Genomic DNA, 72,089 nt, shown 5'->3' with positions numbered 1-72,089 from the left:
AACAACATGCTACTGAACAACCAATGGGTCAACGAGGAAATCAAACTGATATAATTACACAGAGAAAACTGGAAAATTCACAAGTTTATGGAGATTAAACAACATGCTGCTAAACAACCAATCAAAAGAGAAATAAAAAAATACCTTGAGACAAATGAAAATAGAAATATAACATATCAAATTTTATGGGGTGCAGCAAAAACAGTTCTAAGAGTTAAGCTCAGAGCAGTAACGCCTATCTCAAGAAACAAGAAAAGTCTGAAATAAACAACCTAACTTTATACCTCAAGGAATTCAAAAAAGAACAAAACCCAAAGTAGCAGAAGGAAGGAAGTAACAAAGATTAGAGCAGAAATAAATGAAATAGAGACTAAAAAGATGGTAGAAGAGTCAGTAAAACTAAGAGCTAGTTCTTTGAAAAGGTAAACAAAATTAACAAACTGTTAGCTATTCACCAAGAAGAAAAAGAGAGGAATCAAATAAATAAAATAAAAAAGGAGAGAAGAGATATTAAAACTGATACCACACAAGTACAAAGGATCACAAGAGGCTACTTAGTGAACAATTATATGTCAACAAATTGGACATCCTAGAAGAAATAGATAACTTCCTAGAAACATACAACCTACCAAGACTGAATCATGATGAAATAGAAGATCTGAACAGACCAATTACTAGTAAGGAGATTAAATCAGTAATCAAAAATCTCCGAAACTGAAGTCTAGGACCAAATGGCTTCACTGGTGAATTCTACCAAAAATTCAAAAAAGAATTAATACTGACCCTTCTCAAAGTCTTCCAAAAAATAGAAGAGGAGGAAACTCTTCCTAATTCATTTTAAGAGACCAGCATTACCCTGATACCAAAATCAGACAAGAATACCACAAGAAAAAAAAATTACAGGCTAATACCCCTGATAAACATAGATGCAAATATCCTCAACAAAATATTAGCAAAACAAGTTCAACAAAACATTAAAAGAATCATGCACCATTATCAAATGGAATTTATTCCAGGGATGCAAGGATGGTTCAACATCCACAATCAGTCAGTATGATACACCATATCAACTGAGTGAAGGATAAAAATCATTTGATCATCTCAATAGATGCAGAAAAAAATTAACAGAATTCAATATGCATTATTGATAAAAACTCTCAACAAAGTGGATATAGAGAAAATGTATCTCAACATAATAAAGGCCATATATCAGAGCCTATAGCTAATAACCCACTCAATGGTGAAAAGCTGAAAGCATTTCTTTGAGATCAGGAATAAGACAAGAAGGCTCATTCTCACCACTTTTATTCAACATTATTGGAAGTTTTAGCCAGAGCGATGAGGCAATAAAAAACATCCAAATTGGAAAGAAAAAAGTGAAACTGCAGATGACATTATCCAGAATAGGGCAAAGTAGGTTTCCAGTTGTAAATATGCAAAACACAGAGTTTATTATGGTATTATTTATTAATTATTGTATTATTTTCCATAGAAATAACTTAAATCTACTTTTGCTCCACTCTGTACATAGAAAACTCTAAAGATTCCATCAAAAAATTATTAGAAAAAATTGAATTCAATAAAGTTGAGGATACAAAATCAATATGCAAAAATCTCCTGTGTTTCTATATACTAATAGTGAACTATCAAAATTAGAAATTAATAAAACAATCCCATTTATAATTGCATCAAAAAGAATAAAATAACTAGGAATAAATTTAACCAAGGAGGTGAAAGACCTGTATATTAAAAACTACATGACATTAAAGAAAGAAATTGAAGAGGACACAAATAAATGGAAAGATATTCCATGTTTATGGATTAGAAGAATTAATATTGATAAAATGTCCATACTACCCAAAACAATGTGCAGATTTAATGCAATCCCTATCAAAATGTCAATGACATTTTTCGCAGAACTAGAACAAGCAATCCTAAAATTTATATGGTATAATGAAAGACCCTAAATAGCCAAAGCAATCTTGAGAAAGAAGAACACTGGGGGTATCATACACTCTAATTTCAAACTATATTACAAAGCTATATTATTCAAAACAGTATGGTATTGGTATAAAAATAGACACATAGATCAAAGGCACAGAATAGAGCGCCCAGAAATAAACCCATGCCTACATAATCAATTAATTTACAATGAAGGAGCTAAGAATACACAATGAAGAAAGGACAGTTTCTTTAATAAATGGTGTTGGGAAAACTGGGCAGCCACATGCAAAAGAATGAAACTAGATCACTATGCTACATCACACACAAAAGTTAACTCAAAATGGATTAAAGACTTGAACATAAGACCTGAAACCATAAAACTCCTAGAAGAACATATAGGCAGTAAGCTCCTTGACATAGGCCTTGGCAATGATTTTTTAAAATCTGACACCAAAAGCAAAAGCAACAAAAACAAAACATAAATAACTGGGACTATATCAAACTAAAAGCTTCTGCACAGTAAAGGAAACCATCAACAAAATGAAAAGGTACTGAATGGGAGAAAAATAATTGCATATCATATATCTGACAAGGGGCTAATATCCAAAATATATAAAAGAATTACAATTCAGTAGCAAAAAACGAACAATATAATTTAAAAATGGGCAGAAAATCTGAATAGATATTTTTCTAAAGAAGACATACAGATGACCAACAGATACATGAAAAGATGCTCTACATCATTCATCATCAGGGAAATGCAAATGAAAACCACATTGAGATATCACCTCACACCTGTTAGAATGGCTATTACAAAAAAGGGCAAGAAATAACAAGTGTTGGTAAGGATGTAGAGAAAAGGGAACACTTATGCACAGCTGGTGGGAATGTAAATTGGTGCAGCCACTATGGAAAACAGTATGGAGATTGCATTAAAAGTAGTACTACCATATAACCCAGCAGTTTCCATTTCTGGGTATTTATTTGAAGAAAACAAAACTAACTCAAAAAGACAGCTGCACCCCTATGTTTATTGCAGCATTATTTACAATAGTCAAGACATGGAAACAACCTAAATGACCAGGAGAGGATGAATGAATAAAGAAATTGAGTTATAGTCCAGTTGGTGTGGCTCAGTGGTTGAGTGTCGACCCATGTACTAAGAGGTCGCCGATTCGATTCCCAGTCAGGCACATGCAAAGGTTGTGAGCCAAATCCCCAGTGTGGGGCATGCAGGAGGCGGCCAAATCAATGTTCTCTCTCATCAATGTTTCCAGCTCTCTCTCCCTCTCCCTTCCTCTCTCTCTCTAAAATCAATAAAGAAAAAAAAAAAAATACGAAAAAGAATGACAGAAAATTTCCCTTACCTTGAAAGAAATAGACATACAAGTCCAGAAAGCCCAGAGAGTCCCAAGCAAGACTAACCAAAAGAGACCCACACCAAGACACATCATAATTAAAATGCCAATGGTTAAAGACAAAGAGAGAATCTTAAAAGCAGCAAGAGAAAAGCAGTTAGTTTGTTACCTACAAGGAAGCACCCATAAGACTGTCAGTTTTACAGGCCAGAAGGGAGTGGCAAGAAATATTCAAAGTCATGAAAAGACCTACAACCAAGATTACTCTACCCATCAAAGCTATAATTTAGACTTGAAGGTCAGATAAAGAGCTTCCCAGACAAGAAAAAGCTAAAAGAGTTCATTACCACCAAACCAGTATTACTATGAAATGTTAAAGCATCTTCTTTAAGAAGAAGAAGGAAAAAAAAGATAAAAAATATGAATAAAATGGCAATAAATACCTATCTATCAATAAAAATCAAAATAAACAAACAAAATAGAAACAGATTCATAGATACAGATAACATTTTGATGGTAGACAGATGGGAGGGGAGGGGAGAAAAAGGTGAAGGGATTTAGAAGTACAAATTAGTAGTTATAGTGTAGTCATGGGGATGTAAAGTACAGCACAGGGAATATAGTCAGTAATATTCTAATAACTATGTATGGTGTCAGATGGGTATGAGATTTTTCAGATGATCACTTAATAAGTTTTATAATGTCTAATCACTGGGGTGTACACCTGAAACTGATATTGTATGTCAAGTATAATTGAAAAATAAAAAATGATTTTTTAAAAAGGTAAGAAAAAAAAAGAAAGAATAAAATCTTGCCATCTGTGACAATATGGATGGACTTTGAGAGTATTATGCTAAGTGAAATAAGTTATATAGTGAAATACAAATACCTTACAATGTCTCCTATATGTGGAATCTATAAATAAATAAATAAATAAATAAATAAATAAATAAATAAATAAATCCAAGCTCATAGATACAGAGAACATATTAGTGGTTGACAGAGAACTGTTTTTTTTTTATTTTTTTTAGTTTAAATACATTGAAAAAACAAAACAAAGAAAAAAAAGATTGGTAGGATACCCTAGTGGAAAGAAGAGTTCCAAGGTCAACCATGAATGGGAAATGCATGGTGACAAGAGTAAAATAGGTTTCTTTATAGGAGGACTCCTCAGAGCCTTTGAGGCAAATGTGCACTGCAAATCTCCAGCTAGGGAACAAATTATTCAGCATTTCTCAAATTCACTTAAACCCAAAACTCATGCTTTACAAAGTTCCCTTTCCATTTATAGAAGTTACAGAAACACTGTGGATGAAAGATACAGAGGAAGCATATAATGTAAGTCATGTCTTTCCTTTAACAAGGACATACTCTTATTGGGGAAGCAACTCTTATAAAACAAATGCGCATAAAACAATGATGGACATGTTACATAGACAATAGGAGTTTAGGCAAAAGAGGCAGTCAGGGAGGGGAAGATCAATGTGGTTTGAGACACCTGGAACTGGGATGATAGGAAAGGTATAATTTAAGCTGGAGCTTGAAAAAAAAAAAAAACAGGGCAAAGGAAAGGGGTAAACAAAAAACAGGAATGAGAGAGTGTGGAAATGAGTGGGCAGCCTTGCATAACTCTGACTTGTTATTTGCTCGAATAGATCAACCAAAGAGATTTTACTGGACAACCCATATACACTTGATATTATAAAGTACTTTTTAAATGCCGTATTTTTAAGCTCCAATGATTACTAGTAATTCATTCTAGACTAGCTTTTCTTAGAAGAAAATAATATCAGTAACAGACATGTCCATTGCACGTCAAGAGGCGATCTTAATGTGTTCTGTTCTTCCACATATCTACAATTCCTTATCCAGAACTCCAAAACCCCAAAACCTCTAAAAACTCCCCCAACAGATTTTGTGGCAAAACCTTTCCTGAACTGATAAGAGGCTATGTATATTCTTTATCTAGCCTGCTTAGTGTGACTATGCATTCATTTGGAGGGCTACCCTAGACTGCATTGGAGTGTTCTTTACATTGCAGTATACATATCATATCATCTTTTTAAACTCTTAAAACTTTTAAATTCTGAAATACAAGGGTCTCTAATAAGGGACTGTGGGCTGATTATTCTTATTTGTACCTCAAATGTATGCTGTCTGTGAAAAAAGTGTTTGCTATTTACCACAGCCTATGAGTGACTCTGATTTAAAGGGGAAAAATAGATGCTCAATAAAGATTTGCTTGTTTTCTCCATTCTCCATTCAATAAATATTTATCAAGGCCCTCCAATGTATTGTTCCTTTTTTAGTCTCTAGGGATACAGGAGGGAGGAAAACAGGTAAAGCCTCTGCCTCCTGTAATTATTTTTAGTAAGAGTGACACTAAACAAAGATTAGTCCAGGAGTTGATCAATGCTAGGGAGAAAAATTCAGAGTTAAGGAGTAAAGGGTGCTGGGTCACTGTTATTTTTAAAAGAATGGTCTAGGAAAGTATCTCTGGGAAGGTGACATTTGAGCAAGGACTTGAAGAAGTAAGAGAGTGACCTCAGGGGATATCAGAAAGAAAAGTGTCCTAGGCAGAAGGAACAGCAAAGACAATGGCTCTGAGGCAGGACTGTGCATGACTGAGGGAGGGAACTTAAGTGCTATATAGAGAGCATCTCATCTAATCCCCATAACCCTTACTAAGCGCACTTCACAGATGAGAAAACTGAGCTCTGAGAGAGGAGCCTTTTGCAGTATGCCACAAGGCTGTTGAGTGGTAGAGCTGGGAAGCTGGTGCCCCAGCTAGCTTCCTTTCGAAGTCCCTAAAACAGGCCAGGCCTCTGGAAGGCACTAGAGACTGAAGCCTTCCCAACCCTGGAGGTTCTGCCCAGGTCTGACCTCCTCGAAGGCCCAGATATCTGGATTCCAGTATGACCTCAGCTCTCCTGGTTGTTGAGAACGACACAGGCCTTTGGAGCAGGACAGGTCAGGCTCCGATAAAGTGTCTTGAGGAGCCAGGACAGGGCTCCTCTGCTTATCCTTCCAGATGGCCAACCTCTGCTAACCCTCTCAAAGCCCAGGGAGCCTGCACTTTTATGATCCTCTGGACGAAAAGGGACCACATGCTAACCTGACAATCTCGGAGAAAGCCTGCGTGATAGCCTTGCAAACTCAAAGACCTAAAGTAATCACAAAGGATGGTCTGAAATGTAAACTTTTTAAGTAAAAGCAGTTTATGGCAGGTAGTCATGTCCTAGACCAGCATCTTCCCTGACAAAGGTAATTTTCACCTTAATTGAGCCTATTGCTGCTGCTTCTTCTGCTTCTTCTTCTTCTTTTTCTTCTTTGTTGTTGTTTGCATCTAAGATAACATACCTTTTGGAATGTGGGGTAACTTCCCTTTTTCCAGAACCCTCAGGGCACAACCTATACACCAGGGCGGAAACCACAAATCCCCTCACTGTTATTATTATGTTAATTGTTGACTGTTAACTACTATCCTGTACCCACCTATGTAGAAGGATGTGTCTATCATTGTACTTTTTACCCAATCTCAGCGATTTCCCCGCTTTGCTTTCTCCCACCTCCCTAATCTATCACCAATGGATTTCCTGTAACCGATTTATGTCTTCTCTTTTGATTGTAATGTATAAATTAAGGTGCAAAACTGCCATTCTCAGAGGCATTATCTCAATTCGTTGAGGTTTTGCTTCCCAGCATTTGCGGACAGTTAGGCTCAAATAAACTCACAAAATTCTTTACAGGACTGAACGTTTCTTACGTTGACAATCCCATCAGCAGGGGTGAATACGGAGGCTCACAGAGCCAGAGGACTTAACTGAGGCCACGCTGGTGGCCACCGATCTTCAGCCTAAACTCTTTAAACTTGGCCTGGGCTCTGGGCACCTCACTTAATTCACCTTAATTTGGGCCCTGTAATGGAAAGAAACAGTGAAAGTCACCCTACTCACCATCTGTTCACCCACACCCACCACTCGGGGGTCCAGGGGACCAAGAGCGGGGCTGTGCACCCCACTGTTCCACTGAGAAAAAAGAGTAGGGGTAAAGGTGGTGGTGGGTGTGTGTGTGCGTGTGGGGAGGGGGGGTTCGTCAAAGGCTTTCTTTCAGCCTTCAGGTGGCGTCCTTGAGCCACGGAGCCGCACGAGTCTGTGAAGACCGTCCGGACCTAAAGACCTGGGTCCTACCTGGGGCCGGGTGTGTTGGGCGAGAGAGGGCAGGGTCGGGGCCGGAGCAGCATCTGAGCTTGACGCAGTCGGGGCTCCCCAGCGGGGGAGACAGGCAAGCGGCGGGGAGGGGTCTTCTTCAGTACCCCCCCGCCCCGCCCCTGCGCCCCGGCAACTCGCGCTCGAAGCTTCTGTCCCCCTAGCCAGCAGATAACCCCTAAGGGGAGGAGGAGAAGGATGGAGCTTGGTGCCCCCATCCTTACTCCAGCCTGTTACCCGCCTCCCTGTCCCTCCCCACGCTAACTCTCCGGGCGCCCTCGCCGGCCGCGGGCGGAGCACGATCCGCTGCGCTCGGCGATCCCCGGCTCCCGCCCCTTCTCTTGTCCCTCCTCCCCCGAGCCCCCCGCGGCCGCCGCCGCCGCCGTGCAGCCCAGGGCGGCGCGAGCAGGTACGTGCGCCTCGGCAGCGGCTCCGCGCGGGCCGGGAACGGGGCAGGAGCTGGGGAGGGACTGACTGTGGCGGCCGGGCCCGCGCCCTCCCGGGCTGCGCCGCAGCGGAGACGCCGGCGGTCGGGCGCCGGCTGCAGGGAAGCGGGTGGGCGCCGGGGAGGACGCGCCCTCGCCCGCGTGGGGCGGCAGGGAGGGAGGCCCGGCGCAGGTAGGCACGCGGAGAGATGACTGCGGGGGCGTTGGGAGGCTGAGGCCCGAGGCGGGGAGGGGCGGCGACAGGGAGCTCGCCTGACCTCGCGGCCCGGCCAGAGGACATGCGGCGAGGGGACCCGGGCGCACGCCGCCCCTCGCGGAGCCTGGTCTTCCCGGGCCGCCTGGCAACCCTGCCATTGGCGCTGCCCGGCCCGGTTCAGCCTGGCCCGGCCCGGCCGCGTTCGTGGTCAAGGGCAGAAGCAGGGGGTGTGAGCTACGGGCGGGCGGGCGCGCGGTGCGGCGGGCTGCCGGGTGTTGGCGCTTCCTGCGCGGAACTTTGGGTATAACAGCGTGGACCGGCGTTGTGCGTATGTGCGCGCCCAAGGCTTTGTGTACAACTCGTGCGTGTATCTGTCATTTGGTTTTTGTGAAGCTTCACCCACGCCCGCTGTACGTCTGTCTTTCCGCGTGTTAGTGCACGCGGTGCGTGGGGTGCTGGGCCCGGGTGCGTCTTGGTGGCTTTGGCTGAGATCTTAGCAGCCCTGGGGGTAGTTAAGTGTGTGTGTGTGTGTGTGTGTGTGTGTGTGTAACCAGCCTTATCCCTTATGACTGTGGGTAAATGTGTGTGTGTGTGTAACCAGCCTTATCCCTTAGGAGTGTGGGTAAAAGTGTGGCCCCGGGTGAGTCTTGGTGGGTCTGGTTGAGATCTTAGCAGCCTTGGGGGTAGTTGCCTGTGTGTGTGTGTGTGTGTGTGTGTGTGTGTGTGTCCAGCTTTATACCTTCTGGGTGTGGGTACCAGTGTGGCCCACGAATCTATGGGTCACACTGTGGCTTCCCATGTCTGTAGGTGCTGCATGTGGAAATGGCCCCTGGAGGTGTGAGTTTAGAACTGGGGTGTACCTTTCAGGTCCTACAGATGAAATTAGAGTGTCACCAACATAGTTGCCTGGTGTGAGCATTGGACCCCAGCATGTTTGTCAATTTACCTGTTTCTTATGTTTTGGGCAATTGATTGGGCATGTGGGAATCTCTGAACCTGTGTGTGAGAGGGAGTCTCCTTTTTCTCTGCCCTCTTCCTAACTCTGGCATCCTAAGGAAAAAGTTTCGAGTTCCAGCTGGTGAAAGAGAGCCCTGCCACCAGAATGTGGGTGCCCTGAATTTTCTCAGGGATACTGAGGCATCAGTGTGCCACGCTGGGAAGGTGGTTCTTGTGCCATGGCAGGAGCTGAGTTCTCTGGAAAGTGTTGAAGACCTGGGGGTGGGGTGGGGTGGGGTGGGGTGGGTACATCTGGACACCCACTGGGCAGCAGCCGTCACTGCCGGTCCCTGTTTGTAGCTGGGCACTCAGGAAAATGCTTTTGGTGCCAAGAGTAGAAAAGCCAAACATACCTTTTCTCTTGGTTTACTGGGAGTGGGAGCAGTCTGGGCAGGGCCTGGCCTTGAGTAGGCCTCCCTCACCCTTGTGTGGGAGAGACTGTCTCCATGGGCAGGTTGCCAAGCCCTTCCTGGGGACTGCCTGTGTTCTAAGCCCTGTGCAGGGAGGTAGTGATGCAGATGGAATTCACACATTTCCCTGCCCTCAAGCCGCTCAGAGTGGCTGTTGAATAGTGGGATAGAGTAGAGTCTGGAGTGAGGGCTGGAAGAGCCAGGGAGGGAGAGTGGAACGCTGCCTCCTCCACTTGGTGCAGGAGTGTGTGGGGTTGCAGTTTGTAGGTGATAACAATTCTTAGGCGCCTGCATGCTTGCCATGGGATCTTGGCCACGTTTTTGTCAAATGGAGATTGTAATTCCTGCTCTCGGCGGCGGCTGGTGAAAGTTATATCAGATACTACCGAGAAAGTGCCCACTATAGGGCCCAACAGGGAGTGTAGGTGCTCAGTAAACATTGTTAAATTAGAACTCAGGAAAGAGGAATGTGGTGATAGAAATGGGTTGTAAGTGGAAACAGGCTTTGTACTCAGATGAAAGGCCCTGTGTGTCCAGTGCAAGTCCATGTTGGAAAAAAGATCAGAAAGATAGAAAAATGTGTCTTGCTGCACTGAGGCTCTTTTAGGTTTGTTCGTTCATTCATTCATTTACTCATACTCCCCCCACACACGCACAAACACTACACACACATACACATACACACACACACGGAACATCAGTGCACTGGAAAATAAACTCAGGCATGGGAGTGCAGAGAAACATCTAGAATCATGTGTATGTGTGTATGTAGACACACCAGAGTATGTGAGCCACTCTGCAACTGGGGATCTGTACAGTGTGGGGACTTGGGTCAGTGGGGAAGCTGAGGCCCAAAGAGGATAAGTGAATTGCCCTGGGCGTACGTACTCCCAGGACATCGGTGTGTATGGGGAACAGTAGTTCTGCTGTGGGACCAGGAATTTTGCATGCCAGCTGGGGAAGGGGGCTGCCCTGGGACCTGTGGGGGACAGCACCGGCTCTGCCAATGGGAGGACTCCATCATCAACTCCAGCTGAGTTTATTGTGAGAGAATGGGGGCCTAGGGTGGCGAGATTCCTACTGTTTTGTAAGAGAAGCCAGGAATCCAAAGCTTAAAATGTAAAATATTTTGCTATTTAAAAATTGGCAAATACTTCACCCAAAACAAATGAACAGATCAGAAACAAACAAAAACACCCCACAAAACTTCTGTGAGCCAAAGGCGGCCCCTGGGCTCTACGTTGGTGTCCTTTGGCTGCCTGCCTACCTGTGCAGGTGTGTGTTCAGGTATTGGGTGGGATAGCTCCCCCTCCCCTGCAGCTCCCCTTCTTTAGTCCCCATCCAGCCCCTCCCCTGCAGCTCCCCTTCTGTGGTCCCCATCCAGCCCCTCCCCTGCAGCTCCCCTTCTGTGGTCCCCATCCAGCCTCTCCCCTCCAGCTCCCCTTCTGTAGTCCTCATCCAACCCCTCCCCCATCTTCTTATAGAAAGGCATTTGGCTTTGACTTCAGACATGGCTCACAAATATGCTCCTTCCTCTCAGTTCCCATCTGTGCCTCCCCTTACCACATCAGATTCTTCCCTGGACCCCTGGCCTCCACACAGCAGCCAGAGAGAACTTTCTGAAACCTGGGCAGATGGCAGCACTCCTGGCCCCAGCACCTCACCTCCTGGCTCCTTCGCTTGGCTTGTAGAGTTCTTTGAGAGTTGGTCCAGCTGACCTCCGAGGTACCCCATCCCCCTGTCCAGAATGCCTGCATCTGCTCTTACTGCTGGGGTCCCACCCATCCTCTCAGATCTGGCTCAAATGCCACCGACTCCCAGAATCTCCCCTGACTTTCTCCTCTTTGTTCCCCCATCACCTCCATCATCTCTACCCCTCCCCCACTCCCAGCCATTCTTACTTCAACACAACAGGGTCCATTAATTGGACCAGCTGTAGTCTTATATGCATCATCTTATGAAATCCTCAAATCAAATCAACCCTATGAGGGAGGCATTTTGCTTATTCCCATTTAATGGATAAGAAAATTGAAAGTGGAGAGGTCGCATTCCTTGCCTGAGCTCAAGTGGTGAAGGTGAGATTTAAACCTGATATCCACTGTGTCTAAGTCTCTCCATCATAACGACAGCTCATCGCTGGTACTTACTAAGTACTTACTGTTATGAGAGCTTTATACGGATTATCTCAATCCCTAAATCAGCCCCGGTAAGTAGGGAGTGGTAGTAGTACTGTCACTTAATAGATGGGGAAACTGAGGCCCAAAGAGGATAAGTGAATTGCCCAGAGCCACGTGCCAGCCAGTGGTGGAGCAGGACCCTAGCATGGACCCTGCTGTCTGTCTTATGCCCTACCTGCCCCTCTATCTGGCAGGCGCCCCGAGGTGGGAACTGTGCCTGGCTCATCTACACGTCGCGTGGGGCCCAGGGTGCTATCCAACACCACCAGGATTTGGGTAGAGGTTTGCTAAATTTGACCAACTTTCTGTTTTCTCTTCCAGCTGCGAAGGGGCCAAGGGATGAGCTGGGGCCCTCCTTCCCAATGGCATCTCTCCCTGGTCTGGAACTGAAGACACTGAGCAATGGTCCCCACACCCCAAGGAGACCAGCTCCTCTAGGCCTGGTGGCCCTATCCAGGGAGGGTGTGGAAAATGCCTGCTTCTCCTCAGAGGAGCATGAGACCCATTTCCAGAACCCTGGGGATCTCAGACTGGGCAGCTCCCCCAGCCCTCCTGGGGGTGTCCCCTCGAGGCCCCGATCCCAGCGGGATGATCTGTCCTTGCATTCAGAAGAGGGGCCAGGCCTGGAGCCCGTGAGCCGCCCGGTGGACTTTGGCTTTGTTTCTGCTCTGGTTTTCCTGGTGAGCGGGATCCTCCTGGTGGTGACAGCTTACGCCATTCCCCGTGAGGCCCGCGTCAACCCGGACTCAGTGACAGCACGGGAGATGGAACGACTAGAGATGTACTATGCCCGCCTGGGCTCCCACCTGGACAAGTGCATCATCGCAGGCCTGGGGCTGCTCACAGTGGGCGGCATGCTCTTGTCGGTGCTGCTGATGATCTCCCTGTGCAAGGGTGAGCTCTACCGCCGGCCGACCTTCGTCACTGGCAGGGGCTCCAGGAAGACCTATGGCTCCATTAACCTGCGCATGAGACAGCTCAATGGGGACGGGGGCCAGGGCCTGGTGGAAAACGAAGTTGTCCAGATCTCAGAGACCAGCCACACCCTCCAGAGGTCTTAAGTAAGCAGCCTGTTCTGGCTGCTTCAGCTCCAAGGCTACAAGCCCCCCAAGGCCTTGGGTTTTAGACTGAGCTCCACACAAGGCCCTGGGGAAGGAGTCCTGGGTGCTGGAAGGGGAGCCCAGGGCCTGGCTCAGGCTCCATGGTAGAGGTTGGCCCCCTGATCTGTTTTGTAGCTTGAGGTGTTGCGTTAGGTTTTGTTTGGAGGATGGCTTCTGCTGCTAAAAATACAGAAGTTTGGAAACTGCTGCCCTTGGAGGATGAGGTTTCTTGGCATTTCTGATGATTGAGAGCAGTTTGAAAGGCTGCCCATCCTGTTCTTTGTGCCTGGGGAAATTCCAGGATCTCTGTAGTCCGTATCAGCAAAGTGTGGGTGTTGGTGACTTTGAGGGACCCCTTTCAGCTATGACCATCTATGGTGGGAGAGCTGGCTTTAAATGAGGGGAGAAGTCAGCACTGCAGTGACCCCGCCCCAGGCCCCAGGCCCCCTGACTGTAAAGTGAGGGTCGGACTGGACGATCCCTCGGGCCCCTCAGGTTCTGCCCCAGGAATAAGCGCCCAGTATCTGCCTCTGGCCACTCCTTCAGGGAAGAAGGATGTCGGGGGTGCTGACCGTTCTTTGTGCCATTTTCTGGGCAACTCCAGGAGCTCGCACAGTCCTGCCAGAGTCCCCTACACCTCCCAGTAATGCCAGGTTAAATCCAAAATTTGCTACAGCCTTGTTTTGGGATTGAATTTTCTGCAGTGACTACATCTTAGCTCACATTTCACAAAGTCAAGTGCCCAGTTTTCACCAACTCCCTGAACAAGAGAGGTCTTTTCTACCAGAGGGGTGAGGGCTTTGTTGTGTTTCCATGGACATGATGTGGGCCTGCATTACTTCCCCCTCCAGAGGATGTCTCTTGGGCCTGACTTTGATAGCAGAAAAGAAATTTTTCTTAGTGCTGAATTTGTAACCTCCCCCTTCTCCCCACTTCTTAGCAGTCAAGTGCAGTGCTAACATGTTTGGGGAGAAATCAGGCGCATTCGGGTGACCTGGAAACTCCAGCCACATTGATCACGGTGTGTTCTGTTTTTCTTGTGGTGTGTGTCCAGTCTCTGTCCAGACTTTCTAAACTCTGGGCAAGGAAAGGAAGTAGGTTTTAGAGGGCAAGGAGATACAGGTGTTTGAGGATGGGGGAGGCATCGTCCAGTCTGAGTAGCCCTGGAAGGCTTTGAGGGTACGTACCTTCAAGGCCACTGGTGGGAAGACCCTAAAGGGGTCATTTCAGTGAGCCCCCTGGCTCCATGCAGGTCCTACTGACTCCATCACAATTGGCCATGTGGGCCATGGATCCTGACTGTCTCTTGGGGGTGGGCATGGGGTCTGAAGGGGAGAGCAGCCCTGATTATAGCTGTAACCTGAACCTTCAGTCTGGTTGGGAACATCTGGGCAGTTTAACATCACAGCTTCTAGGAGAGATCAAATATCTGCTCCTGCTGGCAGGTTTTGCCAGAAGCAGGGGGCCGGGGGAGGGCTGGAGGGGACAAGGCTGTTCAGCGTGGCCTGCCAGGTGCCGTTCCTATTGTTGAAGATGGATGTGGTTTGAGAAGAACAAAGCTTCAAAATGGTGAGAGACCACAAGTCGGGGCTTCTACCGCTGTATCAGTCTCCCTGGCTCCAAGCAAGGAGTGGATGCAGAAAGTGGCATGAGCTGTTCTAGATGAACTACAGCAGAATCGAACATCCCAAATGATGAGCTAACGCCCTTCAAATTCATAATGATATAAAAATACTAGTCCAAGCCATGTGGATTGCATGATGGGTGGGGGTGCTCACTTGGAGACCAAACCTGTTGAGTGGATGCATCTGGGACCATCAATTCCTGTTTAAATTCAGTGAATTGTGTTTGGGGGCTAAATCAACTGGAAGATTAAGTCCCAGGAATCTCAGGTTTTCTCTAAGCCAGAGACGCCTGCTTACCATCCTAACACAGAAAGTGTGTGTAATGGGTCGAGGCAGTCATTACCTTGTCAGTGAATTAAGGAAACTTAAGAGATGCCAAAAACACTTCTCCCAGATTGCAGATGAAAGCTCCCAGTCAGTGGATGAGAAGCAAGGTTAGGAAGGAGAGTGGTGGAGGGTGCGAGAACTTTCTTTGCAGGTGTTTTAGGGGTGGGTGTGGAGAGATGCCATGGCCCTGTGGTCGCTGGAACGTGCCTCACCTCCAGGAACTGCCTCTCGCACCAGACATGCTGCTACGGTCCCAAATCTTGCTTTTCCTGGTGTATTAGAACAGATACCGATTGGGGAGTTGGGGAAACCTGGGTTTGAATCCAGACTCTGCTATTTACTGACTGTGACAATTAGGCAAATTACTCCACCTCCCTGAATATATAGTTTTCCTTATCTGTGAAGTGAATGAACTGAGGCTCGGGATGGGAAGAGCTAAGATAGAGCTGCATGGAATGAGGTCCAGGCACTGACCGCTCTCCTTCCCCACCTCAGTTGGAGATAACTGGCTTAGGCCTAAGACCTCAGGGCTAGCTGTCTGCCTGTCTTCTCTCCCACCTCTCCTACCCATCGGCAGATCCAGGGCTGACCACTGCCCACCCTCTGCTCCTGGTCCATCCTCCATTCTACAGCCAGATTCATCCTGTTAAAAGGTTAACAGGAGCGGGTCACTCCTCTGCTCAAAACCCGTCAATGGCTCCCTCTCCAGGCAGAAGCAGAAATTCTTGCCCTGGCCAGAGGGTTCACCATGCGGGCTCCTCACTTGCATAGGCTCCAAAGGCCCTGAGTCCAGTTTTTATTTATAATTTTGATTTTTTAAAAGGGTGGCCCTCTAAATTGCATAGGTTTTAGGTCCCCTACCCTGGGTCCGTCCCTCCCAGTGGCCTATAAAACCCTAAGCAATATGGCCCCTGGGCCTCCCTGACCTTGCTTCCTGCCTCTTGCCTCTTGACTTACTCCACAGCGGCACACTCACCTTGCCTCCCTCTTTCAGGGGCCTGGCACCACTTTATGTGGGAGAGGTAGAGAGGTATCCTTGATGGCAGAAGACCCCTCTCCCCCAGCCTTGTCAGGAGACAGCCAGGTCCTAGCTAGTCTTGAGGGACATTTGCAAGGTGCTAAGGAACCTGAGATACACCAGCCTGATTCTCCCTCAAGGAAGTGCCCAGGCGGACCTTTGGAGCCCCAGTATCCATCATCCATCTGCTCACCTCAGGCATCCTATGTGTCTCCCAGCTGAAAATACCTGCTGCCTGAGTCCACTATTATCTCTCCCTTCCTCAGTAATAAGCATCACCTTCTCTGGGATTGTCTTTAAAATGTCCCCTTCCTTGCATGTCCACACCTACAAATACACACACATGCAGGAGCACACACTGGTGCATGAATGTGCGCGCGCGTGTGCACACACACACAGCTCTCGTCTGACCTGGCTCAGAAGCCAAGGACATACTCAAACCAGCTCCAAGCCAGGGCAACCTCTGGGTTATTGATGGCATTTTCTTTTTCTCCAGAAGCCACAGGCCTTGCAGTTCCCGGGAGGCTGACCTCGCAGCAACAGTTTCCCCTCTCCATGCTAAGCTGGTGGTACCTTCTCTGTATCCTTCCTGCTCCCCCACTTTGGTGGAAGCGGAGAGTTGTCCAGGGAGCATTTTCCAGCTGGAATTCTGTGTGGTTCTGGGCTGGGAACCAGGGGAGCGAGGTCCTGTAGGTCACCTCTTCCCTGTGGGCCTCTGAGCAAATCATTTCACCTCTCTCGTCCTCCGAGATAAAATTGGAAACCTTCCACTCTGCCCTCTCTGGGGCCTGAGGGAAACAGGAAACCCAAGCAGGGGGCTTTTCAAAGTTGAGAGCATGTTACCCTGTGTCTGGAGACCTTTGGAGGGGCATGAGGAGGGGGAGGAAGGGAGGCATTATGAAGAAACCACAGGAGGCGGTTTTCTGTCTAGAGGTTCTGTTTGGGAGGAAAGTGGGGTATCAGTTGTGCTGATCAGTTGTGTCAAGGAGATGCCCTCCAGCAGAACCTACTGGTTTCTCTGGGAGAGAGTGAGCTCCCCTTGATGTCCCCGAGGAGGTACATTTTAGCTGTGGGAAGCAGCTTGCGCAGATCTTGCCTGGGTTGGAGTGACAGGAAGCTCCTTGTCAGTAGAGTTATGTTAGCATTTACTGGTCAAGTGTTGGGTATCCTAAGGGGTAGAGTGTAGTGGATTTGGGCACGATTTAGTCAAGAGGCTCCCCAAGCTTCCAATTCCCCTCCTTTGAAAAAACCCAATGCCCCAGTGGCCAGAGCCTGGCTAGAGACAGTAGCACCCCTGGAGATGCTGTGTCTTCTTGTCTTTGGCTCGAACACCCTCTCCCCCACATTCTTCTTCCTGAGTCAGGTTGTCCATCAGCAGCTAGTGGGAGGGCCCAGGGTAGCTGAATGGTGCAGAGGGTGGCAGGGTTCTCCTCCTCCTAGGAGGCCAGGCACTTCTGAGCTTTCTCCCTACTCAAGTCTCAGAGTGACTGGGGGCAGGGCCCCTTACGGGGGACCGTCCATCAGATAAGAGTACAAAGGCACTGGCTCCAGAATCTGATTGCCTGGATGCCTCTGTTTCCTCATCTATAAAATGGGGTGCTCATAACTGCCTTCCTCAGAAGATGTGGTGAGCAGTGATGAGATGATACCTGCAAAGCATTAGCACGGTGCCTGGCATTTCATAATCCCTCAGTAATGGTAGCTGTTCACATTCATTCGTCCATTCATTCACACCTAACCTGCATTCTTCCCTGGGCCAGACTCTGTGGGACAAATGGCCCCTGCTGGTGCCCAGTAGGGTGTGTGTGTGTGTGTGTGTGTGTGTGTGTGTGTGTGTGTGTGTTAGGGGGTACAGAGGAGGTACAGGATTACTGATTGAGTTGGGGGTCAGAAAAGGCTTTTGTGGAAGGGATGATGTCTAACAGAAATCTTAAAGCAGTGAGGCAGTATCCGATGTGGGGAAGTGGAGAGCAGGAAAGGTGTTCTAGGCAGAGGAACAGCATAAGCAGAGGCTCAGAGGCATAAGACAGCCTGGTGTGTACAGGGGAGAAGCAGGCTGGGAGGGAGGCCTGCAGGTTCTGTGCTGGAGTGTCCAGCTGTGGGAGTTCGCATTTCATCACCTGTAGAATGTGGTGACCAGTCCTCAACTCCCAGGGTTGTAATGAGAACTCCAGTTCTTGCTGGTACAGCACAGCACAGGGCCCGGCATGTGCTGAGGCTCACTGTCAGCCATTATGACTGCTTGCAGATGTGTGTGGCAGAGCATCTTCTGAAGCCAAATGTGTTGTAGGAGTGACACTGGCACTGGGGAGGCCAGTCCATGGGACCGCAGTCTCCAGCTGCAGCCCGAGGACTGACCTCAGATTCCTGGACTCAGTCTCGGCAGCCTGTCCCTTCTCAGCCTCAGAGCTGCCGCGGTTGAGGTGGCACCTGCTACTCTCCTGGGCCTGGTGGAAGGCTAGTGAGTGGAAGGATCTCCTGGCAGGAAAGCTGGCCCCAGGGGAACAGGGACAGCAGAGGAAGAAGGCAGCTGCCATGCCAACCTCTTGCCGGTGGTGGGGCATCTGAGCCAGTACTGGTGTAGGGTCAGACATTCAGAAAAGGCTGTCCCTGTCCCTCTCCCAGTTCTCTCTCCAATCTCTCCCTATCCTTCTCTTTCTTATCCCTCCCTCTGTGTCCACATCTCCTTTTACTGAAGCCACTCCTAGGGGTTAAGCATCCACGAGTGAATTGCTATTATTGCTGACTCCCCGACAACCATGTATCTGACTCTCATCCTGAGTCTCCACCCTCCCCCATAAAAAGAAAAGCAGGGGACCAGCGCAAATGCCTGTAGGTGACATTCATGAATGACGCAGGTGGCTGTGGACAGCAGTGGAAGGAATAAAGGGGCACCTGCTTCAGCTCTGGCTGGCTGATGCCTTATGATGGATGGGCTCAGGGTTGCCAGAGCTTCTGATTTTTTTTTTTTAAGCAGCTGGACATCTGGACCTTTGTGTGGGTAAAAGGATGGAGAAGAGGATTATCTCACTGCCTGAAAACTGTGACAGGCAGAACTGAGGACAAGGGAGTACTCAGTGAGATGTTACCTGCTGGGCACAGACACCCACCTCCCTCCCCCTGCCCAGCGCTGACTGAATCACTCATAGAGGTGGGGGTGCCCTCAAGAAGTGGACTAGCCTCTGCCTCCCAGCTGGAGGCCTGCTGAACTGCATGGCCTGCAAACCACTTGAGTACTGCTCATCCGAGATCATTCATTCATTCTTTCAACAAAGATCTGTGTGCCAGCTCTGTGCCAGTTTGGAGGCATAGCACGGAACAGATGAAAAATATAAGGAAGGTATTCTCGAGAGGGCTTGAAAGGTGTCTTCTTGAGTTTAGGGGCAGTTGTAAACCTGGAGGTGAGGTCTGTTTTTGACTTGCAGAATTTCTGATGTGGGAGGTCCATGGGAACAGCCATGCTGGCTTGAAGGGATGTGGGTGTTGATAATCGAGGAGGAAGAAGGGCAGTCCTGCATCCCCTCCCAATGTTCCAGGGCTTCAGGTGTTGCTGAAGGGAGGTGAAGGAAGGCTGGAGCTGCCAGCATAGTACCTCAAGAAGCAGAGGGACCCTGCCTCTGGTGGACTGGACTTAGACCCTGATGATCTCTCTGAGAGTCTAGGACAAGGCTCTAACCATTCCCCAAATTATGCATGTTGTCTACTGGAGACCCCAGCATCAAAAACAAATCCATCAAACAAACAAAATACCCCAAAACACACTAAACTCAGTATGAATCACAGTAAGAACACCTCTCCCCGCAATCCCCATTATGATGGCCAGTGAAGAGACCATTTATCTTTCTTCCTTCCTGCTCCCCACCCAACCACAGTGAAGCAAGGGTTCAAGAGGTCAGAGGAGACATCTTAGAACTGAATGTGAGTAGAAAAGTTTTCAATTGGACTGATTTTGAAAATCAAAATGACCAGTTATTGTTTGGACCCTCACTGCTGAGCTAAGAAAGGGGTTTGACAGAGGTCAGTTGGATAAAAAGACAAGACTTCATGTTTCTGCATTTCAGTGAACCAGTCATACATCACACATTAGATCATCAAAATTTTAAACAAAATGTAGTGTCCTGTGTCAGGCACTCTTTTAAGTCTACATCTACTAGCTTATTTAAACCTCATGCCCACCTTGTAGAATGGATGCTATCATTCCATTTTATAGATGAAGCAGAGGAACTGGCAGGTTAAGTGACTTGCCCCAAGATCACAAGATGACAGCTAGTAAATAGCAGAGTCAAGACTCAAGTTTAACAATATGCCACCATGCATCTTATCAAGTTAATAACATGCAGGCCAGTCAGAGCATGTTTGTAGACAGATCTGGCTGTGGGCTGCCCCTTGGAGGCCCATGGTTTAAATGTGAGCTGGAAAGTTCTGTGGGGGGAGTACTGAACTTGGTCAGGTCCATGGCTCGCTTAGAATCATGGAATCTCACAGATAGGCAGGATCTTGGCGACAGTCAGGCTCACCTTAGCCCACTTTACAGATGGGAAAAGCTGCAGTGGTGGACGGGACTCGCCCAAGGTCACCATGGCTCAGGGCCTCTGCATGTCTTCTTCTTCAAATGGCTTCTGACTTGAATTTATGTTCTGTGAACCGAGAAGTCTACAGGATGAAATTGCACTCCTGTGGTTCTACTCTTAAGGAAGGGGAGGACAGGGCTCTCTCTTAGAGGCAAGACACCTAGGGCCATGCCTGTCTGTCCCAGGAGTAGGCCATCCTGGATTAGGTAGTAGACTCTGACCTAACCTGGCCTGAAAGCTTCCTCTGGCTGCGGTAAGGGAGGTGGGTGCTGACCAGGGTGCTGAACCTGTATGGTACCTTCCTCTTAATGCTCAGACTAGCTGAGGGGAGAGAGGTGGAAGGGAAGGAGACTTATATTTTGGTCACTTGGGGACCAACCTGTTTTGGGACATTTTCAGTGGGAAAGCTATGGAACTAGAAATTCTGTGTTCTTCATAGTCTTGGAAAGGTCACTTAACTGTTCTGGGCCTGCTTTTTCATCTGTTCAATGGGGAGAGTAGCTCCCATCCTACTAAACTCAGGAGGCAGAGGTGAGCATCATTTGGTAACAAAGCCCTGCGCATAGCCCAAGGCCATCTCTGGGGCCCAGTGAAGGCACTCAGATCTCACTGTAACAGAGGGACTTCATGGGCCTGTTTCTTCCTCTGTGAAATGGGTCCTGTGCTGGGTGGTTTCAGATGCCCCTAACCTGGGTGCCCCGGGCACCGTGGCTGTATGTGGAAGTGCTCAGATACATGAGATACACTTAACAGATGGGACTGAGTTAGGAGTCTTAAACCATCCTGGGGTTATGTTCCTGTCTCACACAAGTCCTGACAGCGTTTCCCAGCTTCCAAAATGGGTTTTGTCCAGGGATCCATGCTCCTTACCAGCACAGGGTACAACAGTTCTACGCAAGAGCACTGGCTTTAGCCCAGCTGGTGTGGCTCAGTGGTTGAGCGTCGACCCATGCACCAAGAGGTCACCGGTTTGATTCCTGATCAGGACACAGGCCCTGGTTATGGGCCAAATCCCCAGTGGGGGGGGGGGCATGCAGGAGGCAGCCAATCAATGTTCTCTCTCTCTCTCTCTCTCTCTCTCTCCCTCTCCCCCTCTCCCTCTCTAAAAATCAAAAGAGAGAGAGAGCGAGAGAGCGAGCGCGTGCACTGGATTTAGAACCAGGCTGACCCAGGTCCCCATCACCCCTGGACGGCAAGTCCAGCACCTCAACCAATGCTGCTAACAATGTTGTCAAGCGTGGCTAAGATACTACACAAGACTAGGAAAAGCCTAGCACACTGAGTGCCAGATAAATGATCATTTCCAGTACTGGAGGGCAGCCTAAGTTTCCCTCCCCTTTGTCATGAGCCCCCAGGCTTATCTTCCCATAGAGCTTCAGTAATAATAATAATAGCTGGCAGCCACTGAGCTCCAACCATCTGTTTATAAAACACATTGTCTGGCCCGACCCCGCAGCAATCCTGAAGGTTGTGATGCTCATTTTGCAGATAAGGCCATACATCAGCAAAGGTAGGGCTGGGAGTCACACCCATGCCTGCCTGATTCTGAGACCCCTGCTTGGCTTTGAGCAAATTACTGGACCTTTCCAAAGTCTCTTTTTCTGGTCTAGAAAGTGAGGATAGTATCTCATAGTTATTATTTGAAGATATAATGTCTGCTATTGTACCAATGAAACACATTTGAGTCACAGGGGCAAGGGAATGGGATGGATATAGGGGTGAAAGTAGAAAAACAAAACGAAGGGCTCTTGCATGCACTACTCAGTGTGCCATGAACCAAGACTGACTCAGTTCTTTGCACCTGATATACAGGTGAAGGAAAAGTTGTAGTTTGTACACTACAGCGTCTCAAACTTTAATGTGCACGTGAGCCACCTGGGGAACTTATTAAGATGCAGACTCACTTAATAAGCCTCAGATGCAGCCTGAGAGTCAGTTCTAACAAGTTCCCAGGTGCTGCTGCTGATTTGAGTAGCAAGAACGTAGAAAATCTTTCCCTCCCTTCTCAGTTCTCAAACTTGCCTGATGAGTCACCAGAGGAACTCCTAAAAAATGGATTTAAAGGCCCTTTCCTGAGATCTGGGTCCCGTCTGGGTCAGGCCGAGGGGTGTGTGGTGTGCTTTAAGCAAGCATTGGAGACTGTTCAACTTGGGGGAACTGGGGAAGCATGGCTGTGGCACCTATTTGTTCTGTGGCCCGGGGTGCAGGCAGGCACAGGAGACCAGCTCACCAGAGCTCTGTCCCAATGCGCCTTCCTGAATGGAGAGGTGGGAAAAGGGAACAAAGATTTTCCCAGGCTCTCTTGCAGTGGTTAGGGAGGTGATGTAGGTGCTACATATGCATTCAACTGAGCCTTGAATGTGAACTGAGCTGAGTGGGAGACAAGGTGGCAGTATAACGGGCATTCACTTCTGTTGCAGATCTATGCAGTTGTGTGGCTCTGGAGTTTCCTATCTCCAGATCATGACAATGATGATGTAATCTTGCTGATCTCTATATCCCAACCATTTTTGTTTAGAAAAAGCTTGTTATTTCTGTTTACTGCAGCTGAACCTCAGGACTGACACTTCAGCAGGACCCCCCACTCTCTCCTTCTGAACCCCCATCACACTGTCACTCTCAGAACACTTATTTTATGTGGCTCATATAGAACACGGCCTTTCATGTGGTCATCAACCTCCTGTTAGATCGCATCTGCTCATTAGCCTCAGCAGACTGGGCCTTCCACTTGGTACCTCCTACCCAGCCCAGCCACTAGTGGAGTATTCAGATTTCATCATTGCTGCTCTTTGCACTCTAGGGTCTGTCCTTAGTCACCTGGGACTTGCCACTCACCATTGCCCACCATCCTCACTGCCTGCCACTCCTGCCTTTTGATCTGCCTTCCCGGTCAGGTTCAGGGCCTAGCACAGCTGGAGTGACTCAGGTGTGTGCCTTGTGATATCCCAGAGACAAGAGCTGGGACTTGGCTGCCTGCCTTTGAATCTCTCCTATGATGCAAAGTCAGTGGTGGCCCGCAAGCACGCATGTTTTATGACAGAGAGCTGCGGATATGCACGTGGGGGAATCTCTCCTCTCCTTGGTGGACGGACTGCGTTATTGGAACTGTGCCAAAGTAGACAAGATTAGAAGGTCACAGAGGATATTAAGTGTCCCGCAGATTCTAATTTTCCTTCTGTGAAGAGAGGCGGGATCAGTAACAGAATGTCATGACCACAGTAGAAAGGGAAGCCCTGAGGGAGGCTGAGTTCCAGAGTGAGGGTGTGTGCAGCTTGCTGCCCATTTTCTAATCGTGTGTCAATAGGTACTGACTGGCCAGCACAGGAATACAGTCTCCATTTTGAGCATAACACATTCTTGGAGCCGGGGTCCCAAGAGACTCATGACTTCATAATGAAGTTTGACAGAGGAGAATGAGGAGATAAGTGCAATAAGAAACAGCCAGCTCGGAAACTGGGAGGGAGACAAGGCAAGAAGAGAAGGTGGGGATGTGGCTGCCGGACAGGGGAGTAGAAGTGGTCCATGGTACTTCACCCAAAGCCAGGATTTGAAATTAGACCTTTATTTTACTTGTAAGCCACCAGATAAACAAAGACATTTCTTTTTTTCTTTTATCCTCACCCGAGGACATTTTTCCATTTTTTGTTCGGATAGAGTGAAAGGGACACATCAAGTGGCTGCCTCCCGCACAACCCAACCAGGGCTGGGGACAAACTGCAACTGAAGTACAGTTGCAGTTTGTCTCTCTGAACCTGCAGGTCAATACTCTAACTGCTGAGCCAAACTGGCCAGGGCAACAAAGACATTTCAAACCAAATGAAAGTCATGCCGTGAATCTCACTAGACCTAGAGAGGTCACAGGAACTTACCTGCAGACAGCACCTGTCTGATACATCCAGCCCAGAACCTTCCTCCAAAGTCAGACCCAACTCCTCTGTGGCTCACCAGCCACGGCCATCTGAAAGTGGTTATTACCAAAGCCGTGCTATGCTCCCCAGGGAGGACTGGCTCTGGTCTCTGTCTTGTTTGACCTAGGTCAAAATTCTTCTTTAAAAAAAACCAGAGGACAAATCCACAATGACATACCACTTCACACCGACTAGCAGGACTATACGCAAGAAGACTAACAAGTATTGGCAAGGGTGTGGAGAAATTAGAACTCTCATATCTTGCTGTTGGAAATGTAAAATGGCATGGCCACTCTGGAAAAGTGTCTGGCAGTTCCTCAAAAAGTTGAACATCAAGTTACCATATGATCCAGCAACTCCATTCCTAGGTATATACTCAAGAGAATTAAAAACATACCTCCACACAAAACCTTGTCCACAAATGTTCACAGTAACAGTATTCATAATAGCCAAAAAATGAAAACAATTCAAATGTCCATCAACTGATAAAGAAAATGTGGTATATCCCTACAATGGAATATTATTCAGCCATTAAAAGGAATGACGTACTGATACATGCTACAACATGTACCTTAAAAACATTAAGTGAAAGAAGCCTGAAGCAAAAGGCTACATACTATGTGATTCCACTTATGAGAATAGGCAAATGGAGAGAGAAAATAGACTAGTGGTTGCCTGGGGCTAAGAAGGAGGGAATGGAGAGTGACTGCTAATGGATATGGAACTTCTTTTTGGGGATGGTGAAAATGTTCAGGAATTAGATATAGTGATGGATGTACACACTATGGACACACTAAAAAACAAATGCACACTTTTAAAAGAGTGAACTTTATGAGTGTGAATTATATCTCAAAGTTATTTAAAAAAGAGAACTAGGTTATTAAGTGCTGATATTTATTAAGGCTCCAACATTTCGGATTCCAAAAAGCCTATACCTGAAACATTCTTATCTGCTGCTTGGTGATCACTCATGGCTGAAAGGAGGAATGTGGCCCAACTACAAGCACAGAAAGCTCGACCTGGAAGTTCCTAAAAGCCTCCCTGGAACAACTAAGACATCATCTATGTTCCTCAATGCCCCTGATACAAGGAGACACACACACATAAAAATGGCTGATTCTGCAGATGAACCACTGAAGTTTCTGTTTTCAGAAAACAGAATTATGTATAGGACTATCCTTTTGACTTTTGCTACTAGAAAATCTAAGTGGCAAATTTATTGTTTCAATCTTGTCTTTTTTTTTAATTGGGGTCTTAAAAGTGATCTACCCCCTTCCTGCTTGTCTGATGGTCTCTGGTCTGATAACTCTTTTAAATGCTTCCTTTTATAGTAGAGGAAGCTTTTATGAGCAAATTGCCCCAAGTTCTTTTGGTAGCAGTTATGACCCAATTTCAAAACAAAAGCATTCCACCCATTTGCTGGCCCTTGAGGAAGGAAACTATGACAGATAATTGCATTTGTAGCTCTGCCTGACAGCTGGGTCTTGCTCCAGAGCACACATGTTCTAAAGAATCCAAGGTGGTCTTTTACTAGGTCAGTGCTTGAGATGAGTCTGCCAGAAATGCCCAGCGAGCCCACTCATGCTGGCCTCCCCATCCAGGCCCAGCCCCCATTTAGGTTGACCCTGGGCCTATGTGCCAGTTTATTTTACCCCAAACCCACTCTCAGGCAGTCCCAGGCTATAGCAGATACTGCAACAAGGCTCTGGTAGCCCCGTCCACAGATAAATAATATGTCCTAATTTAGGGGAAGGAACCCAAGGAACTGAGAACTGAAAGGCTCCAAATATGGCTGAAATGCTAGTTGTGAAGCCAAAGTGACTAGTGCTTTGATCTCTTGCCTCTGAGGCTGGTGCTCTATGGTGCTCTTTCCACTCCAGCACAAGGTTCATCACTGACCACGTCTGCCAGGCCTCGGGCTGAAAAGGATCCGGAGAACACCAAAGGTCAGGCGGGCCTGGGCAGAGGGCACAGGCTTCCAGAGGTGGGGCTCCCTGTGGGTGAAAGGCCTTCTTGGGTAGTTTCGTGCTTGACTAGTTCTTCCATCCACCCCAGCCACTGGCTGCGATGCTGGCCTCCCTGCTCCTCCTGAAGTTCACCAAGCTCAGATGGAGCCCATGCGCCTGTGCTCGTCTGGGCCCCACGAGGTAAGCGGCACAGTTACAGGCTCTGTAGGTAAGTGCCACACGAAGCCTCGAACCTTCATTCTTTTCCTCTTGCCCCAGTTCCCAGGGGTTGCCACACACAGCAGCAGACATCAGAAGGTTTTAGAGTAGAAAGGGCACTTCAGATTCCGTAGGTGGGCACAAAGGCCATGGAGGGGAAGGGACTTAGGGTCACTTAGTACGTTAGTGGTAAAAAGAGATTAGGGCACAGGTCTGTTCTCCCTGCGCCTGTTTCTAGGCTGCCATTGCCCAGGTGCAGATGGACACAGGACTGGGCCAGACAGGCAGAAGTGGAGGAATCTGTCCTCCACAGAAGCATGCAGTTTTTCTGCAATGGCCTACCCGTGCAAAACCATCCTTGTGGCCTATGGGGTTTCCAGTCACTCATAGTCATCCATGCAGCCACACTGGGACCCATCTTAGTGATGTCAGGAGCAAACAGCAATTTATGAAGAGCAGGTGCCTGAGAAGTAAGAATGGGCCCTGGGTAGGAAGAGTCGTTTAGCCCCACAAAGATTCAAACTCAGAAGTCTCATAACTGGAAGGAACTGTGCATAAAGAAACGTGGGAGACGGCAACATGACTTTTGTATTGACATTTGGCTCTTAATAATAACATCCAAAATGCGTTCTGTTCTTATAGCGCAGCACTGGGTCGAGGGCATATGTTGCCGGAGTTTCCCTTGGAAATGAGGAGCTGGTGGTGAGAGACACTGATTTCTCTTGGGACCTATATGCAGCCAAGTGGAGAGCTGCAGCAGGTGCCGTGGCTCGGACAAGGGGTAGGGAGGCAATCCCAGCCAGCCTGCAAACACATGGGCAGAGTCCCTTGCCCCCAGACCGCAAGTACACGGTTGCTGACGGGGCCAGAGGTGGCAGCTCCAGGAGAGTGGAGGGAAGGCTGGGATGTTACATTCTTGAGGCTTTCACAGGTACATGTCATCGTAGCCCGGCGGGGGGAGATGGTCTGGGTTAGGTCTGGAATGGAAAGAGGGGCTGGTGAGTGAGAGATGGAGGGCCAGGGGCACACAGGCGGAGGCCCTGAGCTGATGGGTCTGCACTCCAGACTGACGTGGTGGTTCGTGGAGTTCGTGCACTCCAGAGCCAGACAGACTGGGACTGAATCCTGATTCCTCTACTTTGGGTAAGTTACTTCATCTTTCAAGGCCTCGCTTTCTGTATCTACAAAATGTGGACAGTAGTATCTACATGTGAGTGTTGATAAGGATCCAATGAGTTCCTGATACATGCTAAAACTTCCAGTGAGCATGAGTTGCTCCTCCTCCTCCTCAGGGTCTTCCCTGAGGGGAACTGGGGAAGGGAGCTCCTAGAAGTTCCAGGGGGCATCTGGCAGGGCCTGGAGGAGACTCCGCTCTCTTGGCAGTGGGGGACAGAGTTACTGGCCTCTGTGCCTGGTATCAAGACACCTTCATTCCTGCAGCACTGAGCTGAGCTGTCATCAGGTCTTACCTCTCAGCATACCTGAGTGAATACCTACCCAGGTGGGCTGGTCCCAATGGGTCCAAAAGGGTCAAAGCGCGCTCCTGGAGGCACAGCGCCTGGAGGAAGCCGGTTAGGGAGGCCCGAGGATGGGTCAATATGAACTCTTGGGAAACCGGATCTCAGGGGATCCACAATCATGCCACCTCTCCGATACCTAAGGCAAGAAAGAAAAAATGGGTCCGTAGGTGTGGCAGGGAGCTATTGGAGAAGAGGCGAAGGAGGTGAGAACAGACCAAGAATGCCTGGGGTATTCCTTCTGAGTGATGGTTCAAGCAGACATGCGGGGATGGCTACCTGAGCAGCGCAGGAAGTGGACAAGAGCACAAAGAGTACACCCACCCTAGCAAGCATGGTCTGAACCTTCAGCTTTCCAGGCTCTCAAGCCCACAAAATTGAGATTCCTGCCATGCCCTACACCCAAGGGGGACATATGGATAAAAACAGGGGCCAGAACTCACCAAGGTCCATGTAGAACCACCACAAGGCTCTGCAGGGCACTACTCTAGGTCTAAGGCCAAATAACAGCATAGTGACAATTCATGCTGTCAGCTTTTTCTGCTGTTCACTTAAAGAACCTCAGGGCAATCTATGGACTGCTGTGGGTCTCCTGCCCGGCTCCCGACAGCATCTCTCTCACGGAATTCCATGGACTTGACTCATGTGCTCCAACTAGGACACATGAGTTGATGTGCCTCTAAACTTTGAGGTCACTGTTTAAGCTTAACTGCACACTTAGGTGACTTCACCACTATCTAAAAATCAGATGGTCAAACTGGGTCACTTGAGTAGAGGTTAAAATCTAGTTTGAATCATTTGGAGAAGACAGTGCATAGCTGGGGCTGTGCTGACTTTAGGGTGTGTGTGACAAGAACCACCCATATCTTCATGGGGATTAGAGACTCCCCTTATCAAGCGAGGTGACCTATGAATAGCCTTGAGATACCCTAAGGTCTGTAGCCCACCATGCGCTCTTCAGTCCACACCTGATAAATCCACGCACTTGATAAACCCGCATGCTATCCTGCCATCCAAGGGAAGGCTGCTGTGGCAAGAGGGGCCAGAAATGACAGAGGACTTGCGGCTGGGATTGCTTAGGCCCTCTCCAACACTCAGCATGGCAAAGCATAACGAGTGGCAATGACTTCCCGCTGCTCAGCAACACAAACTGTCTCCTTCACCCCAAAGGAAGACTGATGAAAAGCTCTAAAATTAGAAAATGAGCTGGGGCTGAAAAGCCACGAGAGCAAGTTGTGTTGCTGCCCCTCCCCAGCAGTACTCACCCAAATGGGTCTAGGTCCTCTCCCCCGACAGCAAATGGGCTCAGGGGATCACACCTGAAACAAACAAGGGACAATTACCATAAGTCCCAGAGCAGACGGGCACCTGGGCTCCCAGGGACCTGACTTTGACACCACAGGGGTCACAAATACACTCGCAGGCTTGGGGACAGGGAAACCCCTGCATGAGACCATGACGCAAGGGATATTTCAAAGTGGCACAGACTGACACGGATAATATCACAATGGCTGAATACAAAGCTACAAAACATGAAGGATCCCAATTCTATAGAAAAAAAAATATTAGCAGTGGTAACCTCCACATACATTTTATTTTACTTCAATCACACCTTTCTCAAATGCCTCAACTTCGGGTAAAGAACTAAGATATTTTAGATCAGAAAATTATTCTAAAACCAAATCCCAAAAGCTCAGATTTAAACGCTTCCAAGGGTAGAGTGAGATGGTACATACAGCAAACTCAGTGCTTCGCAACCTTTCCTTTCATTATGGCCCCTGTGTGAAATTTTCACACCACAAGTGCTGTGTATCTGCCTTTGCACTGTGGCTCACTGGAGGGCCACACCACTGTAACCGCCAAGATGTTTCCGCATACCCCCAGTGCCCTCATTGACAATGCATGAGCTAGGAGCATAAATGGAGATTCTACATTATATAATACATATGTCCACAAAACAGATCTCTCCTTCAAAAGTTTTATGTATCTTTATGTTCTTTGATCCAACAATTTTATGTATAGGTATTACTCCTAAAATAATACTTAATTCAAATTAAAATATTACCATAAAAACTTTAAGCTGGTCCGAAGATTGTGGGTTATTGTTAAGCTGATTACCATAAAAATTTTAATCAAGGGAACTGGGTCAGCCTAAACGGGGACCAGTTAGGTACATTATGGCATATCTCTAAATGCAGCCAAGAAAACAATGTTGTTAGACTGATTTAAAATGATGTGTACAAATGTGTATGCTCTAGTGTTAACTGGAAGAAAAGTAGATTATCAATAGCCTAGGAAATCAACTGTGAAGAGTGTGGGTGTGTGTGTATAAATAAAACTAGAAAGAAGCGTACTGAAAATATAAACGAATTTCTTCTATTTCCTGTTTTTTGACAGTTCTGGGGTAGGGCAGGTTCTTGCCAGACCTCAGGAGAGCTTCCACAACCTGGGCATGTGCCGGGATCAGAAATCCAACTGGCGACCTCTTGGTGCATGGGTCGACGCTCAGCCACTGAACCACACCAGCTGAGCATGGAGAGCTTTGTAAACAGCCCCTAATCTAAGCTTACAGGTAAGAAGCCATTAATTAAAGAACTGGAAAAAAAAATCCAAAAGTAGGTGCTTCTCCAGTCAGTCCTATCTCGTGGGCTAGAAAAGGTAGAGTGATTTAGATGGACTAGGTTTCCAGGGAAGGTTATTGTTCCTAAGCCATGGTTCATGGAGCTGGCTGTCAAAGCCTCTGGTGGCCTCCCAACATCCTGCCTCACTGGTCAGACCAGGTGGTGCCAGAGGGCAGCAAGCAGAGGGGTTTCTCGTGGCTATAAAAATGCCTGGGAGAACAGAGCCTTGATGGCTCTGGAAACATGCAGCCATCTCGACTTTTCTCTCCTGGGCCACGGTGGGGGCAGGGGAGAAGAAACAGGACAATGGGGCCTAGAAAAGCAGCTGGTTGCAAGGCCAACCCCAATAATTTGTGCACTTGAAACTGTCACAACATATCCTTTAGGCTCTCATACTTAACACATTCTCATTGTAACACATGGACACAACCCATTTTAAAACAGTCTCTGTCAGACATAGAAGTAGGGTTCGAACTGACAAACCTCAGAGGAGGGCGGGGAAGAGAGAAACCAAAGAACTTATATGCATAGCCAAGAGACACAGACAACAATGCTGGGGGCGGGGTGGGGGTGGGGGGCGGGATTGGGATGAGGTGTCAACGGGAAAAGGAGAAACATCTATAACAAAAATAAATTAATTAAAATAAAATAAATAAAACTGTCTCTGTCCTGAATGTGCTGACTGAGACTCTAGGGTTTAAAACAAGAAGGTAAGCCTGGCCAGTGTGGTTCAGTAGTTGAGCATCAATCCATGCACCAAGAGGTGGCCGGTTCGATTCCCGGTCAGGGCACATGCCCAGGTTGTGGGCCTGATCCTCAGTGAGGGGCATGCAGGAAGGGGCCAATAAATGTTTTCTTTCATCAATGTTTCCATCTCTCTCTCTCTCCCTTCCTCTCTCTCTAAAATCAATAAAGAAAGAAATATTTAAAAAATAAAATAAAACAAGAAGGTAGTTTTTGCACATGGGCTCTGAAATCAAGCCCCTACTACTTCATCTGGTAATCAGCTGAAGGGAAGTGTTGTATACTAACCTGCAGGCACATCTTCTTGGCTGGCCCGTAGGACAGTATGTCCCAGCTCCAAAAGGGGGCCCCACGAAGGGATCTGAGGTGAGCCTGGCCACAGTTTCCTTCTTATGTGCTCCCCCTCCTCGCAGATAAAAACAACACTCCTCTCTTGGAGACAACTCCAGTTGGCACCATTCTAACGGCTGAGGTGCTCTGACGGCCTTAGGACTGGGACTGAGAGATGGGCTCTGGACTCTGGGTGGGAAATTATCTAGCTGGTTGGCAGGGGTCTCTCCCCAAACCTCTGCATCTCAGTCTTTGAAGATGTAAACCTAAGTGGTAACACTCACAGGGGCTGCTGAAATGGTGAGACATACCAGGCACCACTATTTACTGGGAGCTTGCTTTGCTTTGTGTCAGGCACTATGCTAAATTTAGTTTTTAAAAGATTACATTTTTAAATTTAATTTTCTGAATAGGTAACACATTCATTCACCAGTTTCAAAATTCAAGAGTAAAAAGGATGCACAGATCCATAATCTTAGGCCAGCTGTGTTCTGGAATTTGGAATTTTTCGTATATTAGGAAGGTCAGCTGAGTACATCTAACATATATTGTGTAACGCTCCCAAGCAGCATGCTGTACCCAATTCCCTAGTATTTCTGCAAAATGAATGAGTAGTCACAAATGAGATAAAGGAAAACATAAGGAGTTTCATGCCACTTTAGGTCAGGTTTTGCTACCAAACAAGGTTTGGGACCACTCTTATTTTTGAGGAAAACAAGTAAATAAAACAAAACACATTGGTTTTTAGATTTCTTTTGATTTCAGAACTACAATTAGGAGATTATGGACTCGCAAAAGTATAAAACCTCCTTCTCACCTTTTCTGTCTAGTCTAATAGGTTTTCAGTTTCTTGTCTGTCCTTCCAAGGTACTCTGCCTTTATGAGCAAATATGTATCTCCCCTACCTTTTAAACAGATTAATTTGCCTAGTTTCTTATGTACATTATCTTATTTCATTTTTGCAGCAGCCCTGTATGTGAACTTGTTAGTTTAGAAAAACAACTGACAGTATATGTTGTCAATGATAAAAGTCAAGCTTTTAAATGAAAATTAGCAATTTGGAAATAGGTATTTACCACTAGCTTGACGGCTTCCCAATACTGCTGCTGATGAGATCGGTAATATTAATGATTTTTTGACATTGTGCAATAAAGGTGTCAACGTTTAGCAGATCTGCACATCTCAGTGAACCAATATTTTCCAAACATCTGATACATGATTTTCTAATATCATGCACGGGTAAAAGATCCATTCAAAAGGCATGACAGACCAGTGGGTTTCAATGTAATAATGTATAAAGAGTTCACTGATTTGGATTCAGATTCCACATTACAACTAGCCCTTAAAGAAACTATCAAATGTCAAGTTCTGGTGTAATGCAAAAAATATCCACAATTATTTGAAAAGCTTATTAAACTATTCCTCTCTTTTCCAACAACCTTTAACAAAAACAGTATTATCACTTACAGACTAAATACAGAAGCAGAAATGAGAGTCTAGTTGTCTTCTATGCCAGATATTAAAGTGATCTGCAACCATGTAAAACAAATGTCAATCTTATCACTTACTTTTTTGTTTTTGAAAATAACAAACTTTTTTATTTATGTTAACATATAATGAGCTTATTATTGTCATTTTTAAATGAATGAATAAATGTGTATTTAAATTTTTTGGCTGTAATTTCTAATATTGTAAACACTGATAGGTATGACTCAAACAAGAGCTACTTGGGGCTTCAATCATTATTGAGAGTGCAAGAGGGTTCCTAAGACCACGTTTGAGATCTACCAGCACAGGAAACATTACTCAAGGAAGTTAAAAAAAATATTTATATAGTGTGTAATTTAAAATTAAAAATTTTAATTTAATTTAATGCATAAAATACCCACTGATGTTAGGCAAATGATAACACTGCTGTATTATACAATATCAGATATTTAGTACTTTAGTCAATGAATTACAAAGTTTTAGAAAGAAAATATAGAATGAAAAATATTAGAAACATTAAAAAACCATGTAAAAATATAGACTGGGATTAAAAATAAATTTTGAATGACATAAGAGCTTTATATCTAAGGATTTATCTTCAGCAAAGCTGGTTAAACATAGAAAAAATTGTTTTTTCAATAGGGAACAGGATTTGGGACAGAGTCTCCTGACTGACTAAAGACAGATGGAGCAAAGGAAAATGGGTTAGAATTGTAAGCAATAACAACAGAAAAGTTAGGCTTATATGGAAAAAGAAAACAACCCAAAGCCTTCCCTTACAGATGGGCTGTTTTCAGTAATTCTCCCCTAGAGATCTCAGGAGTAGGACAGACCTACTTTTCACCCTCAATTCTCCGTCACAATGGAATGTTCTCCATCTACACCAGCATCAAACCCAGCATCAAAGCAGCAGACCCAGTATCCTCTAACCAGCTCTGGATATACCTCACCATACACTTCGAGAAGCAATTCCCTTTTATGTACTAGAGCAGACATCCTAACTTCACTTTGCATTTGGAGGTTTCCAGGAATGGGACAGACAAGATTAGGGTGTAGAAGGTAAGGGGTGAGACACAGGACTGTGTCCTGTGGGAAGGGGCAGAAGCTACTGTTTCCGACTAGGAGCATATGCCCAGCTTTTCAGGGGTGGGGTAATTAACACCCTGCAGCACCAGATGGGCCTGCTGTGGTGTTGCTCTTTCCCTTCTCCCTGCCCTAAAGCCCCACCCCCAAATTAGGCATCTGAGGACAAACAAAAGGCAAAAGTGTGAGCATCTGGTTGCCCAGCAACACGGTGGTGGTGGCGGTGGTGGTCTGGGCTATAATAAAGGAATCGATGTCATTAGAGACATCTGTGCTACAAAGAAAGGGGCTGACAAAGAGTGGGGGTGGAGGGAAAAGGGGGCTACAGAGGAAAGACCTGACAGGCTCAACTCACTACTGGCTGACAAAAAGCCTTCTAAACATCCAGCCTCCTCTTCCTACCATCTCACCCAGTTCAGTGTTCTCGTTCTGGGAGATAGGCTTCCTTGAGAAAAACCTAATAGTATGGGGGGAGGGAAGGGGATGGATTTCTCTCCATATGCTCAATATACCGAACTTCTACACAAATTAATTACATGAACTAAAACTAAGGGGTGCAGTGGGGAAAGCATAAGCTGAGTCGGACCCATGTAGGGGTAAACCTCAGTCTACCCTCCACTAGATAATCCTGGGAAGGTATGCTACCTCCCTACGGTCTCCTCCCCTTGTAAAGGAGGGTTCCACCAATCTTGTAGGGCTGTCTGGAAGATGAGCAACCACCAATGAAAGCCAAGAAATGGCAGTTACTCCTATCCTCCATAAATGGCTGCCAATGTTGATGAAAAGGAAACAATGTCCACAAAGGGCCTGCGTCTAAACGCAGCCGCCTTACAAACCCTCTGGGTCAATCCTCTCACACCAGTGTGGCTCCACTGCATCAAATCTTTTTCTGGTGGGAGGACATTAGGTATTTAAAATCATAAAACAAGGTTCTCTCTGGGGAGACCCTCTACTCACTATACCTTCCGTCTTGTTCTCATCTCTGCTGCTACCTGGATGGGACCTGCTGAGTATTTACTGAACAAGTACAATATCCTGAGCAATGGGTGCAACGTGTGACATTCATCGAGTTCAATCCTAAGAAATCCATGAGCCAGGAATAATGATCCCAAAGTGCAGATGGGAAAACCAAGGCTCCAAGAGGCTCCATGTGCTGGTAGCTAAAGCTACAAGATCAGCGTTTGAACCCAGCCGATCAACCTCCAAAGGCTGTGTTCCTAACTGCCATATAAAAGTGGGGCACAGGAAGTATGCACTTGAAAAAAGCCTATAATCTTGTGATTAGACAAAAATGACTGAGTGGTAGTATTGTCACAAACAGGGTGAACCCCATGGCTAGGGGGCCAGCGTTTGGCTAATGAAACAAACACAAAGAGCAGGAGGGCGCAGAGCTGGCTGTGCCTGCAGCAGGCCTATGATTTGCTGACACCATTCCCAGCCTCTCCTTCTTTTGGGCCTAGAACAATGCCCACATCTACCCTAAAGCCTTTCTCAGCCCCAAAGACCAAAAACCTGCACTTAGTAAAGGTTCCTAAACTGAAGCCCACACCACTCACTTGGTAGTTCTCCATCCTGATAGGGAGTGTTGCATCTTGTCCCTTCCCTGAGTGCCCTGGGCTCTGCAAAGGACAGGCCTTCAGGCTGGAGCACCCTTTCTACCCCTCTCCTTGCCTGGCTATTATCTCCTGTTCAGAGGTCAGTCCCTTGCTGGGGAAGCCTTCCCTGAACACCAAGTGTCGTTCAGGTTCCTCTTCCTATGTGTTCCCCAGTACCCTGCTGTTCCCCCATGAGATAAGAACAGAAGCCCAGATGGTGTCACTGGCCTTAGCGAAGCTCCCAGGTTTAGATCTAGTGTCCCTCACATAGTGAGCTCCAGAAATACCACAGACTTAAGAGCCTAAGTGGCTCCTCAGCATCTAAATTTAAAAATAATTTTTATTTTAAAATAATAACCCATGACTGCATGGATTATTTCTGGACTCTCAATTCTATTCCCTTGCTTTGGATGTCTATCCTTATGCCAGTCCTACACTGTCTTGATTACTGTAGCTTTGCAGTAAGTTTTGAAATTGAGAACTCTAGGGCCTCCATTCTTTCTTTTTCTTTTTCAAAATTGTTTTAGTTATTTGGTTCTCTTGCATTTCCATATAAATTTTAGAATCAGCTTGCTAATTTCTAAAAAAAAAACACACACAAATAAAACCCTACCAACAAACTAAAACGCTATGGGATTTTGATTGGGATTACACTGAATATGTAGATCAATTTGGGGAGTATTGACAATATTAAGTTCTTCCTTAAATATCTTTATTATTATCATTTTTTTAATCTTCACTCAATGATATTTTTCCATTGATTTTTTTTTTTTTTTTTAGATAGAGTGGAAGGGAGGGAGGAGGAGGAGGAGAGAGAAAGAGAGAGAGAGAGAGAGAGAGAGAGAAAGAGAGAGAGAGAGAGAGAGAGAGAGAGAAACATCAGTGTGAGAGAGATACATCAACTGGTTGGTTCCCTCCCCGTACGACCCTGACCAGGGCCAGGGATCGAACCTGAAACCCAAGTACCTGCCCTTGACCGGTTGAACCTGCAACCCTTTGGTCTGCAGGCTGACACTCTCTAACCACTAAGCCAAACCAGCCAGGGCAATGTTAAGTCTTTTTATCCATGAATACAGGATGATAGATCTTCCTTAATTTCTTTCACCAATCTTTTGTAGTTCTCAGTATACAAATCCTGCACTTACTTTGTGAAATTTATTCTTAAGTATTTTATTCTTTTGGGGGCTATTGTAAATGTGATCATGCCCTTAATTTCATTTCTGGAACTGTTCCCTGCTAATGTATAGAAATACAAGTGATTTTTGTTTATTGATTTTGTATCCTGTCACAATGCTGAATTTGTATATTAGTTCTAAAAAGTTTTACTTTAATTTCCTTAGAATATTCTATATATAAGATCTCACGTCACCAGCAAGTAGAGATTGTTTTACTTTTTACTTTCTAATCTGGATACCTTTGATTTCTTGAGTGATTGCCTTGGTACTTGTTATACAGCAAGTATTATGTGGTATAAAAGTAGCAAGAGCAGATACCCTTGCTTGTTCTTGATTTTAGGGGGAAAGCATTCGATCACTTTCCATTAAGTTGGATGTTAGCTATGGGCTTTTTGCAGATGCTCTTTGTTGGGTTGAGAAAGTTTCCTTCTCTTGCTGACTGTTTTTACCATGAAAGGGTGTTGAGTTTTGCAAATGCTTTTCCTCTATTTGAGATGAACATGTGGTTTTTGTCCTTCGTTCTATTAACATGGTGTATTACAACGATTTATTTCCAGATGTTAAACTAACCAATTCTGGAATAAATGTCATTTGATCATGGTATATAATCCTTTTTATATGTTGCTAAATTTGCTTTGCTAGTATTTTGTTGAGGATTTTTGCATCTATATTCATGAGGGATACTAGTTTATAGTTTTCTTGTGATGTCACTGGTTTGGTATCAGGGTAATACTGGCCTCACAGAATGAGTTCAGAAGTGTCCTTTCCTCTTCTATTTTTTGAAGGAGTTTGTGAAGGACTGGTATTAATAAAAAAATAATTATTAAAAAATTTTTCAAATAGACCAAATAGTATAATTTGTGAACCCCATGCATCCTTCCATTCAGTTTCAATAATTATTAATATTCTACCATTCTTATTTCATTTATACTCACTTTCCAATGTCTGATTCTTTGGGGGGGATGAAATGAAAGAAAAAGACCTCATCATATATGTGTAAAATATATATCTCTAGTAGATAAAGACTTCTTTTTTTTTTTTTTGGTTAATCCTCACATGAGGATATTTTTTCCATTGATTCTTAGAGAAAGTAGAAGGAAGAAAGGGAGGGGGAAAGAGAGAGAGAAACAATGATGTGAGAAAGACAATGATCGGTTGCCTCCTGCACGTTCCCTGACTGGAGCTGGGGATGGAACCTGCAACCCAGGTATGTGCCTTTGACCGGGAATCTAACCCTCGACCCTTCGGTGCCCGGGCTGACACTCTAATCACTGAGCCACATTGGCCTGGGCAAGGCTTTTTTTTTTTTCTTATCCTCACTCGAGGACATTTTTTCATTGTTCAGATAGAGTGGGAGGGAGAGAGAGAGAGAGAGAGAGAAACATCGAAGTGAAAGGGACACATTGAGTGGCTGCCACCTGCATGACCAACCAGGGCCGCGGACAAAATGCAACCGAGGTATGTGCCCTTAGCAGGAACTGAACCCGGGTCTCTCTGGTCCGCAGGCCGACGCTCTAACTGCTGAGCCAAACCTGCCAGGGCAAGGCTTTTTTTTTTTACATAACCAAAATTTAATTATTTTGCTTAACAAAATGGCAGTAATTCCTCATGCTATCTAATACCTGGTCCATGTTCAAATTTCTCCATATATTTCAAAAATGATTTTTAGAATTAGTATGACTCAAGATCCAAACCAAGTCCAACACTGTATTTAGTTGATATGACTTTCATTTAGCAGTCCTCTCTCTCCCTTTTCTCTTCAAGCCATTCATTTATTTGATAAAAACAACAACAACAAATCAATTTATTGTATAAAAATGTTTCATGTTCCATGTTTGGCTGGAACACATGTATCCTCACATGTCTGTTTAACTCATTCTTCTATGCCTGATGCTTCTTTTAAACTGATCTAGATTCAGGTTGCTATGAATGTACTAATAAAAGACACAATGTCTGGCTGTAATACTTTCAGTGTTAAGATTGATCTATGGTTTCAAGTGCTATCACTCTGATCCACTTGTTATAAAGTTCCCCATCAACCTTCTACCTAATAGTTTTAGCAACTATTGACATGTGCCCAGGTATATGATTTCAGTGGAAGTTTGCAACATGTTGATTTTCTAATTCTTTCACTTTCTCCAAGGCTAGAATTTTTTTTACCATCAAAATTCTAGACACCAGGTCTATTAGGATGGCACAAGATCAGGATGGCACAGCTTCCAGGTGCCATTGTGAAAAATCTGGGGGTGTTTTTGGCTTGTCACGGTGTCTGGAGAATCCTCCAGGCATTAAAAGGCAGAGACCAGATGCTGCCTGCTCTACAATTCACAGTAGAATTCCACATAACAAAGAATGCCCTGCATCCCACACAACTTTTGAAAGTATTAGACATTAATAGAGATGTAAAGCCTAAATGATCTGAGTCCAAGATTATTTTATGAACACAAAGTATTTTTCATACTATTCTAATACAAATTTTTCTAGGAATATAACTAATGTAATTAAGAAACACTGTCCAGCCCTGGATGGTTTGGCTCAGCGGTTAGAGCATTGGCCTGCGGTCCAGAGAGACCCGGGTTCGGCGGTCCAGAGACACCTGGGTTCGGTTCCCGATAAGGGTGCGTACCTCGGTTGCAGTTTGATCCCTTTGTACCTTGGTTGGTCGTGTGGGTGGCAGCCACTTGATGTGTCTCTTTCACGTCGATATTTCTCTCTCTTCCTCTCTCTCCCTCCCACTCTATCTGAACAAAAAAATGGAAAAATGTCCTTGGGTGAGGATAAAAAAAAAAAAAAGAAACACTGTCCATCCACTATTTTGTTTGCCATTCTCCTAAGGTCTATTCATCACTTCAGAAAAGTCACATTGGTAACAGCAACAGTTTATATACTCGAGTTGCTGATACAACTCATCTGTGTCAGCTTTTGTTGCTGTCAAGTTCAAGATAATTCCACATACAACTGCCAATATCTGACTGTTTTCCAGTGAAACTTTGCTCAGGCATCTATACAATGAAATACACATTGTCTTATTATTAATTACTCTTAATTTCTCATTTATATTACAGTTGGGACTTTATACCAATTCCTTTTGAAACTGTACATTCAGTAAGTGACAGTGTCTATGAATTCCATTTTGAGACAGTAAAGGAGATTTCACAGAATATTTTGAAATGGGCAGTAAATCTGAGAGAACTGAGAATTATTATCTCCTTATGATCTAAAACTCTCCTCCAATTTGACTGCTGTCCAGGCATTATTCTTACATCTTGCCATAGTGTTCTGGTTACATCACAGCCAGAGCATTGTGCTGGGTGTGAGAACACCTAGGCCCCAGCCCTGGCTCAGTCTCTTTATTAGTGGCTTGTGACTTCAGGAAGGTCATCTTACCTCTGTTCCCGTCTGTAAAATAAGAATGTTAGACCAGACAAGCTGTTTCAGCCTTTCAACCACTTTTTATTACCCTCTACTCTGCCACAGAACCAATATTTCTGAAGATTGCCAATTACTTCCTGTAATAATTAAATCAATTTCCCATTAAAAAACAGAAGAAAACTAACCAAAGGTATATAATTTCCAAACAGAATAAAATAACAATGACAACCAACACTTACTGTGCATTATGGCCCAAAAGTGAATCCTTCCCACAACACTGCCAATCCCACTATTACTACCCCACAGTGGACTCCAATTTGGGAAGTGCTATCTTAGCCAGAGACTAAGGTCCCCCTGGTCCTTCCCTCCTCCCTTAGAGCAGAAGTCTCCAGCTCTGAATGCTATTATCATCATTTGCAAAGATTTTGGGTATGATTTGCTCAAACCCCATGGTGTTTTGGAAAAGTTCTGAAGTTGTCAAGAGGTCAGGGGACAATAAAATGAAACAGGCAAGACACTGGGACTACATCCTCTCCAGGAAAGTACTTCTGCACCTTTGCATTTCCCCAAAAAGCCTGCCCAGGGCCCTGCCCATACAAAGAGCTCTGGAATAAATAACTGAATCGCCTGGGCAGCCACCTAGGAGTACCGCACACAAGCCTTGTTGGCACTGATCTTTAGGCTGACCTCAGAGCCTCTTTGTGGACTCTAGAAAGGGGGCAGGCAGCCTTAAGGGGCTGGGAGGTTAGGGTGATCAGCAGCAGCACAAGAACTCAGTGGTCTACTTACATCTTCTATCTCCATATATTAAAACTCTGACAATTGTGTTGAAGACACATAGGGGCTGGTGAGGGGGTCAAGTGGCAGGGTGATCATGGCTGGAAGCACGGGCTGCCCACTGGGGGCTCTGTACTCACCAGGGAGGCTGCTGGCTAGTGTGTGGGCGCTGTGGGTAAATCCGGAGTGGGTCCACCTCTCTGGCAGTGGCAGGGGGAAACTCCCGGTGGGGACTGCTTACACTAGCTTTGTCCCAGTGCTCATGGATAGGTGTGATGATTCCAGACACAATACGAGACCGAAGTTCCTCACTGTTCTTGTAGGTCCTGCAGGAAGTAGATGAGGTGTCAACTGCTTGTCGCTGGTTGGCAACCCTGCATACAGTATTTTGGGTGCTACGGTGGCCTTGACAGTTCTTGATGTTACGCTTTGATCGTTTGCAAGGATGGGAAGGGGCCGCCCAGCGGGCCTGGGTGAGGAGGGCAACAGCCCGAGGTTGTCTCCGAGATTTGGGCCTAAGCTTCTTAGGCATCTGAGTTGCCCCACCTCATTTACCACCCCATCAGAAAGAGGTGAGAGTGTAGGGGCACAGGGCGGGACTGGCTACTCCTCTGTACCCACCCCAGCCCAACCCACCCTCAATTGTGTGTTCATCATGTGTCATGGAAAGGGTCATGGAAGGAAAAGGCCCTGTGAAGAGGATGAACTAGGTTCCTGGTCAAGGTGGGCAGGGCTCTAGGGGCTCAAGGTCTAGTTCTATCACTAAGTCGGGCCCACGGAAGGCTGCTCAGGGCCTCTTTGCCTGCAAGAGACAAGCAATGTGAGCTATAGATGAGGTCTTGAGGCAGACTGAGGTAACAAAGAGCGGGCAGGACTCTAGAGTTACTAAAACTTAGGTGTTTTATTTATTTATTTTAATATGTTTTTATTGATTTTTTTTTAGAGAGAGGAAGAGAGAGAAACATCAATCAGCTGCCTCCTACATGCCCCCCACAGGATCTCAAACCAGGATCTCTCAGTCCATGAGATGACATTCAATCCACTGAGTCACACCAGCTGGAAAAAACTCACGTGTTTTAAAATGAGCCAAATTCTGGGTCAAAGAGCCAACCTCACAAATGTAAAAACTGAAATCATACATGTTCTTCTCTGACCATATGGAATCATATTAAACATCAACATACTAAGCAATATAAGTCTAGATAATCCATGAATCAAAGATGAAGTCTTGAAAAAAAACACAAAAGACTAAATAGAAATAAAAACAATTTATTAAAATATGTGGGATATAGCTAAAGCAGTATTGAGAGGAAACTTCATAGCATTAAGTGCTTACACTGGAAAAGAGGGAAAAAATCATAATAAAAATTCTGACTTAAGAATCTAGAAAAAGAAGTGCAAATTAAACCCAAAGCAAGTAAGAATTAAAGAAATAATAAAGACTAGAAATCAATAAATCAGGAAAATAATAGAGAAAATTAATTAAAAAGCTGGCTCCTCCAAAAAATGAATAAAATTGATGAACTTATAATAAGACAGGCACACATAAAGACACAGATCACTCTATCATGATTGAAACAGGATTTTACAACAGCTCTGTTGCCAATGAAAGGATAAGAAGATACTACTAAGAACAATTTAATTAAACAACCTAGACCAATTCTTCAAAAACCACAAACTGTAACAACTCAGCCAAAATGAAACAGATAATCTATTTTTTTTAATCCTCACCAGAGGATATTTTTCTATTTATCTTCAGATAGAGTGTAAGGGAGGGAGATAGAGGCAAAGAGGGAGGGAGGGAAGGAGGGAGGGAGGAAGAAAGGGAGGGAGAGAGAGAGAAAGATTGACACATCAACTGGTTGCCTTTTGCATGAGGCTGACCAGGGCCAGGGACGAAACACAACCGAGGTTCATGCCCTTGACAGGAGTGTCCTTGATAGAGATCGAACCTGTGACTTATTGGTCCGCAGGCCAATGCTCTAACCACTGAGCCAAACTGGCTAGGGCGAAATAGATAATCTAAATAGTTCTAGTATAGTAACTAAATTTATACTTAAGCAAGCACCACCCCCCCAAAACCTCCAGGTCCAGATTATTTCAATGGATAATTCTACCAAAGATTTAAAGAATTAACATTAAAAAACAAACATCAATTTATAATCATTTTCAGAAAATACAAGAGGAGGAAACATTTCCTAACTTATTTTATGAGCCGAGTATTATCCTGATATCAAAACCAGACGAGTACAAAAAAAAACTACAGACCAGCATTTCCTATGAACTTGGGTGCAAAAATGCTCAACAAAATACTATCAAACTGAATTAAAAAAAATATAAAAATAATTGTACACCACAGGATTTATTGTGGATATACAAGACTGGTTCAATATTCACAAATCCTTACTATATGAATAAGTTAAGAAAAATAAAAAAATTATGTCAATTGATGCAGAAAAAAATTTGATAAACTCCACCATAATAAATCCATTAATGTTAAAAACTCTCAAAACCCCTGGCCAGTTTGGCTCAGTGATTGCGGCCTGCGGTCCAGAGAGACCCGGGTTCGGTTCCCGCTAAGGGCACGTGCCTTGGTTGCAGTTTGTCCCCGGCCCTGGTTGGGTTGTGCGGGTGGTGACCACTCTGTGTGTCCCTTTTGTGTCAATGTTTCTCTCTCTCTCCTTCCCTCCCACTGTGACTGAACAAAAAATGGAAAAAATGTCCTCGGGTAAGGATTAAAAAAGAAAAACTGTCAAAAAACTAGGAATAGAGAAGAACTTCCTCAATTTGATAAAGAGCATGTAAAAAAAACCCCAAAACTTGTAGGTAACAATACACTTAGTAATGAAAGACTGAATACTTTGGGAACAAGGCAAGAATATTCTCTCTCACCACTCTTATTTAGCATAATATTGGACGTTCTAACCACTTCAATTAGGCAAGCAAGAGCATACAGATTAGAAAACAGGGAATAAAACTACCCCTATTTGTAGATTATATAATAGTCTACCTTGAAATTCTCAAGGAATTTACAAACTCCAACAGTGTGAGTTCGCCAAGTGTTCAATATACAAGACAGGCTACAAGATCAACACACAAAAATAAATAGCATTTCTACATACTAACAGTAAACATTTGAAAATAAAAACTAACAACAAAATTCCATTTATAATCACATCTAACCCCCTCCAAAAGAAATAACAAAAACATGTTCAGTTTCTATGTTTAGAATTATAAAACGATGATGAAAGAAACCAAATTAAAACCTAAATAAATGGAGACACGCCATGTTCACAGTAAAAGTGTCAAGTTCCCCCATATAGCTTTATGATCTATAGGTTTAATGCAACACCTATCAAAATCCCAGATTTTTTTTTATAGAAACAAACATATTCTAAAATTTATATACAAAGGCACAGACCTTAGAATAACTAAAAGTATCTTGACAAAGAAGAAGTGAATGGAGGAATCATTCTACTCAATATTAAGGTCTACTATGTATCTAAAATAATCACTGTGTGATAGGGGCAGAGGGATAGACATAAAGATCAATGGAAAAAGCAGAGAACCCAGAAATGGACCCACACAAGTACAGACAACTGATTTTTTACTAAGTTGCAAAATAATTCAATAAAAGAACAAATGATGTTGGAGCAATTAGACATCCAAAGGCAAGAAAATGAACCTCTGCCTCCTAAACCTCACATCTTATATAAAAATTAACTTCAGCCCTGGCTGGGTGGCTCAATTGGTTGGAGCATGGTCTCATACACCAAAGAGTTGTGGGTTCGATTCCTGGTCAGGGCACATACCTAGGTTGCAAGTTTGATCCCTGGTCTGTTGGGGCATGTATAGGTGGTAACCTATTGATGTTTCTATCTCTACCCATCTTGCTCTCTCCCTTCCTCTCTCTCTAAAATCAATAAAAACGTATCCTTGGGTGAGGATTAAAAAAAAATTTTTTTAAATTAACTTAAAATAAATTACAGACTTGAATGTAAAAACTACAAAATGTTTAGAAAGAACATAAAAAGTATTTGGGAATCTATAGCTAGGCAGAGTTCTTTCTTTCTTTTTTTTTTAGTATTTGCATTTTTTTCTTTTTTATCCTCACCCGAGGACATTTTTTCCATTTTTTGTTCAGATAGAGTGGGAGGGAGGGAGGGAGGGAGAGAGAGAGAGAGAGAGAGAGAGAGAGAAACATCGACATGAAAGGGACACATCGAGTGGCTGCCACCCACACAACCCAACCTGGGCCGGGGACAAACTGCAACCCAGGTACATGCTCTTAGCGGGAACCGAACCCAGGTCTCTCTGGACCGCAGGCCGATGCTCTAGAGGCTGAGCCAAACGGGCCATGGCGGCAGAGTTCTTTCTTACACTCGACACTAAAAGCAAAAGTTGATAAGATCAATATTATAAAAATTCAAAACTTTTGTTTTGCAAAAGACCCTGTAAAGAGAAAGAAAAAACAAACTACAGCCTGGCCGGTGTGGCTCAGTGGTTGAGCGTTAACCCATGCACCAAGAGGTCACCAGTTCGATTCCTGGTCAGGCCACATACCCAAGTTGTGGGCCCGATCCCCAGTGGGGGGCATGCAGAAGGCAGCCAGTCGATATTCTCTCTCATCGATGTTTCTCTCTCTGTCCCCTCTCCCTTCCTCTCTCTCTCAAAATCAATAAAGAAAAGAAAACAAACAAACAAAAAAAACTACAGGCCAGGTGAAATTATTTATAAACCACCATCTAACAAAGGCCTTGCATCTGAAATATATACTTATATAAGGAACTAACAAAATTACAACAGTAAAAAATCCAATTAGAAAATGGGCAAAATACATTTTGCCAAACATACACAGATGGGAAGTATACACATGAAAAGATGCTCAACATCATTAGCCATTAGGAAAATGCAAATTAAAACCACAATGAGATATCACTACACATCTATCAGAACTAAAATAAAAATGGTGATAACACCAAATGTTGGTGAAGATACAGAGATGCTGTATCACTCCTACACTGATGATGGATATGTAAAATGATACATGCACTCTGGCTGGTTGCTCAGTGGTTAGAGCGTCGGCCCACGGAACAAAGAGTCACAGGTTTGATTCCAGTTAAGGGCACGTATCTCAGTTGCGATTTGTCCCTGGCCCTGGTCAGAGTCATGCAGGAGGCAACCAGCTGGTGTATCTGGCTCACATCAATGTTTGTCTCTCTCTCCCTCCCTCCCACTCTATCTGAAGATAAATAGAAAGATATCCTCGGGTGAGGATTAAAAAAACAAAAACAAAACTAAACATGCAATTACCATTGTACTCTTGGGCATTTAATACAGAGAAATGAAAATTTTGTCCACAAAAAAGCCTGTACATGAATGTTTATAGCACCATTATTTGTAATAGTAAAAAACGGGAATTAACTCAGATATCCTCCAACTGATGAATGATTAAACAAACTGGGTACATTCATACCATGAAATCCTATTCAACAACTCAGATGGATCACAAGGGTATTTTGCTGAGTGAGAAAAGTCAATCCCAAAAGCTTACCTACTGTATGATTCCATTTCTACATTTTTGAAATGACAGAATTTTAGAAAAGAGGAATAAGTAATGGATGCCAGGAGGTTCAGGATGGGGAGGAAGAGTGAGTATGGCTATAAAAAGCCATCAAGAGGGATCCTGGTAGTGATGGAAATGCTTTGTATCACTGTATCAAAGTCAAATCTTGGTTGTAATATTTAGTATCATTTTGTACAGTGTTATCATTGAGGTAAAATGTACAAAGGACACAAAGAGTCTCTCTGTATTATTGCTTTATTTTTTATTGTTGAAGGTATTACAGATACCCCCCCCCCCTTTTTCCCCATTGACCCCCTCCTCCCACTCCCACCCCCCTCCTGCTTTCCCCAACCTAATGTCTGTGTCCACTGGTTATATTGGAACTTACATATGCATATAAGTTCTTTGGTTTATCTCTTCCCACCCCTCCCACCCCCATCCCTTTGAGGTCTGTATTATTTCTTACAACTGCATGTAAGTCTACAATTAAAATAAAAAGTTTAATTAAAAATACATTTACTATTGTCCTGGCCGGTTTTCTCAGTGGTTAGAGCGTTGGCCTGTGGTCCAGAGAGACCCGGGTTCGGTTCCCACTAAGGGCGTGTACCTCGGTTGCAGTTTGTCCCTGGCTCTGGTTGTGTCATGTGGGTGGCAACCACTTGATGTGTCCCTTTCACGTCGATGTTTCTCTCTCTCTCTCTTCTTCTCTCTCCCTCTCACTCTATCTGAACAAAAAATGGAAAAATGTCCTCGGGTGAGGATAAAAAAAACCCAAAAAACATTTACTATACAGCCATAAAATAAACTGAGGTTAGACTAGATCAGTGGATTCAGATCTTTTCTAGCATAGAAGGAGGCCCAAGGAGGGCAAGAGACAAAGCCAAGTGGGTAGGGCACAGGGACCTCCATTTCCTGCTCCCAACCTTTCTACCACAGCAACTCTACTTGAACTAGTTTAATATCAATCCTGAAGAACACTGTGCTTGAAGAAAGAGTTCCATGGTTAGAAACTGATAGTACCTGCAGGCCGGTGGTTCATATATCCCTACAAAGAGCAGGTTTCTACTTAGAACACAGAACTCTGGGGACCTTACTGCTTCCCTGACCAAGTTGGTTGGAGGGGATAAATAAATTTAACTCCTCTTTCCTGTCCAATCAGATGAGCTGTGTGTGATGTACTTGGAAGACTTCTGATCTCCCTATGTAAGATATTTACCTGTAGAACTCAGGTCTGATTCAAAAACTACCAAGAGAAGTTCTTATATACTTTCTAAGTCTCAATAGAACTGCCACAGTGGTAGTAGCAAAAGACAGCTCGTTGCCCTAACATAGAAAAGGCATGGCAGAAAGAAACAGGTTTATATTCCTTGGCAAACTGCAGTCCACTCACAAAGGGGCACAGCTAAGTAACTAAAACAGACAAGACTGCCACGATGACCTGGCATGGCCACCTAGGGCAAAGGGCACTAGAAGCAGGCAGCTCAGTGCTGCTGGCATTTAAGGCAGAGAAGGAAGGGCCTTATGATTAGGAGGCAGATCTATACCCTAGCTCGCCAAGCCTCACCTTCCATGGAGATGATTCCTAGTGATCAGATTTCCCCCCTTCGCCATTTACTAAGAGCTTGGGCCCAGCACTAAGCATTCTGTGCTGACATCTCATTTTATTCTCAGAACAGCTGAAATAGTACTATTGTGTCCTTCATTTCACAGTAATCAACAAAACAAAACACCCACACTCATATAACCTAGCAACAAATGTATTTAAAAAGTAAATAGAAACATTATCATTGTTTTTCTCTCAATACTGCTGAGGCAACCAAAGGGCTCTAATGTGCATGAACAGCTTAATACAGGCCTGGGTTCTTCCTTCCACAAGTGCTGTCAATTTCTCTCTCATGAAATTCCAGAAAGAAGTCAGAGAGTACACTCCAAATATCCTTCCTTATCTTCTTAAGGGGTATAATGGGGTTATGGTGTGGGCAGCTCTGCCAAGGCCAGGCCTCACTTCGCTCCTTGATTCCTTTGTCTACTACAGTGATTTTCAACCTTTTAAATCTCATGACACACATAAACTAATAAATAAAATTCTGTGGCACACCAAAAAATATTTTTGCCGAACTGACAAGAAAAAAGGTGTGTTTTTTGGTGTTGCTAGTCCTCACTCGAAGATATTTTTTCCACTGATTTTTAGAGAGTAAAAGGGAGGGATAAGGAGCGGGGAAGAAAAAGAGAGAGAGAAAAACACTGATGTGAGAGACACATCGATTGGTTACTTCCTGCACATGCCTTGACAGGGGCCAGGGATCGAACCTGCAATCCAGGTATGTGCCCTAGACCAGAAATTGAACCCGTGACCTTTTGGTGCATGGGCCAATGCTTTAACCACTGAGCCACACCAGACAGGGCAAAAGTAGGTATAATTTTGATTCATTCACACCAGATGGCTATTGTGTTGGCTACTGCCATTTCTATAAAAAAAAATCATCACCCAAGGATATGCTTTTACTGATTTTAGACAGACAGGAAGAGAGAGGGAGAGGGAGCGAGAAACTTCAATTGGTTGCCTCCCATATGTGCCCCAAGCATGGATCAAATCCACAATCTGGGCAAGTGCCCCCACTGAGAATCAAATCCACAACCCTTTGGTACATGAGATGACACTCCAACCAACTCAGCCACACCAGGTAAGGCACTGCTGTCATTTTTTTATTTGACAAAGGAAAAAGAAGTCGGTGTGCCTGACTAAACTGTCAGGTATTGCATGTTTTAAAAATTCTTGCAGCATACAGGTTGAAAATTTCTGGTCTAATACATGCCAAATCGACCTGGGGCCTGCTCTCAAGGAGATCATCTGCTACTAGGGGAGATCAACTCTAAGAAGTTAATCATAAAATACTCACTTATTAAGTTCTTAAAAAGTTGTTTCAAAACACCAAACATGGGGGGCCAGGGAGGGCTTCTCTGAGGAGCTGACATTAAATGGAAATTGAAGGTAGGACAGGAGTTCGCTATGTGAGGTGGATGGGGAAAGCATGGTGGACAGAGGAAGCACTCTGAAGAGAGGAGGAGGAGGAGCCCAGCACCATGGCTGAGACACAGGGGCAAGCGGCACAGGATGAGGTTGGAGGGCTTGGGCACTAGGCTTTAGGCCTCATCAAGGATTTTGTTCTTTATCCTCAGAGAAATAAAAATTCACAAGATTTTTTTAAATTAAAAAGTGTTTTAAACTGTATCATTGTAACACTTTAAGGGTACAGTTCAGTGGTATTTAAGCACATTCACATTATTGTGCAATGACCCCCACCAACCATCTTCAGAACTCTTTTCATCTTGCAAAATGGAAACTCTGTACCCATTAAACAATAACTCCCTATTCTGCTCTCTCCCAGCCTTGGCAGTGATTATTTTACCTTATGTCTACTGTAGGTACCTTGTATACAGTATTTGTTTGCTTATGATCAGCTTATTTCACTAGCATAATGTTTTCAAGGTTCATGTTGAAACCTTCCTTCCTTTTTAAGGTTGAATAATATTCCATTGTATGAATATACCATTTTGTTTACCTGTCTCAGGTGTTCACGGATACCTATGTTGCTTCTACCTTTTGGTTATTGTGAATAATGCTTCTATAAACATGGGTGTACAAATATCTCTTCAAGACCCTGCTTTCAATTCTCCCGGGTGTATGCCCAGAAGTGGAATTGCTGGATCATATGCTAATTTAATCTTTTGAGGAACCACATTCTGTAGTGGCTGTATCATTTTACATTTTCACCAACAGTGTCCAAGGATTCCAATTTCTCCACATTATCACCAATACTTGTTATTTCCTGATTATTATTTATTTATTTTTACAGTAGCCATCCTACTGTGTGGAGGATTTCACCGAAGGATTTCAAGCAAGGGTTTTTAACCATGATCTGATCTATGTTTTGAAAAGGCTGGTCTACAATTAAAAATGAGCAGACACCTCTTCAAACAGGTCATACAAATGGCCAAGAGACATATGAAAAATGCCCAATGTCACTAATCATCAGAGAGATGCAAATTAAAACAACTACAAGATATCATCTCACATCTGTCAGAATGGCCACCATCAACAAATCATCAAACAACAAGTGCTGGTGAGGGTGTGGAGAAAAGGGGACTCTAATACACTGCTGGTGGGAATGCAGACTGGTGCAGCCACTATGGAAAATACTATGGTGTTACCTCAAAAAATTAAAAGTGGAACTGCCATTTGACTCAGTGATCCCACTTCTAGGAATATATCCTAACAAGCCTGAAACACTAATCAGAAAGCATAGATGTACCTCTATATTCATAGCAGCACTATTTATAATAGCTAAGATTTGGAAACAGCCCAAGTGTCCATCAATAGATGTGTGGATAAAAAAGCTGTGGAACATATACACAATGGAACACTATGCAGCTGTAAGAAAGAAAGATCTCTTGTCTTTTGAGATGACATGGAGGGACCTGGAGAGTATTATGCTAAGTGAAATAAGCCAATCAGAAAAAGATCTCATTTATTTGTGGAATATAATGAACAAAATAAGCTGATGAATAAAATAGACCCAGAGACACAGAAAGGAGTAGGTTTCAGATTGACAAACCTCAAAGGAGAGGGGTGGGTGGGGGGAGGAAAGGGATAAACCAAATAACTTATATGCATAACCAATGGACACAGACTACAATGCTGTGGGGGGTGGAGAAGGATTGGGAGGTGGGTGTCTGGGGGAAAAAAGGAGAAACATCTGTAACAAAAATTAATTAATTAATCAATTAAAAAATGTGGTTTATGCAAAAAAAAAGAAAAAAAAAAAAAAAGGCTGGCCTGACTGCTGACTGCTGTATGTGAAATCAACTGGAGGTGGCAAGCAGGAGTGGAAGTTGGGCTCTCCTCACATAGAGGTTGCATGGAAGAAGGAAGGAAGCAGAGGGGTGGCCAGAATGATGGAGGTAGGAGGCCTGGAAGTCTGAGAGGAGTAGAGTGCTTATTGTTGATTAAATAAAACTAAATGCAACAGGATCTCGAGACAGTTCTGACAACTATGCATTTATAGTGATGCCAGGCTTCCTCCAAAACCCCAAGGAGGTCAATGAAGATGGGGGGAAAGTCCCTAAAATGGAATCAAGTGGAAATAAATTGGGCAAATTATATATCAAACAGATAATTTCATTACACTGGAAAAACAAGCATTAACCTAAGTACCTTTCCAACATAATACTCTTGACTATATACATCCTCAGTGGGACACACACAAAGGACCAAAGACCTGGGAAGAAGTCATATTTGAAATTTTACTTAGATTTGTTCTTAGTAGGTACTGATGTAGCAGTTTAGAAACTATTTGTGTGTATTTTAGGATCAAACAAATAAGTAAATATATTGATGGTGCTGGGCATCAGAGTTCTCACGGCAGAAGGGAGATACAAGGATGGAATAAGAGAATAAGAATCCCATGGAGTTAGATAAAAAGTAAAAGTGTCAGTGTGAAATTTGAGAAAAACAAACTTTAAGGAAAAAATTTCCTGGCTCTATTCTCTGAAAAGGCCTGGAAGCAATGACATTTTCAGTTTTAACGAACACCCTCAGGGTGCAGACTTTTATTTTTAAATAATATTCCCTACAAAGAGAAATCATGGTTCCTTAGAAAAACGACTAATTTCAAATCGGGACAAGGAAGTGCAAGATGGGACTAGAACATCTTATTGTGCCAGAAAGTATAAAAATACTCAAAGAAGGATGAGGACATGTGAAAAGGACAAAGGAAGCAGCTTGAAGGGGTTCCTACTGGTCAACTCTGAACAACTTGAGCATTCAAAGGATGACAGAAATGGACTATAACTGAATAAAAAAGAATCCGTAAGTCTATACTGATAATTACAAATTAAAAATAAAGGGGACAAAAAGAATAAAAAATCTTTTAAAAAATGCTAACTAATAAATGTAAAAAGAATAATAAACAAATTATTGTTTTATAATCATCACAATAATAATCAATTCAGGCAAGAATCATCAATAGATGCTAAAACCACAGGGTGAAAGGCCATTGGGAAGCAGATTATTCACAGTCTGCTGATACAATCCCACAGATCACTTGTTAAACACAAGGGAAACAGACTCCTTTACTGTAGAGAAAGCTGGAAGATACTGTCATAATCAAGCGATCAAATTGAACAAAATCAGCTGTGACACAGATATCACATGCCTGATGTGAAACACTGAGAACACAGCCTCACCTACGTAGTGTTGTCAAAAATGTTCACCCTACATCAAATGATGAGGAAACAATCTGATAAATCCAATCTTGAGGAAAGAAATCTGAACATTCTATACAACAACTGACCCCAAATCTTCAAAAATATCAATGTTACACACAAAAAGTTTCTAAGAAACTGTTCTAGGTTAAAGGTAATTAAAGAGACATGAAAATAAATGCAATGTGTAATCTTGGATAAGGAAAAAAAAACAACAAAAAAACACACCTCAAACCCAAACCTAAAGACTAGCTATCTAAAAAAGAAACTGCTGTGATGACTAGAGAAATCTGAAAATGAGCTATGTATTAAATGACACTAATGTATCAATGTTACAGTTCTTAAGTGTGACAACTGTATTAAGGTTACATAGGAGAATACCCTTTTAATGAGATAGATGCTAAACTATTTAGGAGTTAAGGTTCATAAAGTCTTGAAATAATTCTCAGATGGTTCTAGAATAAAAAAACATAAAAATTAAGCAAGTATGGCAAAATGTTAAAAAAAATTGGTCAATCTAGGTGATGGGTACATGGGCAGGCGTTCAATGTAATCTTTTTGCAACCATCTTTTCTGTAGGGTTGCAAATTTCAGAATAAAAAGTCAATAGAATGAGAGGACAAGCAAGACTAGAATAAATATTGGCAAAACATAAACTGTATGATATAGGACTGTTATCCAAAATATACAAAAAAACTCCTATAGCCCAACAATAAGAAAACAATTAAAAAATGAGCCTTAGACCAAAACAATATCCTCACCAAAGAAGATATACAGATGACAAATAAGCATATGAAAAGATGTTTGACATCATGTTATTAGGGAACTGCAAATTAAAATAATGAAATACCCTTATACCTCTATTAAAATGGCCAAAATCTGAACCCCTAATACCAACAAATGCTGACAAGGATGTGGAACAAGAGGAACTCTCACTCACTGCTGGTGGGAATGCAAAATGGTGCAGCCACTTTGGAAGACAGTTTGGCAGTTTCTTAAAAACCTAAACATACTCCACCACCACCACACCAAGAGTGAACTCTAAAGTAGACTATGGAATTTGGTTGATAATGTACATCGGTATAGGTTCATTCATTTTTTTAAAAATGCACCATTTTAGTGAGGAATGCTGACAGTGAAGGAGGTTGTCGTGTGCGTGTGTGTTGGGGGAGCAGGAGGTACACAGGAATTCTGTACTTGCTGCTCAATTTTGCTGTGAACCTAAATGTGCTCTAAAAGTAGTCTATTAAATAAAGTTCGGCCCTGGTCGGTGTTGTTCAGTGGTTAGTGTACTGTCCCTTGCACTGAAGGGTCACAGGTTTGATTCCTGGTCAGGGCAGATACCCAGGTTTTGGGTTTGATCCCCAGTCGGGCGTGTGCATGAGGCAACCAATTGATATTTCTCTCTCCCTATCCCTTCCACTCTCTTGTGAAGAAATGAAAAAGCATATCCTCAGGTAAGGATTAAAATAAAAGTTGGGGGTAGAGTGGAAACCTGTTAGGAACACCTTTTCCCAGGAGCTTACTCTGGGTGAACCCCTTGGCCCAGCCCCATCACTACCCCATAGCCACTACAGCATTTGTGGACTCTTGACTGCATGATTTTATTTCACACAGTATTTCCCATCTGAGTCCTCTCTTCAAATAAATTAAAAACAGGAAAAGAGAACTGAGAAGTGACTGTGCTCAGAAGTGAAAGATCCTTCTGTTAACCTTCCTTAATTCTCTGGATACCTCCATTCCATCCCTTACATCTGGCCACTGGCTCTTTTTCCCAGGGAAAGCTATCTATCACTTAGAGAAGTACCTGTGGAAGTCAACCAGGTGTTCTGAATCGATATAATCATCCAAGTTGAGGGTCAAGTCTGACACTTGCTGTGAGCAATATTCCTAGAAAAAAAATTAAAAGTGAGAGACAGAGACATAGATAAGGACTATTTGTAACAAAGAAAATACCCTTCAAATGCCTGGGGACTTATCTGATATAGGAATATTGTTCTTCTGAGGCAGAGCCCAGAAAACCTACTTCCTAGGCTCTTCTGCAGCTTGGGCACTGAGGTGCCAAATGGATGCACAACTTCGACTTGGAGGTGGGCGACATTGGGGAGCAGGCTGAGCAAGAGACAGACATCTTGCTAAGGAGGGGTCACAGCATCAGTGGCCCATGAGAAGGAGCACCAGGGCTGGCAGTACTGGCCAGTGTGGTGACAGTAGCAGTGGTTTCCATGTCATGGTTCTGGGCACTGTCCTGGAGCCCAGATCTGAACCTGTTTTCAGTCCTTCTAACAATTCAATGAGCTATCCCAATTCTTTAATAAACCCAATCTGTTTAAACTAGCCTGAAGGGATTTTGTTGTTTGTAACTGAGAACCTTGTCTGATACAAGATCTAAATGTTCAGCAAAAGGGAAAGGGATAAATAAAACACGGTATTATGGAATACAGCATAGTAAATGACCTCCCAAACATACTGAGTGAAAGAAGTCAGGGGCCGTACAACACAGACTGTGTAATACTTTTCTGTGAACACATACAGACAGCCAGTACAAAACTAACAAAAAGAAAACCACTGTCCTCGTGGTGCTCACTGTCCAGGGACAGAATACAAACATTAACCCAAAACATAAATCAGTACATAATGGCACACTGTGGCACCAGGCAGGAAAACGCAATGATGAAGCAGAGGCACAATTTAGATTTTTCTGACAGGTGAGAGCAGGTAGTCAGGATTGAGCTTTTTGAGGAAGTGGAAAATGAGAGGGAGTAGGCCTGGATAAAGAAAGGATGAAGGGGTGTGCATGTGAGGCACCCACAGTGGAGGCGAAGAGCTTTCCGGCACAGAAAACAAGAGGGTAAAGGCTCCAAGGCAGCAGAGAGCCAGTCTTAGCTAAAGAAATAAAAGTATCCCCGAGGGGCTACAGTTTTTTCCTCCCAAGCTGTCAGTGAATGGATTTATCTTAATTTATTTATCCATTCCTCTGTGATGATAAGTCCCACCCCCAATACCAGGTGGTAAAAATCTTTGCACACAAAGCTTTCCTATATTTAGGGTTCTTGCCTCAGGATAAAGTTCCAGAAGTAGGATCACTAGGTAAAGGCTTCACAAACATTTAGGGCTCTTCATCCATACAGTTAAAGGAGTCTCAGAAAGGGGTTCCCAACATCCACTCCCAGCAGCAGACCCCTCCATGCCTCAGAGACTCACCAGCACATTGATGATCATGCTGTTCTCCACAGTGACAGCCTTCACAAGGAGCTTTCTGGACCCATCCTTCGACTCATACCGGAGAGCATACAGGTCTTTATTGCTGTTCCACTCGGCAGGCAGCAGTTCTGATTTCTTATCACGGGGACCCGGCTGAGATGACACCAAGGTTGAGAGGAGAAGGTCATGGCCTCAGAACACAAGAGCTGTAAAGGACCTTACGATCTAATCCTACCCCTTACTTCACAGGTGAGGGTATGGAGGTCAGGAGAAATAAAATGTCCAAGGCCCCCCAGCAAGTCAGGTCTGAGTCCCAGGTCTCTGGACTTGCACTCTTGCTCCTCTCTCGTCTCTGACTGCCTTTGTCATACAGCCCAGGAACCTGCCAAGAATCTGCAACCTTGTTTCAATAATAATCTCCTCGGCATCTCCCTGCTAAGAATGAGACCCATCATCTCAAGGGACACTGTGAAATTCTAAGGTAGTGTTTTTCAAAGTTCGGAACGTGGGCCATCTACAACAGGATCATCAAAGTGTTGACTAAAAATACAGACTCTAAGGCACCCCTCTCCAGACTACTGTAGTGGTTTAACAAAAATTATGAATAATTTTCATACACATATGAAATGTAGCATATGTACAAAATAAAAAGAGAATTATAAAATGGACACCTAGGTATCTACCACCAGCTTATGAAATAGAATATCGCCAATACTGCTAATGCCTCGAATAGTGTACCCTAATGAAGCTTTCTCCCTGTCCCTCATGAGTAATTACTACTCTGTATTTCCAAAACATTTCTTTGCTTTTCCTCATAGTTGTATTACTATACACACAACCCTAAAAATAAACTATTTCAAATGTTTTTCAGTTTTATATAAATTGCATCACTTGCCTTTTTCATTCGATAGTTTCTTGAAGATTCAACCATGTCAATGCATTTAACCATAGTTGATTCACTATCTAGCATTCTATTGCTCTACAGTTCACAGGTATATAGCATACCACTGTATGAATATGATACAGTTACACTCTGACTTGTTGGTAGATAATTGGAGTGTATACAGTTAATCTGTTTAGCTATTATAAAGACTGTTATGAACATTCCTATATATACCTCCTAGCACACATATGGATAAATTCCTGTACAGTATTTCTCGGGGAAGGACTTTTAATTTATAAGATAAAGTGTAATTGATTTACATTACAATCAGCAATGTAAAAGATTTCCTGTTATTCCATGTAGTCAGCAACACTGCTATTGTCCAATTTAAATATTTTTGCCAACCTGGTGGGTATAAAAATGCATCACTGAGTTGTGATGTCTTTCTCTCTTTTCTTTAGCAATTTTAAGACTTTCCTTTTATACACTAAAGTTTGAAAAATAGCTCTCAAACTGTTTCTATAGTAAGAACTAATATAGTGATTTCCAGGTGGGGAAAGATTTCTTTTTTTTTTTTTATCCTCACCCGAGGATATTTTTCCATTTTTTGTACAGATAGAGTGGGAGGGAGAGAAAGGAAGGGAGAGAGAGAGAGAGAAAAACATCGACGTGAAGGGACACATTGAGTGGCTGCCACCCGCACGACCAACCAGGGCCGGGGACAAACTGCAACCAAGGTACGTGCCCTTAGCGGGAACCGAACCCGGGTCTCTCCAGACCGCAGGCTGACACTCTAACCGCTGAGCCAAACTGGCCAGGGCTGGGGAAAGATTTCTTAAACAAGACTGACAAAAGAAAAAAAGTTCTGTCTTTGAGACTATTCATAATTTAAATCTTCTCTTCAACAAGAGACACTACAAAGTTAATAGGCAGTCACAGGCTAGGATGAGATATTTGCCATGGCTACAAATGAAAATAATTAATAATAAGCACATAAAGGAAATGCTTGGAAAATGAAAAGTTGTGAACCCACTTGAAAAACCAGCAAAAGATATGAACAAGCAAAAAAGCAGCTAACAGTGTATAAAGGGTTGTACAACTTGACTAGCACTCAGAGAAGCACAGGTTGAGATAATGAGATACCAGGTTACAACCATCAGACTGCTTATTTTCCATATTTCTATTTTTTGCCAGGTGTTTGTGTGGGTGTGAAGAGAATGGGAAACCTCCAGACACCGCTTGCTGGTGGTACTTAAACTCTTACAACCTCTCTGGAGGGGAGTCTAGCAGTATTCAGTGCAATGAGGTGAGCTGACACGCTGTGACCCCAAACCTCCACTCCTGGAGGAAACCCTGTGCACAGAGGCCTGGGGGACTGACAGAGAATCTTCATCACCAAAGTGGAGGTGAAAAGAAAAATATGCTCACAGAGGAACACAATATAACAGTGAGAAGGAACAAACTAGATCTAATTGTAGCATTATAGATAAAAGGAAAAAAATACGATAAAGAAAAGAAAAAACAATGAGACTTATAGCTGGTGACATTTATGTAACCGTTTTTAAAAACACACAAAAAATCTACTTCTTTTCATGGATGCATATTTATATGACTAAACATGGAGAAAGTGGACTGGGAAGATCTGTGTTCGTGAGACTATAGTGCGACAGAATAGGATCAAAGATAGAGAACAGAGCAAAAGACAAAGGTCCAGTAACACAGGCCTTACACACCCCAAGGAGAGCCAGAGGCCAAGAGTAGAGAATTAGGGGCTCTCCTCTTTGGCCACCCCTGGTACCCAGGAATCCAATGAGGGAAGAGGTCCCAAATAAAAGTCAAGATATTAAAATTGACATGGTTTAAAACCTGGCTGCATGACAATGAAACTCAAAGGCCTGAAGCAGAGAAATGAGAGTGAAACTAATCAAACCACTTGCTAAGTGAGAAAGAGAAACTCTCCATTCTAACTGGGTACATTTCCTGTAACATGTTTTGCATTGTGGATTTAAGGCTTATTTTGGAAGCCAAGAATTTGATAATATGCCTGCTTGCTGTTCTGTTAGAGGCCTTTGAACTTACATCCTCCATCTATAGCAATCCATCAAAACTTTTTCTTGAAATATAGATAATTCAGTCTGCTCAATATCCCATAACCTCTGGCTTCCAGAATAAAAAATTCTAGGGCCAAGTGAGGCTGATGCCTCTCACTGCAATGGAACCAATGTTCCTCAGCCCAAGGGCTGCTTTGATATGGAAAGAACCAGTGGGAAGAGAGGGACTGGCCTCGGTGATATCAGTACAAGCTTGGCATTCAACTGTCCTCTAGGCCCTGACATTAAATATCAGGCCTTCCAGACAGCTACAACTGGAAAGTAGCCAAGGTGCAGCTGTGTGGTTTAACTCCTTGGATAAAAAACCTAAGTAAGGACTGACAGGGCCTGAAAATTGCCCCAAGTCATTGTAAGTCAGGCACAGAGCTGGATTTGGCAGTCAGAGCTTCTGGTTGCCCAGGGTATGGCTGGAGAAGATTTTTCCCAGCCAGGTCCACCAGACTGGTCCCAAGAAAGTAAATACAGCTATCCTCTGGAAGAGGACAAAGGAAGGAAACCCTTTTTCTGCCAAGGGCCATATTTATGTCATTTGTGGGCCATACAAAATCATCAACTTAAAAATTAGCCTGATATATTTGGTCAGGCTAATTTGGTGAGGCGTGTGATGTCAGCTGGTATTGATTTCGAGGGCCAGATGTTCCCCACCCCCTGCTAGGCAAACTCCTGGGGCTAGAAGCATTCTTTACTGGTCTTGAGTTCATCTCAGTGTTTCTGGGCTAACATGCACCCAAAGAAACTCAAACAAATCATTTTGGGCATTTTCTCACTGTCATCATATCCTTAGATTCCCACAACAGAAAACAAAATTCTCTAACTGAAGTCTATGGCCATTTCTATTCCCTTGCCACCTAAACCACTTGACATAGCTGTAAAGTTCTCAGGAGGCATGGTGCTGACTTCAAGAAAGAAATCCAAATTCAAATATTGGCTTTTTATTGAAGCCAATGAATTCATTGCTCTCCTAATCAAGTTTTACATACACAATTCCCTGGTGCCAAAGGAGACAAAACCAGAGAAAAAAGGAGACAATTTTGCTTTTTATTTAACTTCCAATATATTATATAATCAAGTGCATACACACTTTGGGACCTTCCTCTCTCTTTTATCACTCCCAGAAGGGTGGGGAGCAGGAGTAGCTGGAGAGGCAACATACACATCCTCTGAGCTTGGCAGACACTACTGGTTGCTGAGTCTTCTGATCCCAGGCCAGAAAATAAAACCCTCTCTTAAATAAATTAATAGGAAAGATGCCCTCCAAAGGGCTTCAACTCTGAATGAAAGTAGACTCAGCAGAAGTGAGAGGACACGTGCAACCTGAGCTCCAATGGCACTTAAAAAGGGCCAAGAGCAGCAAAAATACACTCTAGTGTGGAATACAAATACCCATCCCCGCAAACAGCATGCATTATTTAGCACTGGGATAGTCATATGAAGAGTGGGCAATACCTTACGAAACCCTCATTCCCACTCTCCCTGGCCTCCCCTATGATGTGTGGAGCCAGCACCATTTTCTGCATGAACTTAGCACATGGCACCATGAACAGAGTGGAACTAGATGGACCTTTGAGAATTAGTTAAGGATCTTTTATTTATTTATTTATTTATTTATTTATTTTTTAAACTAGTATTAAAATGAGATCATACTCTTTCTGCACATTTCACCTGAAAATCTGGGGGCCCACTGCATATGGCAAGGGGATGATGCTGGGAGGAAGGAGGCAATAATCTATACAAACTAACGTCTCTGAGCTGTCAACGTGATCAGAGTGGCTGACAGGATATGAGAGAGGATAAGAGGGGGGAGCAGATCTGCAGTGTTGATGTGTACTTGTGGCATAGGGAGAAAGGAAGGGAGTCTCACAGGCCCTCGGTAACAAAAAAACTGATCCTGGGGAGAGAGCTTCTGACAGTAGCAGTATAGCAGTAGCTAGCTGGAAGTAAATAAGGAGAGTGAGGTACATGAGGAGGGCAGAAGGCAGGGCAGACAATGTTAGATCTGAAAGACAAGGCAAGGGGTGAGGGGAGCTGGGGGCTGATGGGGGAGCTCCAAGGTCAGGACCAAGTCTTAACTCCCCTCTCATCCCACTGTTCCCTGCATCATACCACACACAGCTTCCTGGGAGAAGTTCTCAGGAAAAACGGAATGAAATGATTGGGGCAAGTGAAAGAGCTGTTAAAGATTAGAAAGCTGGAGTGGGACAGATGAGGAGACAAAAAGTTTCTTTTGGGGAGAGACTACACTGAAAGGGGAAACCTGACACTAGTGAGTGTGGACTCTGTCTCTACCATGTCCCAAGGTCTGAAATGCAAGCCAGGAAGAGGCAATCGGAGGGAGAAATAGTTCCTGCTCTGTGTGTGTGTGTGTGTGTGTGTGTGTGTAAGACTGGCACTTCTTTTCTAGCTTTATCTCCAGTCCTAGAGTCCACATGAGGAATGAAGTATGTGTAAGCCTAGAGTTTGGGGATAAAGGATGCTAAGTGTGTAATGGGTGTCCCAGTGACAAACTTCAGGTCTGGGGGAGGGAGGAACCCATCACAGTTCTTGAGATTCTGATACCTGTGGGCAGACCCATGTAAGAGGGGTGTGGTGGTTTTGGTCACTAGTTCTAAGGGACAGGAATGGGGCAGCCAGAAATATGGTGAAGGACCTGGCTCTAAGTGCTCAGGATGTATAAACAATCTTTGAGGGAGGATCCTTAAAGCTCTGTGCTGGAGAGGAACAGCCCAGAGCTCTGGATGTACAACTGAGAAACTAAAAAAGGATTAGCGAGCTTGAGAACTGAAGCAGTCAGAAATGAGAGTAAGGTTAAAAATTCACCGTTAGATGCAAGGGGTGAGGTGCCCTGCTCCCCAGAACTGGTCTAGGTTCTGAGAGTGAGAAGAGAGTAACAGCGAGGAGCAGGCTTTGAGTTCTGAGTGTGTGTGTTTGGGAAGCATGGCAGGGAAGGTATTTTCTCTGGTAGAGTAGAAGGAAAATAAAGGGGCAGGGAATATGGGAGAATGCTACAGCAAAGAATTAGTGAGGTAGGCTGGGTCCAGAAGTTCTAGGGCTCTGTGGGGATAACAACAAGGCCCCCAAAGGCAGCACCTGAGGATGGGAGAGCTGGAGGGGCTAGTCCTGTGGGGACAGCCTGTGGGGAGGAAACCACACCTGGCCCTTACAACCGCGTGTATGTGTGTACGTGTGTGAGGTGCTGGTTTTCCAGAGCCTGAATTAGGGACGAAGCGGTGAGCGGTTTGCAAAGGATGAGGGGTGTGTGAGTTCTCTGGGCCCGTGCTGAGGAGTGAAGAAAGGGCCCTAGATTTGGGCTGACTAGATCAAAGCTCACCCCTACACCGGTGCTTGGATCCAGTTATTTAGTGGAGGATCCAGTACAGTATGAGGGCCATACTGAATACAGTCCCCTCGCCCCAACTGTGTGGGAAGGAGCTTAGTGGACACTACTGGTAGGTGAGGAGTGCGCAGGGGAGCGACACCCGTCTTGGTACCAGGTCCACCCGATCCTGGCCTCTGAGACTGCCAGGCTGTGCTGAACGCAAGTCTTTGACCTTGGGTTTCCAATTACGTGCCAGGAGTGTTGTGAGGGGCTTTGGGCTGAGTGGGGCAGTAGAGCATCTCCCCAACCCGCAGACTATACTGCTGGTGTCATGAACCCCAGGTCCCAGACTTGGGAGAGGGGCAGGTGAGGTGCTCTGGACCAGGTACTATGGGTTTGGGCAGAAGACACCTTAGCCCCTCCACCCAGCTCCGAGCCGGCTCCGTGGCGTACCTGGTCGCCCGTACCCAAGACGTAGTAGCCGTGCGTCACCACTTCCCAGTGCAGGAAGCAGACCAGCGCGTCCTGCGCACAGGTGATCGCCGGCGCCGCCGACGCGAACAGCACCTCCAAGCCCGCCATGCGCGCCCCTGGCTTCTGCGGGCAGAGAAAGGAAGTGAGAGAGTACGGTGAGCCCACTTGGCCCTCCGAGTACTGATGACTCTGCACCGATAATCCACTCGTCCAGCTGTCTCTCCACCCACGGCCAAAATGGAGACGCCTGTGGTGGGGGGCGCGGCCGCCGGAAGTAGCTCTAAAGAGCGGTGCAGCTGCGCGAGCGCGCCCGGGCTGGAAACCTGAGCGCGACACGTAGAGGTTCCGCCAGGCAGCGCGCGGACGGGGCGGGGCGTGGCCCCTGGGGGCAGGTCCTTCGAAGCTGAAGTCCTGATCTTCCCGGCTGCAAGAGGACCGCCACAGGCAGGGTGTTGCGCCCTTGAGGAAGGGGCCACCTTATTCTGAGCCACTCACTTCCCATCCGCGGAATAGGGTGGGCGTATGCTAGTGGGGGAGGATGTTATGAAATATAGCTAAAATATATTCATAACAATAATTGGCTCTTATTCAGTTCTTGCCACGTGCCACATTGTTTGAAATGCTTTACTACTTCTATTCATTTATTAACTCTTCACGATCCAACCTTATAAGATTGGTATTCATGATAGCCCCACTTTACAGTTGGGGAAATAGAAGCACAGAGGGTTACATTTGACCAAAATGACGCAGCCACTGAGTGGCAGAGATGGTACTGGAACTTAGCTGTTTGGCTCCTAGGATACCGTTTATTAAATGTTTATCGTGTGCTAAATCCCGTGCCAAGGCGTTTATATCATCCTAACAAGTCTATGAGATATGTTCCATTATCACCCCCATTCTGCAGATGACATAACCAGCTCAGAGAATTGAGGCCACTTCCCCCAAGAAGACACAGCTGCCCGCTGCGGAGCTGGAGTTCCTGACCCACTACCAAATTCAATTGTTTATTTGCCTGTCTCCTTCATGATTTCTACCACTTATTATTTCCTCAACAGGTTTCTTGAAATCCAGCTTCCCGTCCGGATTGGCACTTTGCTGCAAGCCATTATCATCTCTCATTCCGATGCCTACACCAGCCTCTGAACTGCCCTGCTCCGTCTCTGCCGCCCTAAAGTTTGTTCTACAATCTGCAACTAGACATTGTGAGAACATATGCCAGGTCACATCCATCCTCTGTTCAAACCTTCCCAGGGCTCCCATCATACTCAAAGAAAAAGTCAAGTCCTCCACTTGGTTTGCAGGAACCTGTATGTGGTCTGCACTCCCACCCCTCCCTCATTCCTTACCTCTTTTACATTATTTCCTCTAATTCTCCCCTCATCGCCTACATTCTTGGCTGCAATAACCTTGACTCCTATCTTCTCGCACACCCACATTTGATCCAAGAGCAAAGCTACTCGACTTTACCCTCAAAATATATTCTGAGTCTGACTGCCTCCACCCTGGTCTGAGCTTCTAGCCTCTCATACTTGAATTCTTTCAGTAGCTTCCTATCTGGTCTCTCTCTTTCACATGTTCTGTTCTACAGGCCTTTGCATGTTCTGCTGTCGCTGCCTGGAGTCCTCTTTCTCCAAACATCTGCATGGTTCATTCTTTCCTCTTAAGTGACTCCTCTCACCCCTCACTAGCCTCAGCAGAGGGCTTCCCTGACACCCATCCAAAACAACCTCCTCCACTCTAACCCCTTACCCTGCTTTATTAAAATTTTTTTTTTAAATTTTTAACTCATCTTTATTGTTGAATGTATTACAGATATCCCCCCCCTTTTTTCCCCATTGACCCCCTCCTCCCCAATTCTACCCCCTCCCTGCCTTCCCCACACAATTGTCGGTGTCCATTGGTTATGCTAATATGCATAGAAGTTCTTTGGTTTATCTCATTCTGCCTTCCCTTCCCCCTTCCCTTTGAGGTTCATTAGTCTAACAACCAATTTGTACTTCTTAATTCCTTCATCTTTTTCACCCGTCTCCCAGCCCCACCCATCTGGCAAGCAACAAAAAGTTCTCTATATCTACAAGTCTGTTTCTGTTCTGCTTGCTTACTTTGTTTGTAGATTCAATTGTTGATAGATATGTATTAATTGCAATTTTATTGTTCATATTTTTGTTCTTCTTCTCCTTCAAGAAGACCCTTCAACATTTCATATAATATTGGTTTGGTGGTGATGAACTCCTTTAGCTTTTTCTTGTCTGGGAAACTCTTGATATGTCCATTGATTATAAATGATAGCTTTGCAGGATACAGTAATCTTGGCTGCACGTCGTTGCTTTTCATCACCTTGAATATCTCTTGCCACTCCTTTCTGGCCTGCAAAGTTTCTTTTAAGAAATTCAGCTGACAGTCTTATGGGAGCTGCTTTGTAGATAACGAACTGCTTTTCTCTTGCTGCTTTTAAGATTCTCTCTTTGTATTTAACCTTAGGCATTTTTATGATGTATGTGTCTTGGTGTGAACCTCTTTGGGTTCATCTTGTTTGGGACTCTCTGTGCTTCCTGGACTTGTATGTCTGTTTCCTTCACCAGGTTAGGGAAGTTTTCTGTCATTGTTTCAAATAGTTTTTTTTTTTTTTTTCCTTTTTTTTTTTTTTTTTATCCTCACCCGAGGATATTTTTCCATTTTTTGTACAGATAGAGTGGGAGGGAGAGAGAGGAAGGGAGAGAGAGAGAAACATCGACGTGAAGGGACACATCGAGTGGCTGCCACCCGCACGACCAACCAGGGCCGGGGACAAACTGCAACCGAAGTACGTGCCCTTAGCGGGAACCGAACCCGGGTCTCTCCAGACCGCAGGCCGACGCTCTAACCGCTGAGCCAAACTGGCCAGGGCTCAAATAGGTTTTTAATCTCTTGTTCTCTCTCTTCTCCTCTGGCACCCCTATGATGTGAATGTTGGCACGCTTGAAGTTGTCCCAGAGGCTCCTTACACGATCCTCATTTTTTTGGATTCTTTTTTCTTTTTGCTGTTCTGGTTGGGTGTTTTTTGCTTCCTTATATTCCAAATCAATGGTTTGCTTCTTGGCTTTGCCTACTCTACTACTGATTATTTTTTTATTTCAGTTAGCGCATCCTTCATTTCTGACTTGTCCTTTTTGATGTTGATGTTCTCACCAAGTTCCTTGGAGGTCTCCTTAAGTTCCTTTAAGTTCTCACTAAGTTCCTTGAATGTCTCAGCAAGTTCCTTGAGCAACCTTATAACCTGTGTTTTGAATTCTGCATCTGATTGATTGCTTATCTCCATTTTGTTTAATTCTTTTCCTGGAGTTTCTTTGGCTCCTCATTTTGGCTGCTTCCTTGTGGTTATTTCTATGTATTCAGTAGAATTTCTATGTCTCCTAGGTTTTGTAGGGTGACCTATTGTTGTAGGTGTCCTGTAGGATCCAGTGGCACAGCCTCCCTGATCACCCCAGCCGGGCCCTCGAGGTGCACCCCTAATGTGGACTGTATACCCTTCTGTTGTAATTGAGTCTTGATTGCTACTGGCATGTCAGTGGGAGGGATTTACTCAGGCTGATCAGCTGTAAGGACTGGCTATGCCCACTGACCACTGGCCTCTGACTACCTTGGAGGATCAGCTGTGTAGGGGCCCACCACACAGAGTAAAACTTACTTTAGCAGGGGGATGGTGCCCACTGAGTCTGCTCATTGAGTGTGTCACTTGTGGAGGTGGTTGGGTGGTGGTGTTTCATTGTGGTCTAAAGCTGTCCACCGGATGTGCTGGCTCTGGGGCAAGGTCAGCTACTGCCTGGTTCCAGGCCACCGGGCATAGCTACAAATTGATCTGCAGATGGCTGCTTCTTGTGCTGGGTTTGGAGGTGCCCAGGAAAAGCCAAGTTGTGAACCAAGGCTGGTTGCTTCTAGTGCCAGGCCTGGGGCCACTTATCGAGAGGTATGGGGCTCACTGAGACCAGATGCCGCTTGTTTGAGAGATTTTAGGAAACTTTGAAGCAGGAACCAAGACAGGCCAATCTTATGATAAAGCCTTTGGAAACAGCTTGGGTCGGCCTGAAAGTTGGGTGAGGTGGGGCCTCAGGGAATCACCAGGGCGGGGCAAACAGTGTGAGCCAGGATGCCGGAGTCCCAGATATGGCTGCCATCTGCCACCCCAGGGAAAGTTTCACCAAAGGGACATCAGCCTCCGCCAGCCGTCTGTCCAGGAGAAAGCCACCTCTTCAGCCCTTGTCCCAAGGGCAAACATCTCAGTTCTTCCCTGTATGTCTCTGGCACCCCTTAAACTGCCTCCCCTCCGAGCTAAAAGGGAGCAAGTCTGAGTAATTCCCTATGCTGGCCCTTTAAGAGGAACTGCCTGGGGCTCCAGAAGCCTCAGCTTTCCTCAACCTCAGTTCCTGCTGGTTTTTCCAGCCCGAAGTTATGAGGACTTCTCTTCCTGGCACTGGAACCCTGAGCTGGGCGCCTGGTGTGGGATGGGGACCCCTCAGTCCTCAGGGAGGACCTTCCCAGCTGAGATGTCCCTCCTGATATTTATCCGCCATATGTGGATATGGGACCAGACCATCCATGCCTCTGCCCCTCCTACCAGTCTCGGTGTGGCTGCTGCTTTAATTTCGTAGTTGTAGGACTTCCATTCAGCTCGATTTCAGGCAGTTCTGAATGATGGTTGTCTACCCTGCTTTCTTTCCTGCAAAGCATTAATCATAATCTGATGCTATATTAGGTATTTGTTTGCTTGTTTATTTAATGACTGTGTTCTCTCTAAACTGTGAAAGGGAGCAGGGATCATGTTTGTCTAGTGTACAAGTATGCCTGAGTACCTTCCCAGCTCAATATATACTTATTTAACGAATGCATGAATGTATGCATGCATGTGTCATGAATGAATGAATGAATGCTGAATGAATGATTGCCCTGGCCTCAACCCAATTGGGCTCACCCCTTTGCAGTCCACCGCTCACTTTGTTGGCTGGTCCTGTATCTCTCCAAATTTTATGTTCTTAATGTTCCTCTGGGATGCCCAGATTCTTGAACCCCATTTACAGAGGTTTCTGATGAGCAGGCCTGAGATAGGATGCAGGTATGTTGACCACACTCTGGGTGATGCTACAGCTGGGGGCTGTGGAACTCCTGAGATATACTGCCTGTGGCATAAAGCTATTTGCTCTTTCCACCAAGAACCTCTGCACTTTTGAGTATCCCTGATTTTCCTTGCTCTGTCTCTTCTGCTTGCAATGTCCTTCCCCAGGTATGGAAAATTCCACCTATTCATTCATTCAATCATTCACTAAACCTCCACAGGCTGGGTTGCGGTAGATGGTGATGCAGGCTGTGTACTTGCACAAAGGTGCCCACCCCAGTAAGTACCTACTGTAATCCAGGCCCAGTTGGACAGGCCATAGTTCCTACCATTATGGAGCTCACTGTCTCGTGGTGAAAAACAATTGTAGATAAAGGTAACCCAGTGTGAAAACTGTTATAACAAAGGGACACTTGGAGGTCTGTGCAAACCCAGAGGAGGCAACTCATTCAGGCTAGGGGTCAAGGACAGCTTCTTGAAGGAGGAGGTGCCCAACTGCTCTGAACCTTAGTGGAAAATAGGGAGTGAATTGAGGAACAAAAGGTGTTCCAGAAACAGGGAACAACATATTCAAAGGCTTAGAAGTGTGAAATGCAGCCAGTACTGTGTGATTAGGGGGTCAGTGCTGCCTCCTGAGTGAGACTTTCTCTCATCTCCTCTACTGCAAATTAACTGCTCTCTCCTTAGTGCCATTGGCCAGTGGGGATGCCAAAGGGTGGACGTGGGATAGAGAGAACTAGCAGCCTCAGTGGGGAGGAGAATTTTATCACTAAAGTTGATTAGAATGGCTGGTGCGTGGTGATAAGAACAGACTGGCTATTGATCAATTTTATTATTGCTTTAACATTTTTTTGATAGACAATGTGCCCCCCACCCTCATTGCCTGCATTTGGGCAGACAGCTCCCCCACCTCCCCTTTGTTCCACTGCTTTGCTTACAATTGTGTTTAGCTCGAATCCCACAGAACTTTGGGTCCCTGTTATACATCATCATCCCTGTTAGCAAGGATTTGAATGGGTTATTTGGGAGCTGATCCCAGGAAATAGTGACAAGGGAGTGGGGGAGTAAGACAGAAGGGAAGGTAGCTATAGATGTTGTATGATCAAGCCAAGGTGTAACCTCTGGGCTCCTGGAGTTCGGTTCTGCCAGGCAACTCTGGGAGGCAGTGTGGGACATGTGTTGTCCCAATTGAGAGCAAAGGAACTGCAGTGTTCTTCACTCTCTGTCTGCCAGAGGTTGAGGGCTGCTTCTGGAGGGCATGAAAAGCCCTCAGGCAGAGAATTGCAGTTTAGAGAAACCAGCCTTCGGTGCTTAGCAGTGATGCTGAGGAGTCAGTGGGGCACTGTGGCATCTGCTGTGCCCCCTCGTTAAGGGTGAGCCATATCTTTGAAAGCTTCTGGTTCAGCAGCCATCATGGAGTAGGCACTAGCATCTGTCTACTGAGAGGATAAGGTAAGCTCTGTCTATTGCACTGGGCTGTGAGTCCCCTGAGGGCCAGAACTGTGTTCTGTCTACCCTGGACTCCAGGGTCTCTAGGGTTCTCTATGCATGGGAACAAATAGGAGGGTCCTGTAGGGCTGGAGATTTTCCATGTCTGTCCCTGATCCATCCAGCACTTTCTGTGGACTTACCTCCATCACCAAGAGTCTCAGTTGTTCCTGTGAGGCCTGTGTGTGGCTTAGAAGGGAATCAGGTGGAAGGAGCCTCCCTGGGTGGGCACCCTCTACCTGGGCAGTGTGGAGCCCATGGGCCCAGGTTGATGGAAGAACGTGGCAGGTGGCTGCAGCCACCAGTTCCTGGTTGCCAAGTGACAGCAATATGAGTATTCCAAGCTCCCTGGAAACTGTCTCCCTGGAGACTAGAGAGGTGAGCTAAGGGGCAGGTCCCAGATGGGCAATGAGGTAGAATCATTCACCACTGGAATCCTTCTGTTCCTTTTGCCTAGCATGAGTTCAACCACCACACCTCCTCCGGGAAGCTCTCCATGATGAATACTATTCAGTGCTAACTGAAACCCAGTACTTCCTATTCCCCTTTTCAGTGGGATGCACAGCATATTTGACACCTGAAAGAGATAACTCTATTTTTAAAAATTATATTATAACTTTAATATCACTCTTAGTTTATTTGAAAGATTTTTTTTATTGTGGTAGAATAAACATAATATAACATTTAACCATCTTAACCATTTAAAAGTGTGCAGTTCAGTAGTAGTAAGTACATTCACACTGTTGTGCACTCACTACCACCGTCACTTTCAGAACTCTTCATCTGGCAAAACTGAATCTCTGTGCCCATTAAACAATGATCCCCATTCCTCCCTCCTCCCTATCCCTGGCAACCACCATTCTCCTTTCTGTCTCTAAGGATTCGACTATTCTAGGTACCTCATATAAATGGAATCACACTGCATTTGTCTTTTTGTGACTGGTGGCTTATTTCACTTAAAATAATGTCTTTAAGGTTTATCTAGATTATAATATGTGTCAGGATTTCTTCCTTTCTGCAATATTTCATTATCTATTTCTGTGTCTATCCACACAATATATATATAATGGAATATTTATATCTATATCTATCACATTTTGCTTATCTACTCATCTGTTGATGGACACTTGGGCTGCTTCCACCTTTTGGCTACCGTGAATAATGCTGCTATGAACATGGGTGTACAAGTGTCTGTTCCAGTCCCTGCGTTTAGTTCTTTGGGGTATATATGCAGAAGTAGAATAGCTGAACCAATCACCATTTCCATTTTTAATTTTTTGAGGAACCTCCATACTATTTTCTTTGGCATCTGTGCCATTTACATTCCCACCAACAGTGCACACGTCTTCCCCTTTCTTATATCCTTGCCAACATTTGCTATTTCCTATTTTGTTTTGTTTTTTATCCTCACCTGAGGACATTTTTGCATTTATCTTCAGATAGAGTGGGAGGGAGAGAGGGAGGAAAAGAGAGAGAGAGAGAGAAAGAGAGAGAGACATCGATTTGAGAGAGACATTGGTTGGCCGCCACCCACACGACTCCAACTGTGGTCTGAATCCAACTGGGGCCAGGACAAAATGCAACCAAGGTACGTGCCCTTAGGGAGAACCGAAGCTGGGTCTCTCTGATCCACAGGCTGACGCTCTAACTGCTGAGCCAAACCAGCCAGGGCCAGTTTTGTTTTGTTTTGTTTTTACAGTGGCCATCCTAATGGATATAAAGTGATATCTCATTGTGTTTTTGATTTGCATTTTCCTCATGATTAGTGATTTTGAGCATCTATTCATGTGTTCTTTGGCTATTCTTCTTTGAAGAAATTTCTTCTCAAGTCCTTTGCCCATTTTTAAATTGGATTGTTTGTTAACTAGATGTTACTTTTTAGAGTAGTTTCAGATTTGCAGCAAAACCGAGTGGAAGATACAGAGATTTCCCATATGTCCCCTGTCTCCACACATGAATAGCTCCTCCCTTTTATCAACATTCCCCCACAGAGTGGTACATTTGTTATAATTGGTGAATCTACATCGACACATTACTGTTCATAGTTGACATTAGGGTTCTCCCTTGGTGTTGTACCTTCTATGGATTTGGACAATGTATAATTACATATTTCCACCATTATAGTTTCATATAGAGTGATTGATTTCACTGCCCTAGAAATCCTCTGAGCTCCCCCTAATCATCCCTCCCTACTCCTAACCCCTGACAGCCACTGATCTTCTCCTGTCTCATAGTTTTGTCTTTTCCAAAATATCATATGGTTGGAATCATACAGTATATAGTCTTTTCAGACTGTCTTCTTTTACTTAGTAATATGCATTTAAAATTCTTGCATGTGTTTTCATGGCAGGTTTTATTATTATTATTATTATTATTATCATTATCATCTTAGTGCTGAATAACATTCCAATGTCTGGATGTACCACAGTTTACTTATCCTTTTACATACTAAAGGACATTTTGGTTGCTTCCAACCAATTATGAATAAAGTTGTTAAAAACATACATGTGCAACCCCTTCCAATTTAATGCCTACATATTCTC

The 72,089-nt window shown here is 44.6% G+C and overlaps 2 protein-coding genes across 2 annotated transcripts; one reads left to right on the top strand and one right to left on the bottom strand.

The window, feature by feature from the left end:
• Window positions 1–8,103: 8,103 nt before the first annotated feature.
• On the top strand, window positions 8,104–13,046 carry TMEM74B (transmembrane protein 74B). Its single transcript, XM_036245578.1, has 2 exons — window positions 8,104–8,128; window positions 12,057–13,046. Exon 2 carries the CDS (start codon window positions 12,098–12,100, stop codon window positions 12,794–12,796), a length of 699 nt encoding a protein of 232 aa, XP_036101471.1. The 5' UTR covers window positions 8,104–8,128; window positions 12,057–12,097; the 3' UTR covers window positions 12,797–13,046.
• A 13,973-nt stretch (window positions 13,047–27,019) lies between these two features.
• Window positions 27,020–63,210, bottom strand: PSMF1 (proteasome inhibitor subunit 1). The gene is made up of 7 exons (XM_036244672.1): window positions 62,949–63,210; window positions 56,186–56,338; window positions 54,789–54,871; window positions 41,292–41,477; window positions 29,232–29,285; window positions 27,947–28,105; window positions 27,020–27,426 (listed from the first exon to the last, which is right to left on the bottom strand). The coding sequence occupies exons 1-7, from the start codon at window positions 63,075–63,077 to the stop codon at window positions 27,375–27,377; spliced, it is 816 nt and encodes a 271-aa protein (XP_036100565.1). The 5' UTR covers window positions 63,078–63,210; the 3' UTR covers window positions 27,020–27,374.
• Between the last annotated feature and the right edge of the window lie 8,879 nt (window positions 63,211–72,089).

Source organism: Molossus molossus, unplaced genomic scaffold (assembly GCF_014108415.1).
Source record: "Molossus molossus isolate mMolMol1 unplaced genomic scaffold, mMolMol1.p scaffold_m16_p_6, whole genome shotgun sequence".
In the NCBI taxonomy this organism is placed as follows: domain Eukaryota; kingdom Metazoa; phylum Chordata; class Mammalia; order Chiroptera; family Molossidae; genus Molossus; species Molossus molossus.
This window is presented reverse-complemented; position numbering and strand designations above follow the sequence as displayed.

Coding starts and splice junctions, on each gene's coding strand:
- TMEM74B (XM_036245578.1), top strand. CDS start 12,098: ATGGCATCTCTCCCTGGTCTGGAACTGAAGACACTGAGCAATGGTCCC.
- PSMF1 (XM_036244672.1), bottom strand. CDS start 63,077: ATGGCGGGCTTGGAGGTGCTGTTCGCGTCGGCGGCGCCGGCGATCACC. Junction 56,339..62,948: donor TCTTGGGTACGGGCGACCAG/GTACGCCACGGA, acceptor GTGTCATCTCAG/CCGGGTCCCCGTGATAAGAA. Junction 54,872..56,185: donor GCATGATCATCAATGTGCTG/GTGAGTCTCTGA, acceptor TTTTTTTTCTAG/GAATATTGCTCACAGCAAGT.